The sequence below is a fragment of the Rana temporaria genome, chromosome 2, assembly GCF_905171775.1.
Source record: "Rana temporaria chromosome 2, aRanTem1.1, whole genome shotgun sequence".
Taxonomy (NCBI): Eukaryota; Metazoa; Chordata; class Amphibia; order Anura; family Ranidae; genus Rana; species Rana temporaria.
Genome location: NC_053490.1, coordinates 505,340,806 through 505,409,935, shown reverse-complemented (window position 1 = coordinate 505,409,935; position 69,130 = coordinate 505,340,806). Strand labels below are relative to the sequence as shown.

At 45.2% G+C, this 69,130-nt stretch overlaps 2 protein-coding genes across 2 annotated transcripts in view; one reads left to right on the top strand and one right to left on the bottom strand.

The window, feature by feature from the left end:
- The first annotated feature begins 35,983 nt into the window (after positions 1 to 35,983).
- Positions 35,984 to 51,602, top strand: ATP5PO (ATP synthase peripheral stalk subunit OSCP). Its single transcript, XM_040338915.1, has 7 exons — positions 35,984 to 36,091; positions 41,283 to 41,333; positions 43,634 to 43,744; positions 46,495 to 46,624; positions 48,726 to 48,838; positions 49,015 to 49,101; positions 51,430 to 51,602. The coding sequence occupies exons 1-7, from the start codon at positions 36,062 to 36,064 to the stop codon at positions 51,541 to 51,543; spliced, it is 636 nt and encodes a 211-aa protein (XP_040194849.1). The 5' UTR covers positions 35,984 to 36,061; the 3' UTR covers positions 51,544 to 51,602.
- Positions 51,603 to 65,444: 13,842 nt separating this feature from the next.
- Positions 65,445 to 69,130, bottom strand: part of ITSN1 (intersectin 1) — a 266,243-nt gene continuing 262,557 nt past the window's right edge. The window contains exon 39 of the mRNA XM_040338914.1: positions 65,445 to 66,898. Coding sequence (XP_040194848.1) covers positions 66,750 to 66,898 — 149 coding nt within the window. The 3' untranslated portion in view covers positions 65,445 to 66,749. The remainder of the gene's footprint in view (positions 66,899 to 69,130) is intronic.

Below are 69,130 nucleotides of genomic sequence, written 5' to 3'. Positions count from 1 at the left end.
CCCGGACGTCTTGCGCAAAAAAAATAAAAATTTGAAATTCGACGCGGGAACGACGGCCATACTTTAACATGGCTCGTCTAAAGTTAAGCCATGAAAAAGCTGGCCTAACTTTGCGATGGGAAAAAACGACTAGCGACGACGTAACGAACGCGCGTACCTTCGTGGATCGCCATAAAAGCTAATTTGCATACCCGACGCTGGAAAACTACGCAAACTCCACCCAGCGGCGGCCGAAGTATTGCATCCTAAGATCCGAAGGCATACGAAGCCGTACGACTGTCTGATCTTAGCCAAAAGCCGTCATATCTTTTTTTTGTGAATTACAAATAAAGATACGACGCGGCAAATTTGAAAATACACCGGAGTATCAGTAGATACTCCGGCGTATTTCCTCTGTGAATCTGGCCCATAATAGTTAACTGATTCCTTTTAAAAATGATTAAAAATGGATAAAAATCAATCATATAATGTACCTGCAGTTTCTAGTTTAGTATTTGCATGTTGTTTCCTGCTTCTGTAATGTACAGAGCCAATACAGGGCATTGATGATGGTTTGGAAAACGAAACTGATTGGTGCTGAGGAGTTTTAGACACACAGTAATCACACCTCCTTGATAAGTGACCACAGAGAGAAAGCTCCCAGTACTGTGGTCATCAGGAAACCGACAACCAGGAAGTGTGGAGATCAGAGAAGAATCACACCAACTTGAGAGCAAAAACGAACAATGAGGACATGAAAACCGCACTGCATTAAGGTTAAGATAACAAAAAAATTCCTTTACAAACCCTTTATCAGGGAGAAAGCCTTGCATTACTGTGTGGAGGATTTCTCAGAAGAAATAAGTACATTTAAAAGCAACATAGAAGGATGAGGTAGGGTGAGTGAAGGGGAACTGCACTAAGGTAAAGGAAGCCATTTAGGGGGAAAAAATTAACTGTACAACCCCTTTAAGCCCTGACAGCAGGACGAAACACGTTGGAGTGGTCTGGATGAATCAAGCTGAGGCCGCTTTTACCTGCTAACTTAAGCTGGCTGAGGTGTGTGGTGTCCAGGCTATCTCTTCCTATTTTCCCAAAGTATCACCATGCATTACAACACAGGAATATGGGCTTAGTGTGGGGGTGCAGTTTTAAATTACTGGAACACACCATGAGACACGTTTTGTGGTTAGGTCTCTTAAAAGTATGTATAGGTGTAAAGCTGGCTTGAACATATATTTTTATAATCTAGTGCCTTATTTTTTACATTAATTACAATTCCCTACGCAGCAAAAAGGGAATGGGAAAGGGAGAAGCCACATAAAGACAACAAATTGTGCTGGAAGTGCTCATGTATTACAAGTGTAGCGCCTGTGTACTTTCAGTCCAGGTGCTATTTCAAATTTAGAGGGGGATGAGAGAGTTAGTTAGCTCTCATCCAGGTGATTTGCACAAATTGGTCCTCTGTTCTAGCTGGGCTATACTGTCGGTTCATTCTGTGTTCCTGGGGTGCTTTTTCCACCCCGGGGCGGCAGGTGGCGGCAGTGGAGCCCAGGCCTGACCCAAAAGCAAGAAAGCTACCTGAGGGAGATTCAGGCAATTACATTATTGAGAAAAAAACGAAAAGAACTCTGGACAGCCGCACTCCAAAATGACTTAAAATAAAGTTGGTCTTTTAATGTAAAAAGTACATACAGGCACTGCAAACAGGTACAGAATGGCCGACGCGTTTCACGCTGCAATTCAGCGCTTAGTCATGGTTAAGCGCTGAATTGCAGCGTGAAACGCGTCGGCCATTCTGTACCTGTTGTTTGCAGTGCCTGTATGTACTTTTTACATTAAAAGACCAACTTTATTTTAAGTCATTTTGGAGTGCGGCTGTCCAGAGTTCTTTTCGTTTTTTTGCTACAATCAGCATTGCCGGCACCCTGGTGGTTCAAACTACCCTTGATGACCTATGAGACTCACCTGGAGCGGGGAAAGAAATTGTCTGTACATTATTGAGAAGGATTCACTTCAATATTGACATTCTGGAGTAAGGTAAGGTGACCAGATTTTTTTAAATAAAATCCGGGCACATTTTTTTTTTTTTTTTTTTTTACTAGTAATTGTGGTGATCAGTGACTCACAGCGGGAATAATGACACTTTGTGGGAACCAGTGACACTAATACAGTGAACAGTGCTTAAAAATGTCCACGGTCACTGTACTAATGACACTGGCTGGGAAGGGGATAACATCTAGGGCAGTGGTTCTTAACCTTGTTGGAGGTACTGAACCCACCAGTTTCATATTCACCGAACCCTTCTTAATTGTAAAAATAAAATATGATTTTGCGTGTGATGGGCACAGTGGCTGCGTGTTGATGGGCACAGTGGCTGCGTGTGATGGGCACAGTGGCTGCGTGTGATGGGCACAGTGGCTGCGTGTGATGGCCACAGTGGCTGCGTGTGATGGCCACAGTGGCTGCGTGTGATGGCCACAGTGGCTGCGTGTGATGGCATAGTGAGGCCGATATACAGGGAGTGCAGAATTATTAGGCAAGTTGTATTTTTGAGGATTAATTTTATTATTGAACAACAACCATGTTCTCAATGAACCCAAAAAACTCATTAATATCAAAGCTGAATATTTTTGGAAGTAGTTTTTAGTTTGTTTTTAGTTTTAGCTATTTTAGGGGGATATCTGTGTGTGCAGGTGACTATTACTGTGCATAATTATTGGGCAACTTAACAAAAAAAAAAATATACCCATTTCAATTATTTATTTTTACCAGTGAAACCAATATAACATCTCAACATTCACAAATATACATTTCTGACATTCAAAAACAAAACAAAAACAAATCAGTGACCAATATAGCCACCTTTCTTTGCAAGGACACTCAAAAGCCTGCCATCCATGGATTCTGTCAGTGTTTTGATCTGTTCACCATCAACATTGCGTGCAGCAGCAACCACAGCCTCCCAGACACTGTTCAGAGAGGTGTACTGTTTTCCCTCCTTGTAAATCTCACATTTGATGATGGACCACAGGTTCTCAATGGGGTTCAGATCAGGTGAACAAGGAGGCCATGTCATTAGTTTTTCTTCTTTTATACCCTTTCTTGCCAGCCACGCTGTGGAGTACTTGGACGCGTGTGATGGAGCATTGTCCTGCATGAAAATCATGTTTTTCTTGAAGGATGCAGACTTCTTCCTGTACCACTGCTTGAAGAAGGTGTCTTCCAGAAACTGGAAGTAGGACTGGGAGTTGAGCTTGACTCCATCCTCAACCCGAAAAGGCCCCACAAGCTCATCTTTGATGATACCAGCCCAAACCAGTACTCCACCTCCACCTTTTTGGCGTCTGAGTCGGACTGGAGCTCTCTGCCCTTTACCAATCCAGCCACGGGCCCATCCATCTGGCCCATCAAGACTCACTCTCATTTCATCAGTCCATAAAACCTTAGAAAAATCAGTCTTGAGATATTTCTTGGCCCAGGCTTGACGTTTCAGCTTGTGTGTCTTGTTCAGTGGTGGTCGTCTTTCAGCCTTTCTTACCTTGGCCATGTCTCTGAGTATTGCACACCTTGTGCTTTTGGGCACTCCAGTGATGTTGCAGCTCTGAAATATGGCCAAATATGGTCAAAATACTAATTTGCCTAATAATTCTGCACTCCCTGTGTGTGTGTGTGTGTGTGTGTGTGTGTGTGTGTGTGTGTGTGTGTGTATGTGTGTATATATATATATATATATATGTATATATATATATATGTGTATATATGTGTGTGTATATGTATATATGTGTATATGTGTGTATATGTATATGTGTATATGTGTATATATATATATATATATATATATATATATATATATATATATATATATATATATATATATATATATATATATATATATATATAAAAAAAGAGATTTAAAATCTATAAAAACAGAAGTTGTCAGCATAGAAAAAATCACAAACAGCGCTAATAGTGGTATGTTCTAGCGTAAATCCCAAAAAAGGAACCACTTATACACTCGGTGCAGAATAGAAGAGTGTGTCAGTAAAATAAAGAAAAGTCCATTGATACAGTGTCCGATATAAGGAAGAAATCAGATAGCAAACACCTTCCACCCGAATTCCTTAAAGGGCACCACGTGGGACAAAGTCAGCCCCCTCTGGGGTGCGAACTCACCGCAACACAATGAATACAAGGCGATGTATAATACCTCCAGACTGACAAAACTCTTCAGGTAGGGTAATCAGAAACATCTGCTAATAGTCTCCCAAACAGACCAAAAAAACACAGAGAAATGCCATAGCGTAATTCCGTTTTTAATGGTAATGTAAAACAAGAGCCCCACAGCACAGATTCCCCTCAATCAATGCACGTACATGTAAATAAAATCAATAGCGCAACATAGTCACCATCTCCAAGGACTGGAGTAGCATCATACTGGCCTGGTGTAATCTCGTGGGAGACAGACTGTCCTGGTTCCAGCAGAGGCTCTGGTGGAGCGCATAGGTCACTTCCTGAGCGTCGTGATAAGCCACGCCCTGACGCGTTTCGTCATAGGACTTCGACAGAGGGCGTGACTTCACGACTGCAGACGCTAATATAAATAGGCAAACCCATTGAGCACCGCTCCAATCGCCGTGTAGTGGAGGGCGGGCATTGGTGCTTGTCCCGCCTACCTCTAATCACTGCCAGCATATGGGAACGGGCAAACAACGGTCTCCACAGAATAATCTGTCTCGTACACCACAATGCAGCACAACTACTCAACAGGGGCAGCATGTGGAGTGATAACAGACCTCAAAATACATCACATCAATACACAATGTATACTAATTATGCAAAGCGGAATAACTCTCAAATGCACAGCTATATCAATAATACAATATATATACATGTTCATGAAAGGCATACTCATGTGACACGAAGCAGCATAAGATCACACTTATTAAAAAACATGTATTGATCAATTAAACATCAATATGTAAAAGCCAAATCAACCAATATATCTATATCAATCAAAAGCATACATACATATATATATAGTAAATATATCTAAATTAAAAAACGGCTTTAAGATGAATATCATATTACAAATATAAATAAGACATTATGTATTGCTACACATACTATAGCCAAAAAAGAAAACATATATATAGATGCTCCATCTTGTGGTGGTTAAGTATATCTACAACTAACCTCAACATCAGGCAGAAGCAGGTCACAAACAGGTTGTTTGAAAAATGCCCCACCATGAGAAGCCAACAAAGAATGCCAGCTAATGGTCAAAAAACAGCTAAAAAAAGGACCATAAATGGGAGGCAAAAGTTGTATGGCAAAAAAATATATATATATATTATCCCATAGAGTCAGTCCCGAAAATATAAAACAGACTCACAAATCGATAATCTCTCAATAATCACTAATAAAACAGTTGATATCTAAATCAATATTAAGGCCCTTCGGGGCCAGAGTGTCAGCCGAAATTATCCATTGGGTCTCTCTTTTTGATAAGTCCCTCACCAAATTAGAGCCCCTCCATGTAGGTTTCAAATGGTCAATGCCCCAAAACTTCAGACCACTCGGGTCTTGCTTATGAAAAAGTTTAAAGTGTAACGAGACGTTATGATCCTTGAAACCCAACAGGATATTAGCAATATGCTCCCCAATACGTACTTTGAGTTGACGTTTAGTACGTCCAATATAAAGTAAACCACAAGGGCACTGGAGAGCATATACCACATGGGTGGTATTACAAGTGATGAACTCACTAATCAAAAATTCTTTGTTATTGGCACTAGATGTAAAATTCTTTACTCCTCTCATGGGGCGTGTAATTTCCCGGCATGCTCTGCACTTACGGCAGGCATAAAAGCCATCACAGTCCCAGAAACTAGACGGTCTAGTGGGTGGATCAAGTACCTTACAGACTAGTTTATCAGAGAAACTCTGAGCCCTTCTGTAGATAAAACCTGGTTTATCTGGCAACACTGCCATGAGGACTTTGTCCATTAGCAATACATGCCAGTGATTAGAGAAAATGGCCTCTATCTCTTTATACTGGGCATGATATCCCGATATAAAGTTCCATTCGTGACTCTTAGGGGATCTTGTCACTGTTCCATCTAGAAGAAGATGTTCTCTAGGTTGTAAAGCCAAATCTTTTATAATTGGATCCAACCTCTCTTTTTTATAGCCTTTCTCTAGGAATTTTCCTTTTATGATTTCAGCCTGAGCAAGGAAGTCCGTGGTGTTAGTACAGTTCCTCCTTACTCGGGTAAGCTGACCTTTGGGAATATTTTTCAGCCACATCGGATGGTGACCACTGCTAACTGGCAGGTAACTATTCGAATCAGTTGGCTTGAAAAATACCTTTGTTGACAATCCCAAATCTGTCCTGGAGATTTCTAGATCTAAAAAGTTGACCTTATCCTGACTAATAGTACTAGTAAGTACAATATTTTTAGTGTTGGAATTCAATTCATCTAAAAATATCTGTAAAGCAGTGAGTGGGCCGTCCCAGATAAAGAACAAATCGTCAATATATCTTTTATAAAATAAAAGAGATGGACGTGGAACCGAAAAAATAACTTTGTCCTCCCACTCACTCATGAACATATTTGCTATGCTTGGAGCAAAACGGGCTCCCATTGCTACTCCCCGGCATTGGGAATAGAACTCTCCTCCATACCAAAAAAAATTATGTCCAAGACAAAAATCTAATGCATTTCTTAAGAAGATTTTTTTATTATGGGAGATATCCTCACGTTGACTGAGGCTCCAGTTGAGTGCTAAGAGAGCATCATCGTGCTGGATCACCGTGTACAGCGATGTAACATCAGCTGTAACAAGGTATACCTCCTTCTTACTAGTAAGATCAATGGTTTGCAAAAAATTCAGGAGACTTTTAGTATCCTTCAAATATGCACGAGTATGTATAACGCTTTCTTGTAGATACAGGTCCAAATATTGGCCGAGTCTTGATGTCAGGGACCCTATCCCATTAACAATGGGTCTACCTGGGGGACAGTGCGTGCTCTTATGTATCTTTGGAAGCGTATAAATAGTCGGAATTCTATTGAAACTTGGTACCAAGTATTTTTTCTCACGACTATTCAAAACCCTTGATTTAAAACCCATATTGATCAGGTGTTCCAAATCAATCTCGTATTGGGGTGATGGATCTTTATCCAATTTAACATAGGTACTAGTGTCACTCAACATTTCAGTCAACTGATTAACATAAAATACTTTGTCCAAAATAACTACTCCTCCTCCTTTATCTGCAGGACGTATTATTAAATTCTTTTTTTCTTCCAACATTTTAATACCGTCCAAGATATATTGGGGATTGACATTTTTCTTAGGGACTATCTGTTGCAAGTCCCTCAAAACTAGTCCTTTAAAGGCCTCTATCTGGTGATTGGCTTTATTCAGGGGGTTGAAAAGTGACTTATTGCGCAAGCCACTATCCAACACCACTGAAGATGCCACAAAGGCAGATTCTCGATTTTTGTTGAGAAAATATTTTTTCATATTTATTTTACGTACGTATTTGTGAATGTCAATAAATACGTCAAATTTATTGATAGGTCTTTTGAGTCCGCATTTAAGACCCAAGTGTAAAATATTTGTCTCCTTAGGGGATAGGATAGTATCGCTTAAATTAAAAATGCCACCTAAATTTAGACTCGCCTTCTTTTTCTGGATTTTTCGTCCAGATCTACAACCTCTCGCTCTTCCATCCTTGTATTGGGGTAATAAACGTAATTCTGTTCCCAGGAGGGAGGCTGTTCCCTCCATTGTTGTTCTGCATACCCTGTTGTCTGTTGGTGATACGGAGGTGGTCTGCCTCTCCAATGAGACGCACCCCGTCCTCGTCTCTGACCCCCCCTGCCCCTCCCTAAAAAAGGCTTAGGGGATTGATGTCGACTTCTATCCTCCCATAATGGTTCAAAACGGTTCTGAACTGGGACACGATATTGCCTATCGCTTGATGTACTTGGATGGTCAGAGTACTGGGGCTCCCTAGCTGTATTACCTTTTGCCTGATTGGCATTAGGTCGAGAAGGAGGAATCTGATTCCTAGGAGGTTTAGGGGGAAGAGGAGTCCTCACATTTCCACTGGAATTTTGAGTGGGAGTGACCCCTAAGGTATTCTCAGATACAACCTCCATATGAGTGGCAGCCTCATTCTCATTCTGTCTGGTTTGTTGCCAAAGATAGACTTTATTTGATTGGAAGTCCCCTAAATCCCGGTGAAATTTTTTAGTTTTTTTCTTTTGTGTATCTTTGTCAACTTTTTCAAGTTTCTTCAAGTCTCATTGGAGAGGCAGACCACCTCCGTATCACCAACAGACAACAGGGTATGCAGAACAACAATGGAGGGAACAGCCTCCCTCCTGGGAACAGAATTACGTTTATTACCCCAATACAAGGATGGAAGAGCGAGAGGTTGTAGATCTGGACGAAAAATCCAGAAAAAGAAGGCGAGTCTAAATTTAGGTGGCATTTTTAATTTAAGCGATACTATCCTATCCCCTAAGGAGACAAATATTTTACACTTGGGTCTTAAATGCGGACTCAAAAGACCTATCAATAAATTTGACGTATTTATTGACATTCACAAATACGTACGTAAAATAAATATGAAAAAATATTTTCTCAACAAAAATCGAGAATCTGCCTTTGTGGCATCTTCAGTGGTGTTGGATAGTGGCTTGCGCAATAAGTCACTTTTCAACCCCCTGAATAAAGCCAATCACCAGATAGAGGCCTTTAAAGGACTAGTTTTGAGGGACTTGCAACAGATAGTCCCTAAGAAAAATGTCAATCCCCAATATATCTTGGACGGTATTAAAATGTTGGAAGAAAAAAAGAATTTAATAATACGTCCTGCAGATAAAGGAGGAGGAGTAGTTATTTTGGACAAAGTATTTTATGTTAATCAGTTGACTGAAATGTTGAGTGACACTAGTACCTATGTTAAATTGGATAAAGATCCATCACCCCAATACGAGATTGATTTGGAACACCTGATCAATATGGGTTTTAAATCAAGGGTTTTGAATAGTCGTGAGAAAAAATACTTGGTACCAAGTTTCAATAGAATTCCGACTATTTATACGCTTCCAAAGATACATAAGAGCACGCACTGTCCCCCAGGTAGACCCATTGTTAATGGGATAGGGTCCCTGACATCAAGACTCGGCCAATATTTGGACCTGTATCTACAAGAAAGCGTTATACATACTCGTGCATATTTGAAGGATACTAAAAGTCTCCTGAATTTTTTGCAAACCATTGATCTTACTAGTAAGAAGGAGGTATACCTTGTTACAGCTGATGTTACATCGCTGTACACGGTGATCCAGCACGATGATGCTCTCTTAGCACTCAACTGGAGCCTCAGTCAACGTGAGGATATCTCCCATAATAAAAAAATCTTCTTAAGAAATGCATTAGATTTTTGTCTTGGACATAATTTTTTTTGGTATGGAGGAGAGTTCTATTCCCAATGCCGGGGAGTAGCAATGGGAGCCCGTTTTGCTCCAAGCATAGCAAATATGTTCATGAGTGAGTGGGAGGACAAAGTTATTTTTTCGGTTCCACGTCCATCTCTTTTATTTTATAAAAGATATATTGACGATTTGTTCTTTATCTGGGACGGCCCACTCACTGCTTTACAGATATTTTTAGATGAATTGAATTCCAACACTAAAAATATTGTACTTACTAGTACTATTAGTCAGGATAAGGTCAACTTTTTAGATCTAGAAATCTCCAGGACAGATTTGGGATTGTCAACAAAGGTATTTTTCAAGCCAACTGATTCGAATAGTTACCTGCCAGTTAGCAGTGGTCACCATCCGATGTGGCTGAAAAATATTCCCAAAGGTCAGCTTACCCGAGTAAGGAGGAACTGTACTAACACCACGGACTTCCTTGCTCAGGCTGAAATCATAAAAGGAAAATTCCTAGAGAAAGGCTATAAAAAAGAGAGGTTGGATCCAATTATAAAAGATTTGGCTTTACAACCTAGAGAACATCTTCTTCTAGATGGAACAGTGACAAGATCCCCTAAGAGTCACGAATGGAACTTTATATCGGGATATCATGCCCAGTATAAAGAGATAGAGGCCATTTTCTCTAATCACTGGCATGTATTGCTAATGGACAAAGTCCTCATGGCAGTGTTGCCAGATAAACCAGGTTTTATCTACAGAAGGGCTCAGAGTTTCTCTGATAAACTAGTCTGTAAGGTACTTGATCCACCCACTAGACCGTCTAGTTTCTGGGACTGTGATGGCTTTTATGCCTGCCGTAAGTGCAGAGCATGCCGGGAAATTACACGCCCCATGAGAGGAGTAAAGAATTTTACATCTAGTGCCAATAACAAAGAATTTTTGATTAGTGAGTTCATCACTTGTAATACCACCCATGTGGTATATGCTCTCCAGTGCCCTTGTGGTTTACTGTATATTGGACGTACTAAACGTCAACTCAAAGTACGTATTGGGGAGCATATTGCTAATATCCTGTTGGGTTTCAAGGATCATAACGTCTCGTTACACTTTAAACTTTTTCATAAGCAAGACCCGAGTGGTCTGAAGTTTTGGGGCATTGACCATTTGAAACCTACATGGAGGGGCTCTAATTTGGTGAGGGACTTATCAAAAAGAGAGACCCAATGGATAATTTCGGCTGACACTCTGGCCCCGAAGGGCCTTAATATTGATTTAGATATCAACTGTTTTATTAGTGATTATTGAGAGATTATCGATTTGTGAGTCTGTTTTATATTTTCGGGACTGACTCTATGGGATAATATATATATATATTTTTTTGCCATACAACTTTTGCCTCCCATTTATGGTCCTTTTTTTAGCTGTTTTTTGACCATTAGCTGGCATTCTTTGTTGGCTTCTCATGGTGGGGCATTTTGCAAACAACCTGTTTGTGACCTGCTTCTGCCTGATGTTGAGGTTAGTTGTAGATATACTTAACCACCACAAGATGGAGCATCTATATATATGTTTTCTTTTTTGGCTATAGTATGTGTAGCAATACATAATGTCTTATTTATATTTGTAATATGATATTCATCTTAAAGCCGTTTTTTAATTTAGATATATTTACTATATATATATGTATGTATGCTTTTGATTGATATAGATATATTGGTTGATTTGGCTTTTACATATTGATGTTTAATTGATCAATACATGTTTTTTAATAAGTGTGATCTTATGCTGCTTCGTGTCACATGAGTATGCCTTTCATGAACATGTATATATATTGTATTATTGATATAGCTGTGCATTTGAGAGTTATTCCGCTTTGCATAATTAGTATACATTGTGTATTGATGTGATGTATTTTGAGGTCTGTTATCACTCCACATGCTGCCCCTCTGCTCTGTTGAGTAGTTGTGCTGCATTGTGGTGTACGAGACAGATTATTCTGTGGAGACCGTTGTTTGCCCGTTCCCATATGCTGGCAGTGATTAGAGGTAGGCGGGACAAGCACCAATGCCCGCCCTCCACTACACGGCGATTGGAGCGGTGCTCAATGGGTTTGCCTATTTATATTAGCGTCTGCAGTCGTGAAGTCACGCCCTCTGTCGAAGTCCTATGACGAAACGCGTCAGGGCGTGGCTTATCACGACGCTCAGGAAGTGACCTATGCGCTCCACCAGAGCCTCTGCTGGAACCAGGACAGTCTGTCTCCCACGAGATTACACCAGGCCAGTATGATGCTACTCCAGTCCTTGGAGATGGTGACTATGTTGCGCTATTGATTTTATTTACATGTACGTGCATTGATTGAGGGGAATCTGTGCTGTGGGGCTCTTGTTTTACATTACCATTAAAAACGGAATTACGCTATGGCATTTCTCTGTGTTTTTTTGGTCTGTTTGGGAGACTATTAGCAGATGTTTCTGATTACCCTACCTGAAGAGTTTTGTCAGTCTGGAGGTATTATACATCGCCTTGTATTCATTGTGTTGCGGTGAGTTCGCACCCCAGAGGGGGCTGACTTTGTCCCACGTGGTGCCCTTTAAGGAATTCGGGTGGAAGGTGTTTGCTATCTGATTTCTTCCTTATATCGGACACTGTATCAATGGACTTTTCTTTATTTTACTGACACACTCTTCTATTCTGCACCGAGTGTATAAGTGGTTCCTTTTTTGGGATTTACGCTAGAACATACCACTATTAGCGCTGTTTGTGATTTTTTCTATGCTGACAACTTCTGTTTTTATAGATTTTAAATCTCTTTTTATATGTTTGTATTTTATTAAACGGCTGCTTTTTTTAATTTAATTTACTGTAATATACAGATGATCGATCTATTGACAATCCTCTGTTATTGATTATTGTACAGTTTCTGTCCATTTTGGCGCCGGGAGGTGTATTATAGGCCTACAGTACACCTTCTGTTCTATATATATATATATATATAAAAAAAATTTTGCTAGTCAGAGAAGGCTCATTTAAAATAACACAATCTTTTTATTTTATTTTTATCTGCCATTTTATATTAATAAAGTGCTGGTCACCTCACCCCCCCCCCAACCCAGCCATTTAATTATATGCTCTTAACAGGTTCTACTTACTTTTGAACAAGTTCAGTCGTTTTTTTTTGTTTTGTTTTTTAAGCACACTGTCTGCTAGGTTCAAATTCCACTAGTCAGGCAGGCTCCTCGAGACTAGTCCTTGCCTCTCTAGCTCGTCACAGGCAGCGCCGACACACAGCTCTCTGCGCAGCGCTCCGAGTCCCCCACCCTTCTGGCCGTGAGTGGAGTGAGGGCACGCTGCTGGAAGGGACCAAGAGACTCCTTCATAGGGGGAGTAAACAGGCATATTTTACAGAGCACGTCACATCAATTTAATCAAGCTCCACATTCCCCTGACCTCTCAGGATTGAGTCTCTGAAAGAGTGACTCCTCCCAAGGGCTTGAACTGCTCCAGTGGTAAACAGCGGACGTACCTAGCAGTAGGCGTCTGGCTGCTGGATCAGATAGGCAGGGCTTTCCACCCCTAGCCTCAGCATTTCATTCCCCCTGGACTTGCGATCTGCCCTCCCCGAGCGCCCTCCGGGCCTCCACAGGCATCGGTAGCCTTAAAAGGTAAGCCCCTGCTCACAGGGCTTGTTTGTTCCACACCCCAAATCTGTTTGCGGCCGTCCTTTTCAGGACAAGCCGCAGCGGCGGCCCTCATGCCACCTCATGGAACGCCTGGCGGCGGCATTTGTTGGGAAAGACCGCAGCTTCATCCGCGGCCTAGTGACTAATTGCACTTAAACCGCCACAAACCCCCATATTCTCTCCAAACAAGGCACGGATCCCCCCCCCTCCCCTTTCCATCACCAGGCATCCCTGGAATAGCCCCGACCTCACAATTTAGCCCTCCAGCCCCACACCAATCCTCAGTGGGTGGCCAGCTTGGTACACCCCTGTAGTTTTGGGATACCCCTACCTCTCACTCCTGACCTAATCCTTAACCCTATAACCACCAGAGGGGGCCCCCCCCCCCCCATCCCTGACCATGTTCCCTTCCAGCTCGTTCAGTTTTTTGATCCAGGGGGTCAGGAAGGATTTTTTTCCCCTGCCACGGCACATTGGCATAGCATGGACAGGGGTTTTTCGCCTTCCTCTGGATCAAACGGAGGTACGATTCACTGAACTGTCACTCCCAGCACTAATGAAAACCCCCCCCCCCCCTTATAGGCATCTGCCCCCCAGTGCCTCAGCAATTATGACTAAACTGAGTTATTCGGCAGCAACTATTTGGGGACTAAAGTCATTGGCCTCAATATTGCCGGACGCCACCAAAAAAGCCCTAAGGATGGAACAACTGTTCAGAACCCATCGACATTCAAACACTACACCGGCTTATCCAAACCAAAGTGCATATCATGCACTTTGGTCAATACAAGATCGGCAGTAAGACACTGAGTAGAAATTCATGCTCTCATCCTACAATGCGATTTAGACTGTCTCTTTATTACAGAAAGCTGGCTTACAGCCGACTGTAACACCATTCTAGATGAACTGGTGCCAGAGAATTATCGCATAATAACAGAAAACAGAGTGGGGCAAAGAGGAGGAGGCCTGGCAGTGATCTACAAGAGTTCCCTCTCGGTCACTAAACCAGTCCGTCAAAACACACTTCCCTTCATGGAAACCCTCTCCCTACAGCTTCAAACAAATCCCCAGAAGACCGTCCATATCCTACTCTGCTATAGACCACCGGGTCCAAAATCGCAGCTCCTTACATCATTGACGGAGTTCATTTCCACTTATACACTAAACAGCCGTCGCGTGCATTGACCACCTGGAAGTACTAGGTCTGCAGCAGCTAGTATGTGGGCCCACACATACTTCTGGTCACATGCTCGATCTTATTTTCAGACAAGATCTGGAAGTAATGAACCGTTACCATGGACAGACCACCATGTAATCAAATTCATGATTACCAAAAATGCCCCTTTAACAAATACACCAAAACCAGTGACAATGCACTGGACGAGATCTCAGAAGAAGCTCCATTCGGAACTCTTCAAAACAACATTAGGGAATTAAGTAAAATACATTAATTCACATCAGTTAGCCACGGAAACTCTGGATGCCATTAACATAGCTCTACTACAGTCAGCCGACTCAGTAGCGCCCAAACGCAAAACCTGCAGCTGGAAATACAACTCCAGCTGGTTTAACGACCAGCTGGCGTTGTTTAAGCAAGAACGCAGAAGAGCAGAAGCAGCTTGGAAAAACAGCACTACAGACGAAAACCACGCCATCTACAAGGAAATAACAAAAAAATACCACAAAGAAATTTTCAAGGCCAAAAAAAAAAATCATTTTTCCAAGATCATCACAAATGCCCTAAACCGCCCCCGCAAACTCTTCAAGCTGGTCACCCAGACCATGAATTCAGTCTGTCTTGAAGCCCCCAATTCTGATACCCAAGAATTTTGCAATGAATTATCGGATCACTTCATTAACAAAATTGAAAGGATCCGTGAAAGCATTCAGCAAAACAGTACCCCCCTCAATCCCTCCCTTAGTCAACCGCCAAACGCCCATAAAAATCAGCCGCAATTAACTAGGTTCACTCTAAAACCCATCTCCATCGAGGCCACAAAAAATATCATCAGCGCCCTGCGTAATAGCACAGTGCCTAATGATATTATCCCCACGAAACTGCTAAAGGAATGTGCCGATATTCTGGCACCACCTATCAAGCAACTGATTAACCAGTCATTCAGGGAGGGCTCAGTGCCCACCCTGTTGAAACAAGGTATCAAACCCATTTTAAAGAAACCCACCCATGACCCCAAAGACCCTGAACACTGTCGTCTCATAACAGGCCTGAACATCTTCTCCAAGGTAATGGAGAAAGTGGTGGTACAACAGCTGCAACAGCATTTAGACACCCATAATTTGCTCGATCCTTTTCAATCAGGTTTCCGTCCAGGGCACGGTATGGAAACCGCATTGCTCAAAATATGGGATGATGTTCTCGAGGCCGCAGACGAATGAGAATCTTGTCTTCTAGTACTCTTGGACCTCAGTGCAGCTTTTGACACGGAAGACCACAAACTATTGCTGACTCGGCTATCGGAAGTGGCCAGAGTCGCAGAATGTGACCTATCTTGGTTCTCCTCCTTTTTGGAAAACCGATCACAAGTGGTGAGACTGGGATCGTTCACCTCTGAAAAACGCACGGTGTCATGCGGTGTCCCCCAAGGATCCTCTTTGTCGCCGGTACTGTTTAATATCTATCTTCGCCCTCTTTTTGAAATCATCAGCAGCCAAAAGCTGCTCTACCACTCTTATGCGGATGACATACAATTGTACTTTTCGCATCTGCAACAAAAAGGATCATCGTCTCGGTCTAGAGAAATGCCTCTCTTTGATAGAGAACTGGATGTCAAAGAGTTATCTTATACTCAACGGATCGAAAACAGAACTTCTCCTGTTTCACGCCAATCGAAAGAATCAATCGGAAACACCCTGGACACCTTCACCCATTCTGGGAAAAATCATCGCCCCTAGCACCAAAGTCAAAAGTCTCGGAGTCATCTTTGACACCTACATGACAATGGGATGCACAAATGGGGTCAGTAGTCAGCGGTTCCCATCATCTGCTGCGCCTACTACGCAGACTTTTTCCATTTATTCCCAAAGAAGACATAGCAGTCGTGGTGGGAACAATTGTCAACTCCAGACTTGACTATGCTAATGCCCTTTACCTTGGACTCCCAAAGTACCAAATCACTCACTTGCAGGTCGTTCAGAATACGGCCGCGCGTCTTGTGACTGGAAAAAAACCTTGGGAATCTATCTCCCCCTCACTGAGAAGCCTTCACTGGCTGCCAGTGAAAGACAGAATCGCCTTCAAAGCACTCTGTCTGACGTATAAATGTATCTTGGGAAATGCTCCCAAATATCTATGCGAAAAACGAAATGCTTACAACCCCAGTCGCGCGCTGCAATTTGTACAGTGCTAGCGGCCACGGCAGAGCTTCACCTGCAGCTACGCCCCCCCCTCCTATACGAAATGGTATCGCCCAGGGCACCTGTCCACCCCTGCCTTGTACCAGCGGCCCTGTGTTACCTCTGCCGAACCCCCAAGACTCACTCACCGAACCCCTGGGGTTTGATCGAACCCAGGTTAAGAACCACTGATCTAGGGCAATCAAAGGGTTAAATGTGTGCCAACAAGTGTTTTTTTTTCACTGTGGGGAGATGCTTTTACTAAGGGAAGACATAGATCCCTGTACCTGCTTTGCAGGAACACAGGATGTCTTCCATACTGACAGAACGGCAATCTGCCTTGTTTACATAAGCAGACTACAGTTCTGTCTTTGAACATAACAATCAGCCTCTGACTGGCTCCCATACCCAGATATGCAGGATTATGTATATAGGTGATCCTGTGCAGCGCGGCCTTCCTGTAGTTGTAAATCTGCTATCAGGCGATCAGCAACTGGTTGACATCATCAGCATTATGATAACTCACAGGCAGCAGGCACTTTATCATGGCTCTGTCACAGGGTGTCACATGACATGGCTGCTGGGTGCTGATACATATGACCAATAAGTTAACAAAATCGGCACCCAGCAGACATGTTATGTGACACACTGTGACAGAGCCAGCCAGAGCCATGATGGAGTGCCTGCTGCCTGTGAGTTATGATACCATCCATGATACCAGAGAGACAGACACTGTAAGTGCAATGTAGTCTATTCAGACACCCTCCAAAGCACTCCTGTGTAGAAGCTTTAAAGGCGCTGGCAGCCCTACGATCGGATCCGCTTGCCCTCTGTTCCTGCTGCTGGGCACTGTCAGCTGAGCCCAGCTGCCTCTCTGCGGTGGAGCCGGGGTGTGCAATTCAGAATATATATATTTTTTTAATTCTGCACTGACTGTCTTTGAATTTGCCTCGGCCCCTGTTCAAATCCAATCCGGTGACAAAACCTGGGACAGACTTGATCCAGGGACAGTGCCCTCAATCCGGGGACTGTCCCCTGAAACTGGGGATGTCTGGTCACCCTAGAGCAGGGGTAATGAATTAAAATTCAAGGAGGTCCGGTCACTAAATTTTTATTTTTTTTAAGGCCGAGGTCGAATCACAAGTCTGTGCCATTAACGATTGTACATGTCTTTCTTCCCTTTTTTGGTGTAAGCCGCATTCTCTGGTGCTTTTCTTACGGTTTCCTCCACACGCTCTGATAATACTCTGTGAATGTAAATTAGATTAAATCAGGTGTCCCCATCACAGAGCTCCTTTACATCAGGTGTCCCTATTACAGTGCCCCTTTACATCAGGCATTCCTATCAGTGTGCCTCCTTATATCAGATGTCCCCATTAGAGTCCCCTTAACATAAAATAAGGGTCACGCTGATGGGCATATTTTATGTTAAGGGGCACTCTGATGGGCACAACAAAACGTGCCCCTTACCATAAAATTGCCCATCAGAGGGCCCCTTCACATAAAATATGTCCAACAGCGTGTCCCTTAACATAAAATTTGCCCATGGGCACATTTTATATTAAGGGACACTCTAATGTGCAAATTTTATATTAAGGGGCACTCTAAAGGACACAACAAAACGTGCCCCTTAACGTAAAACCTGACCATCAGAGTGCCCCTTAAAACAAAATGTGCCCCCTAACATAAAATAAGGGTCACACTGATGGGGGACCTTTTATGTTAAGGGGCACAACAAAACGTGTTCATCAGCGTGCCCCTTAACAAAATATGCCCATCAGTGTGCACATTAAAAATATAACCATTAGCGTGCCCCTTACAATAAAATGTGTCCATCAGAGTGCCCCTTAACATAAAAAAGGTGCTCATCAGCCTGACCTTTAACAAAATATACCCAGCAGTGAGCACAAAAAAAAAATATATACTCATTCGTGATCAGTGCATGTGACCCACATACCTTGCATGCAGGAGGTTACAACTGAAATAACGAATTGGCGGAAGCCGCAAGATTGCCAGGACTCAGGAACCGCGAGGGGCATGGTGCGCAGTTGATGTCACGCTCCTACTCGCAGGGAGAGCCGGGCTCCGCGAGCAGCAGGAGGACAGGGCACGCACGTCACACCCCTACTCACGGCCCGTGTCAACTCCGAGACCTGCGGTGAGGAGCAGGGGGCGGGAGCACGCACACACGCAGCGTCACTGGTTGCTGGGGAAACCCACTGTCCCAGCAAACCAGCGCTGACATTTACAATTACACTGGCGGTCTGGGGAGAAGCATCACTCGGGCTGGACTCGCCATTTAGTGATGGCTGCCCTAGAGTAAGGGGCCTGTGGCAGAGGTTCCACTACAATTTCCATTTTTCACCCAAGTCTGTGGCAGAGGCTTATTCCTTCTCAAGGTTCTGAGTGATACCCTGGCTGCCAGGTCGGTGTTAGAGGCCTGTCCAGGAACACTACACCCACTCCGGCAGGATTGTTTCCGTCGTTTTTAGGCCTGAATCCGCAATTCTCCTTTTCACCAACCTTTATTCTATCTACCTCAAGTTCACTGTTGCCGTGTTGGGCAAGAATAAAAGCACAGAAAAAGACACCTTGCTGTTTGGATATTCCGTCATTGCTCATCATCATCATACCGCTAGACGCATCACAGAAGGTAACACGCCATCCATATTTTATCCAACGGCTCCTGCGGGGGTGAGCGCTACACAAGGAACATGCTAATAAGAGTAGAAAACTTCTCCTTTCACAAATTTAACCAGATTTTTCAAATAAAATCTGGGGACATTCTACTGACTATGCCCAATCTAAATGGAGGAGACGGTTGGGATAGTGGTGGGTGTGGCCAAATTATGCTGCCAGTGGGAGGGGCCTAAAGGGGTAAGTGGTTTGTAAACCAGGGGTTCCCAACCTTTTAAAGGCAGAGGGCCACTTAAGCGACTTGGTAACCAGTCACGGGCCACAATGAGTGGAGTGGGCAGATGACAGGTCTGTGTCCAGTCTGCATATGCAAAGCAGACACTCTACTCTATGGGCCCTCCGATCCAATCAGATAGAAGGGGTCAGATCCACTTCTGTGTTTTTTTTTTTTTTGGCAGATTGGATTAGAGGTAGGCAGGTGTAAACGAACACAAGTCTGTTTACATCTGCTGCTCCATAGAGGTGAATAGAGCGTCCGATTGGGTAGGACCGATCATGTGAAAGGGGCCTAAGGCTGCTTTTACACTGATGGTCTGCGGTCTATTGCGGCACAGTCAGCGGCGGACTGACGACTTATGGGGCCCCCGGGCAATAGGAGATTATGGGGCCATACAGTATACGCACATAGGCCCAGATTCACAGAGAGCGGGCGCACAGTACGCCGCCGTAGTGCAAACCAATGTACGCTACGCCCACGCAGCGCGGAGAGGCAAGCATGGAATTCATGAAGCCAGTGCTCCCAATGCTGCGTCGGTGTGGTGTATGTTTCTAAGGCGCAGGTTGGCGTAGGTGGAAGTGGGCTTGCCCCATGCAAATGAGGCGTGACCCCATGCAAATGATGGTTTGAGAGCCAGACATGCATCATGACGTGGACGCATCCCCGTGCGCATGCTCACAACCACGTCGGAACAACTGCCTAAGATACGTTGGATCACTGCCTACGCCCATCCAGACACACGTCCAACGTAAATTACGCCAGCTTGTGTTCCCTGATGCAGACCTTTACATGTCTGCTGCTGAGTTACACCTCCTTTATGGGGCTTAACTTTACGCCGGAAGTACAACTTATGCGCACCTCTCGTAGCCTGCGTTGGGCGCGTGCAGGTTCGTAAATCGCCATATTTTCCTCATTTGCATATTTGAATGGCTAATCAATGGCAGCGCCACCATGTGTCCAGCGTAAATGTGCGCCCACCCTACGCTGGCGTAGGCAAGTTACGTCGGCGGGATGAAGCCTGTTTTTGGGCGTATCTTACTTTGTGGGTCCCGCGCACAGATACGACGGCGCACATTTGCACTTATGTCGGCGTAACTTGATATATGTCGGCGTAAGTGCTTTGTGAATCTGGCCCATACAGTAGATATACAGACACACAGTACACACAGAATACACATACAGACACACAGAATACACATAGACACACAGTACACACAGAATACACTTACAGACACACTGAGAAGGAACTGGAGAGGCAGGGCAGCTATAATCTTGGGATTTTTAGACCATAAGGATGTCGGTAAGGGACATTTCAGGGTCAGGGACAGATGTAAAAGAAAAAAAATATTTTACTTACTGAGGCTGACATTCCTGATGCAGTGCCCGAGAGCCCGAATGGTCAGTCTGCCCCTGGGCATAGTGTACCTGTGGTTTTCCCGCTGGTTAGCTGCACTTTGCCATAGACGCCTATTATATCCTGCAGGTGTGGTGCATTTTCTAAAAAGCCACTTGCTTCCTCTACCGCTGGCTTTATTTATGTAGCGCTACCCCAACGTGATGACCCCCAACGGTAAAATTATTTTCGTAGTGTGGGTTGTCAGCACCCATGGCAAGACAAGCAATTTGCGACCCTAACCTATGGAAATTTAGCGCTCCGTGAGTCCCTTCTACTCGTACAGTATTAAAACCTCACATGGTACATTTTAGGATGTACCACTCTTTCTTCTCCATTCTTTCCCTTTTTATCTCTGGCTATCCTAATTTTTTTTCCCTATCCCTCTCTCTAACCATCTTTTTTGTTTTTTCTCCTATTCTTTCTCTCCATTTTTCTATCTCCCTCCCCCTCTTTTCCTCTCCCTTCTATATATTCTCTATTTTTATTCCTTCTCTTACTCCTTGGTGGGGGGGGGGGGTGAGTGGCAATGCTGGGGGATTTCTGAACAGCCAACTTATCCCCCATTCACACCTAGGCGTATATACGCCTGTAGTGCGACGCCGCAGCCGCCCCTGAGACGCTGGAGGGATGATTTCACATTGCCCTCTATGGAGATGGTTCACATCTCCACGCTGAACGCCGAACGCCGTACGCCTGCCCCCTGAAAACAAGTCCCGGACCTTTTTTTCAGGCGGCTTTCGGCGTTCGGCATAGGAGATGTGAACCATCTCCATAGAGGGGGTAAGGCTGCATTCACAATCGCAGCGTTTTGTCGCCGCAAATCGCTGTACAAAACGCTGCAATTTGTTGCCGCAATTCGCGGGACAAAACGCCGCGATTTTGTACGCCAAGGTGTGAATGCAGCCTTAGGTGCTCTTGATCAAGGTCATCTGCTGATCTGAAAACTGTAGTGGGGACTTTTAATGGGAACTATAATCACGGGTAGTGTTACCCACTGTGTCTCCGACTTTGTTGGTGTCTTATAGCAGTGACACCAATGCTGAAATCAGGAGATAGGGTCTCCTCCAGTCCTGCTGGGCTGTTCTGTGGTTCCATTCTGTGTTCCAAAGATACCGTTCCATCTTTGGATAGCAGGTGGTGCCAGAGGGGTCCGGGCGGAGGCGCCTTCCTCCAGCAGCCAATCAGAGGAGTGTTTCCCTCGCGGGGCATGCTGGGGAAGGGTATTTCTCAGGCAGACGCCATTTTGTGGGGTTCTTCGCCTGTTCCTGGTTCGAGGTGCGGCACCCACCTTTAGGGTGTGCGCACAATCACGGGCCCCGGCGAGATTGCCTACCGGGGCGCACGTGCTACGCGGAGTTCCTGACTCTGGGCCCTCATGGCCCAGAGCAACTAAAGCTGCAAAGGAGCCCCAGTGACTTGCTGGGTCTCCACACTTCATGAAAAGGATCCCAAGCGAGTTATGCTGTTCCGTGGGGAGTCGGTCTGAGGTGAGCCCAGAGGCAGGTGATCCAACAGGGCTTAGACAATCCATCGGGGATCTGGGTGGCCGGACACTGAGAAGTTGAATGCTGCAACTTGTCAGTCGGTGACCCCTAAAACCAAGAAGTCTACCTGAGGGAGATTCAGGCAAATTATATTTGCTGAGAGGATTCGCCTTATTATCCACGTTCCTGGGTAAAAGGGCCTGTGGCAGAGGTTCCATTTCCAATTCCATTAGAGCCAAGTCGGTGGCAGAGACTTGTTCCTTCGCAGAAGTTCTAAGTCAGGCATGTCCAAAGTCAGGCCCGGGGGCCAAATGCGGCCCCCCTGTTGATTTAATATGCCCCCCCTGGGGATTTGGATATATATTGTTGGTGGCCCCCAGGGCCACAAAAGGTATATACTGTATTTATTGGCGCTGCCTTGGAGGGGACAGGGAGGGGGCAGGACGAGCGCCGTCAGATTACATGAAGAGAATCTCCTCTTTACTCAGCAGCGTTTCTATTAGAAGTCCTGTCTCCTGGGATGCCATTGGACAACTGTTCTGTCTATCATAGGAGGCAGGACTTTGTATTAAAGAGGCCACAGGGTAAACAAGACATTCTCCTGTTTGTAATCTGTCGGCACTCATTCCGCCCCCTCCCTCTGCCCTCCGAGGCTGCAGATGGGCATCGTTCAGGCTGCACTGATAGCAATGGTAAGGCTGCATTTGTGGCACATGTGAGGCTGCATTGGTTGCAATGGTAAGGCTGCATTCATGGCAATGGTAAGGCTGCATTCATGGCAATGGTAAGCCTGTGCATGTTATACGCCTATAAATACGGTATATCCAAATAACACGCCCAAGCTCATCCTTAGTCCTAAGCAGCGCTCTGGTATTCGTTGGGGCCACAAATAAAATATATACAGTATATCCAAATAACACAACACGCCCAAGCTCATCTCTTCACCACACACAGCCACAAAGGCAAGAGAATTCTTGTTGGGCAGTGTATTCGTGCTCAGACGAACACACTTAGACAGAATTTTAATGGTTCAAAGAATGTCAGGCAAAATAGTCGGCCCTCACGCATGTTCACTTAATCAAATCTGGCCCTCTTTGAAAAAAGTTTGGACACCCCTGTTCTAAGTGATACTCTGACTGCCAGGTCGGTGTGAGAGGCCTGTCCAGGTACACTATACCCACTCCAGCTGGAGTGGCGACGTGAGTTAAAGTCCTATTGTAGGCAGGACTGCTTCCGTTATCCATAGGCCTGAATCTGCAAATTCTCCTTTCACCAACCTATTTCTATCTACCTCAAGTTAACTGTTTGCCATGTTGGGCAGGAAATAAAAGCACAGAAAACGACACCCTGCTGTTTGGACATTCCGTTATTGCATCATCATCATCATCATCCCTAGACACATCATAGAGGTAACATAGCATGCCGTCCCAAATCTAACCAGCGGCTCCTGAGGGGGTAGCGCTACATACGTATCCATAGAGACTGCGTTTATTTCAGAGGAAGTACAGTCTAGGATCTTTATTTTTGTAAATAGAGAAGGAAGTTTGCCCTAATCGGTAGTTTTTTCAAGTCAAGTTGTGCATCCCATAATTTCTATCCAAGTTGTTTTCCACCCAAAAAACACAAACAAGCTCATGGACCGATTTATTGTGTGGATGCAAACTGGAAACGTGTGTTGCCTGGCTGTGCAGGAATAGGGGGAAGCGCTATGTTTGGATACAGGGACCACTTGTCCCAGATCATACTTGGCCCTCCTCCAGTGAGTATGTGAACTACCACACACAAACTGTGTCTACGCGACAATGGAAAGCGCTAGAAGCCAACCCAACAAGTATCGTTCCCAGACCTTCTTCCAGTAGACAATCCACCATAACATAGCCAGCCACGCATTTAGTTCTCAGCCCTCCCCTTCGATAAGGAAGTGTCACACCCAGTTGCTTTAACCACTTAAGCCCCGGACCAATATGCTGCTAAATGCCCAAAGGCGTTTTTACAATTCTGCACTGCGTCGCTTTAACAGACAATTGCGCGGTCGTGCGACGTGGCTCCCAAACAAAATTGACGTCCTTTTTTCCCCACAAATAGAGCTTTCTTTTGGTGGTATTTTATCACCTCTGCGGTTTTTATTTTTTGCGCTATAAACAATAATAGAGCGACAATTTTGAAAAAAATGCAATATTTTTTACTTTTTGCTATAATAAATATCCCCCAAAAACATATAAAAAACATTTTTTTTCCTCAGTTTAGGCCGATACGTATTCTTCTACCTATTTTTGGTAAAAAAAATCGCAATAAATGTTTATCGATTGGTTTGCGCAAAATTTATAGCGTTTACAAAATAGGGGATAGTTTTTTTGCATTTTTATTAATTATTTTTTTTTTACTACTATTGGCGGCGATCAGCGATTTTTTCCGTGACTGCGACATTATGGCGGACACTTCGGACAATTTTGACACATTTTTGGGACCATTGTCATTTTCACAGCAAAAAATGCATTTAAATTGCATTGTTTATTGTGAAAATGACAGTTGCAGTTTGGGAGTTAACCACAGGGGGCGCTGTAGGAGTTAGGGTTCACAAATGTGGGGGGGGGTGTGGCTGTAGGACTGACGTCATCGATCGAGTCTCCCTATAAAAAGGATCACTCGATCGATACGCCGCCACAGTGAAGCACGGGGAAGCCGTGTTTACACACGGCTCTCCCCGTTCTTCAGCTCCGGGGAGTGATCGCGACGGAGCGGCTATAAACGAATAGCCGCGCCGTCGTCCCGAATCGCTCCCCGTGGGAATCCGCCCGCAACGGGGAGTCCCGATCGGACCCCCCACCCGCTAGAAGGCAAGGACGTATGTATACGCCCTTCTGCCTGTCCGTGCCATTTTGCGGACGTAAATAGTCGTGCGGCGGGCGTTAAGGGGGTTAACAAAACTTTACTTTAAACGTTTCCAACGAAGCTGTATGTCCTTCATCAAACTATATACTGTTCTTTAACATAAGACTGCTAGTGCTGACACAGTGCCGTCTCTTCTATCAATTTGTGTCATACCTCAGAGGAAGAAAAGACAAAAATCTGAACTCCTTTCTCTCAAGCCCTGGGGCTAGTCACACTTTCCCCAAAGACGACACCCAAGTCCAAATGACTTACATTTTTGCTTTGTTCTCCCTTTCTCTCTGCTGTGTGTAGCGCTAATCCCCGAAGGGGGTTACTGGAAATAAACTGGCACTCCTGCGAAATTGTCAGTCAAAGTGATGCAGTGCCGAATCGCCCAAAAAAATGTCTGGGCATTAAGGGGGCAAATGCTTTGGGGGTGAGGTGGTTAAAGGGGTTGTAAAGGAAAAAAACATTTTCCCTAATTAGCTTTTTTTTTACCTTAGTGCAGTCCCCTTTCACTTACCTCATCCTTCCATTTTGCTTTTAAATGTCCTTATTTCTTCTGAGAAATCCTCACTTCCTGTTCTTCTGTCTGTAACTCCACACAGTAATGCAAGGCTTTCTTCCTGGTGTGGAGAAAGCCTCTTGAGGGGGGAGGGGGCGAGCAGGCAAGTCAGGACACTCTCTACTTTGCAGATAGAGAAAGGAGCTGTGTGTTAGTGGGCGTCCTGACACTCCTGCTCGCCCCCTCCCCCAAGAGGCTTTCTCCACACCAGGAAGAAAGCCTTGCATTACGGTGTGGAGTTAGGCAGAAGAGCAGGAAGTGAGCATTTCTCACAAGAAATAAGGACATTTAAAAGCAAAATGGAAGGATGAGGTAAGTGAAGGAGGACTGCACTAAGGTAAAGGAAGCTATTTAGGGGAAAAAAAATTAATTTACAACCCCTTTAAGCTTTGAAAATGAAAGCTAGAATCCCACAGCTGCTCCAGCCTTAGTAAATACCCCTCATGGTTTACAGTGGTCCATATGTAGCGCCCCCTTTACTTTCAGGAAGGGCACTACACTAAAGTTAGTGGGAGAATGAGAGAGATAAGTTGCTCTCATTCTTAATTGTGTTCAATTTGGCTGTCACCAAATCGGGATTGTTCTGTGGGTCAGTCTGCGTTCCAGGGATGCAGTTTCATCTCTGGGCGGCAGGTGGCGCCAGAGAGGTCCAGGTGGAGCGGCTTCCTCTTAGCAGCCAATTGGAGGAGTTTTCCCTCGCGGGGCATGCTGGGGAGGAGTATTTCTGTGGCGGAGGCCGTTGTTCTGGGTTCTTTGCGGGTTCCTGGTTCCAGGTGCGGCACCCACCTTTAGGGTGTGCGCACATCGCGGGGCCCACCACTATGGCCTACCTTGCCTGGGGTCGCACGCCACATGGAGTTTCTGACTCTGGGCCCTCCTGGCCTGGAGCAACTGATGCTACCAAGGGGCCCCAGTGACTTACTGGGTCCCCACATCTACTCAGAAGATCCCAGGCTGTATGCCGTTCGGTGGGGGATTGGCTTGAGGAGAACCCGGAGGCAGGTTATACAAAAGGGCTTGAACGAACCATCGGGGATCTGGTGACCGGAACATTGACAGGTACACTTACACTGTCAACCAGTGACCCTAGTACAATTTACTGGGAGGATTTGCTCTGCTGTTCAACTCAAATCTTGCATTAGGCCTGTGGCAGAGGCACCAATTTTCAATCAGAGCCAAGTCTGTGGCAGAGACTTGTTCCTCCCAGCAACCTTAAGAGGCTGCCAGGCCTGTGGCAGAGGTCTGTCCGAAGTCACTTCACCCACTCTGGCTGGAGTGGCGTTGTATTGATGCAACTTACAGAATAGCAGGATTGCTTTTATCTATCCAAAGCCTGATACTGCAAAGTTTCCTTTATTTCATCAACCTTTCCTGTCTACCTCAAGTTAATGTTGGTCGTGTTGGACCAAGAAATAAAGCATTCAGAAAACTTCATCTACCGATTGGACATTCAATTACTGCTCTACTCACTACCTTCACCCCTAGACATCACATAGAGGTAACTTAATACGCTGATCCCATAATAATCAGCGGCTCCTGAGGGGGTAGCGCTACACATACATCAGACTCAAAAGAGCGTAGCTCCCAACTTTCTGAGATGGAAACAAGGGACACCTATTAGCAGAAGTACACTATACTGTCAAAAGTATTGGGACACCTGCCTTTACATGACATCCAGGGGTCAAGTCCTGGAGAAAAAAGTGTGGGAACTCACACCCAAGATCCACTCCCCCACCAAAAAAAAAAAATGATACGCTTATGTGCATAATTACTAAACCGCAAGTTCTTTCTAAATCCTGCGATAACTTGCGGCAGACCTCTGCAATGTCTCCCAGGAGACATTGCGGCATCGAGGAAGTGATGGAATACCCGCACACTACCCGATGAATCCATATACAGGAGGCGGCCAGTAACATAAAGGATTATTAAGGTTCGCCTGCCCCTGACAGTTACTCGAGCTGGGCATCGCCGCTTAGTGAAGGATTGGCTCGGGCGGTTTGGCTGCTCTAGTCCTGCAAAGGGAACTGAGTTCCTGCTGTGAAAAAAGTGCAGGAACTCCGTTCCCACGCGTTCCCGCAGGACTTGAGCCCTGATGACATCCCAGTCTTATAGGTAGATTCAGGTACGGCCGCGCTATTTTAAGACGGCGTAGCCTAGCGTGTTTACACTACGCCGCCTTAAGTAAGAGAGGCAAGTACATGATTCACAAAGTACTTGCCTTCTTACTTAGGGCGGCGTAGTGTAAACGCGGCGGGCGTAAGGGCGCCTAATTCAAATGGGTTGGGGGGGGGGCGTGTTTCATGGTAATGAGGCTTGACCTCACGTTTTTGACGTTTTTTGTCACTGCGCATGCGCCGGGCGACTACATTTCCCAGTGTGCATTGTGGTTACGTACGCCGCACGGGCCTATTGATTTCGACGTGGACGTAAACTACGTAAATCCCGATTCGCGGACGACTTACACAAACGACGTAAAAATTTCGAATTTTGCAGCGGGAACAGCGGCCATACTTGACATTACTATTCCACTAGAGCCTAGCTCTAACTTTATGCGGCCTATCTCTTACGTAAACGGCGTAAAAGTACTGCGTCGGCCTGGCGTACGTTCGTGAATCGGCGTATCCCCTCATTTACATATTCTACGCCGACCGCAATAGAAGCGCCACCTAGCGGCCAACCAAAATATTGCAATCTAAGATAGGACGGCGCAAGCCGTCCTATCTTAGATATGTTTAAGTGTATCTCTGTTTGAGCATACGATTAAACATAAGTCGGCGTAGATTCTGAGTTAGGTCGGCTTATCTACTGAAAAGCCGGCCTAACTCTTTCTGAATCTACCTATTAGTCTGTAGGGTTCAATATTGAGTTGGCCCACCCTTTGCAGCTATAACAGCTTCAACTCTTCTGGGAAGGCCGTCCACAAGGTTTAGGAGTGTGTCTATAGTAATTTTTAACCATTCTCCCAGAAGCACATTTGTGAGGTCAGGCACTGATGTTGGACAAAAAGGCCTGGCTTGCAGTCTCCACTCTAATTCATCCCAAAGGTGTTCTATCGGGTTGAGGTCAGGACCAGTCAAGTTTCTCCACCACAAACTCGCTCATCTATGTCTTTATGCACCTTGCTTTGTGCACTGACCCAAATAATTTGGTGGAGGGGGATTATGAAAATGTTGTGCATGTAGGCATATGACACACCCCCTTCCACACCCCTCTCAAAGGAGAATTATAAAAATAAAAAAAATAAAAAGATTGGTTAAACCCACAAGTGCTTTTTTAGTACTATTGTTTCTTTATATTGTCTCTTGAAATATACAAATGCAGACATCTAGGAGTTGGATGAAACATTTAGCACTGGGAAACACCTTTTGATATATGTAGCACTAACCCCCGAAGGAGCTGCTGCGTATTTCGGGCGGCATGTTACCTCTTCTCGCTGTCCAGGGTAATAAAAGAGAGCCAGAAGAATTCCAATGTCCACACGATACACTTCGTTTTCTAAGATTTATTTGCAAAACATAGTAGAAAAGAAGTTGGAGGGGTGGAAGGGTAAATAGGTAGGTGTATAATCTCCTGCTTCCATCAAACAGTTCTCATCGCCAGGGGCGTACCTAGAACATTTGGCACCCGGGGCGGATCCAATATCTGGCACCCCCCCCCCCCACGGTAAAATGTAAAAACACCCCACTGTGCCCCCTGCATCCTTCAATATCTCTTTGTCACTACTGTGTACCCCCTCTCCACAACTGCACCACGGGACCCCTTTACATTACACAGCACTTCTGGACCCCTTTACATTACACAGCACCCTGCATCTCTGGACCCCTTACATTACACAGCACCCTGCACCCCTGGACCCCTTTACATTACACAGCACCCTGCACCCCTGCACCCCTTTACATTACACAGCACCCTGCACCCCTTTACATTACACAGCACCATGCACCTCTGGACCCCTTTACCTTACACTGCACTTCTGGACCCCTTACATTACACAGCACCCTGCACCTCTGGATCCCTTTAGATTACACAGCACCCTGCATCTCTGGACCCCTTACATTACACAGCACCCTATACCTCTGGACCCCTTTACATTACACTGCACCTCTGAACCCATTACATTACACAGCACCCTGCACCTCTGGACCCCTTTATATTACACAGCACCCTGCATCTCTGGACCCCTTACATTACACAGCACCCTGCATCTCTGGACCCCTTACATTACACAGCACCCTGCATCTCTGGACCCCTTACATTACACAGCACCCTGCATCTCTGGACCCCTTACATTACACAGCACCCTGCATCTCTGGACCCCTTACATTACACAGCACCCTGCACCTCTGGCCCCTTTACATTACACAGCATCCTGCACCTCTGGCCCCTTTACATTACACAGCACCCTGCACCTCTGGCCCCTTTACATTACACAGCACCCTGCACCTCTGGCCCCTTTACATTACACAGCATCCTGCACCTCTGGACCCCTTTACATTACACTGCACCCCTTTACATTAGACTGCACCTCTGGACAGTGCAGACCCCTCCCTACAGTGCAGACCCCTCCCTACAGTTCAGACCCCCCTACAATACAGAACACCCCCACAATACAGAACCCCCCCCTCATATAAAGAACCACCCCCTATACAGAGAACACCCCCCCACAATACAGAACCCCGCCAGAATACAGAATCCCCCCTCATATACAGAACCACCCCCTACAATACAGAACACCCCCCCCCCACAATACAGAACCCCCTCAGAATACAGAACCCCCCTATACAGATACCACCCCTCTACAATACAGAACTCCCCCACACAATACAGAACCCCCCTCATATACATAACCCCCCCCTATACAAATACCACCCCCTACAATATAGAACACCCCCCCCCCACAATACAGAACCCCCTCAGAATACAGAACCCCCCTATACAGATACCACTCCTCTACAATACAGGACTCCCCCACACAATACAGAACCCCCCTCATATACATAACCCCCCCCTATACAAATACCACCCCCTACAATATAGAACACCCCCCCCCCCCCACAATACAGAACCCCCTCAGAATACAGAACCCCCCTATACAGATACCACCCCTCTACAATACAGGACTCCCCCACACAATACAGAACCCCCCTCATATACATAACCCCCCCCTATACAAATACCACCCCCTACAATACAGAACACCCCCCCCCCCCTCAATACAGAACCCCCCAGAATACAGAACCCCTCTCATATACAGAAACCACCCCCTACAATACAGAACACCCCCCACAATACAGAACCCCCCCCAGAATACAGAATCCCCCCTCATATACAGAACCACCCCCTACAATACAGAACACCCCCCCAGAATACAGAACCCCCCTATACAGATACCATCCCCCTACAATACAGAACTCCCCCAGAATACAAAACCCCCCTCATATACAGAACACCCCCCCCACACAATACAGAACCCCCCCAGAATACAAAAACCCCCTCATATACAGAACATCCCCCCCCACACAATACAGAACCCCCCCAGAATACAAAACCCCCCTCATATACAGAACATCCCCCCCCACACAATACAGAACCCCCCCAGAATACAAAACCCCCCTCATATACAGAACATCCCCCCCCCCCACACAATACAGAACCCCCCCAGAATACAAAACCCCCCTCATATACAGAACATCCCCCCCCACACAATACAGAACCCCCCCAGAATACAAAATCCCCCTCATATACAGAACATCCCCCCCCCACACAATACAGAACCCCCCCAGAATACAAAACCCCCCTCATATACAGAACATCCCCCCCCCACACAATACAGAACCCCCCCAGAATACAGAACCCCCCTCATATACAAAACCCCCCCCCCCCCCTCATATACAGAACACCCCCCCTTACAATAGTGCACACACCCCCCTTGTCTTCAGACCCATAATGCTGTCAGACAGATGATTATCAGCGCGCCGCGTGTTACACTCACACACAGGCAGCACAGCACAGGGGGAGGCGGCTGCAGCTTCACGCTCCTAGGCTGTGTGACTGTCAGTGTCAGACAGTCACACAGCCGTATCTATCAGAGCCGCGGGCGCTGCGCTGCCACAGAGAAGGGGATAATTGCGGTCCCGGGTATGGGTACGGGCGGCTCGCACGAGTCACCCCCCCCCCCCCCCCTAAAAAGCCACGCTTCAGCTTTACCTAGACTGCCGCAAGCGCTGCCTCCCTGTTACCGCGCTATCATAATGCCGCACGCTACAGTCCTCTTCATTCGCGGAGGGGGGGCCACGGCCTGACACCCCTCCAGGGTGTGGCACCCGGTGCGGCCCGCCCCCTCCGCCCCATGCTTAGTACGCCTCTGCTCATCGCCATTCTAGCCAGAGTGGGTATTGCTCACCCGGATAGGACCCTCTCACTGGCCTAGCAGCCGGAATGGCGCACGGAATAAAGTACAGTCTCAGCCACAGAACTTCTCTTATGAGGAGACACTTTTGGTCCAGAATCCCCTAACACAGGATTCAGCACCCGGATCTCTCCAGATTAACTTCTGTAGAACTCAGATCTGACAGGCGATCACCATCAAGCCTCTCGGTGTATGGTGCATCCTTCGATGAAGTTTCCAGGCCTTCTCCCAAGATACCTACCTCTTGTATGGTCCTCTCCAGGATAGGTCCTCCCCTGGCTTCCTTCATCAAGTGGCTTCCTCCCGCGGGACGGACGGCACAGCATCACCTTGAAAGGGCAGGCCCCAGTCTGACTACTGGGCCCAGCGAAGCCCCAACCCCTGACCAACGTGGTCCCGGAGCCAGGATTCAGGAACACGCACCTCGGGCCAGGCGGGCCACGATGGCGCGTGGGACGACAGACGGATGACCACTAACCTCACCCCAATGGCGTCTGTTCCTTAAGTACCCCTCCCCAGCATGCACAGTGGGAAGATCACCCCTACTGATTGGCTGCCGAGGAGGACACAGAATACACCCTGACTCTGCTGCTACCCTTGGCCTGGGATAGTAACAGCACCCCCAGTCGAACAATGGTGGTCACTTCCAGCACAGCCATGGCTGGTACAGAGGCTAAAGTTCCCATAATCACACGAGTCAAGTAACAACTCAGGCCCCCTCTAAATTTACAGCAGTGCCTGATCAAGAGGAGCAGGGCGCTACTAATACAAATAGTGCATTCTATACACAACTCTATAGATCAGACCAAATGAGGAGGGACAAATGAGGAGGAATGAGGGACTTTGTTCCAAATCAGGGACAGTTCCTCAAAAATCAGGGACAGTTGGGAGCTAAGAGGGTCACAAGGGAGGGGGGGGGGATGTTGAATATAAAACGGTGGCATACCTCCCGACTGTCCCTGATTTGAAACAAAGTCCCTCTGTCCCTCTGTCCTCCTCATTTTAGTCCGATCTATATAGTTGTATATAAAATGCACGTTTTCCTTTGCTAAACCTTTCATCCAATTTGTAAATTGCTGCATTTGTAGATCTAAAAAGCCAATATAAAGGAATACTAGTGGTAAAAAAAAAAACTTGCGGGTTTAACTAATCTTTTTTTTTTTTTTGGTATAATTCTTCTTTAAGGGGGCGTGGCAGAAGGTGTGTCCTATGCATACATACTTTTGCTCATAGGTGTCCCTTTTTTCCACCCAAAAATGGAACTTCCGCTTATCCCACTCCTCACCCCCTTACATGCCACATTTGGCATGTAATTTTTTTGGGGGGGAGTGGGGGCTTCAGGAGGAGTGGGACTTCCTGTCCCACTTCCTCCTTCCGCCGAGGAGTGATCGCCTGTCCAATCAAACAGCGCAGCACCGGGCCGCGCGCGCATGCGCAGTGCCGCTCGCGCATGCGCAGTGGGTGCCCGGCTGTGAAGCCGAAAGCTGTCACGGCCGGGTGCCCACAGTGACAATGAAGATGCCGGCCGGGGAGGGGGGGAGAGGAGCGGAGCCCCGGCCGGCGCGTCGCTGGAACGCTGGAGCAGGTAAGTGTCTGTTTATTAAAAGCCAGCAGCTACACTTTTTGTAGCTGCTGACTTTTAATAAACATAAATATTGTCTGGAACTCCCCTTTAAAGCAGGGTTTTTTTTTTTTTTTTTTTAAGTCAGTAGCTACAAATACTGCAGCTGCTGACTTTTAAAATAAGGACACTTACCCGCGACGTTGGCACCCAAAGCCGATCTGTCCTTCGGCTCTCATGTGCTGCCACCGCCATTTTCAGTAAGGGAAATCGGGAAGTGAAGCCTTGCAGCTTCACTTCCTGGTTCCCTACTGTGCATGCGCAACTTCACTGGTCCCTGCTGTCTTCTGGAGGGGGGTTAAGGAAGTGGTGTAGATACCCACAGGTGGCTCAGGTATCTATGCCCGGAAGTGGGAGCAGAATACCTGCATTAGACAGGTATCTGCTCCCCCCCTCCCTCCTGAAAGGTGACAAATGTGAGGGGGGTGGAACTCCACTTTAACCTCTTTAAGACCGCCGCATGTACATATACGTCCGCAGAATGGCACGGACAGGCACATTGGCGTACCTGTACGTCCCTGCCTAGACATGGGTCGGGGGTCCGATCGGGACCCCCCCCCCGGTACATGCGGCGGTTCCCGTGGCTGTCCGAGCGATCTGGGATGAGGGGGCGGCTGTTCGTTTTTGTCCGCCCCCTCCGGATCGCTCCCAGCCAATCCGCGTGCTCCCCCTGCGTGTCACTTCCTCTGCCTGTGTAAACACAGGAAGAGGGAAGTGATGTGATCTCTCCTCTCGGCGGTATTTTCAACCGCCGCTGAGGAGAGATCACATCACACAGTGAGTCTGCACAACACTACACTGACACCAGTACACGCAGGCACATTAACCCCTTGCGATCACCCCCCACCCCCCTGTCACAGTGTGACTGAATGCAGTGATCATATATGTACTGATCACTGCATTTAGTGTCAGTGTGACAGGCAGTTAGTGTTAAGTCCAGGGTAGCCCCCGTACCCCCCCCCCAAATAAAGTTTTAACCCCTTGATCACCGCCCTAGTTAACCCTTTTACTCCCTATTGCCAGTGTCACTAAGCGATCATTTTTCTGAACGCTGTATTAGTGTCGCTGTTCCCGCTAGGTAGCTTTTTTTTTTTTTATTGCGATTTTTTTTTTTTTACTAAAGACATGTGGCTGAATACATTTTGGCCTAAATGTTTGACTAAAATTTAGTTTATTTTATTTTCCTTATAACAAAAAGTAAAAAATATTGTTTTTTTTTCAAAAATGTCGCTTTATTTTTGTATATAGCGCAAAAAATAAAAATCGCAGAGGCGATCAAATACCACCAAAAGAAAGCTCTATTTGTGGGAGGAAAAGGATGCAAATTTTGTTTGGGAGCCACGTCGCACGACCGTGCAATTGTCTGTTAAAGCGATGCAGTGCCGAATTGTAAAAACCCCTTGGGTCATTTAGCAGCATATTGGTCGGTCCTTAAAGCGGTGGTTCACCCTTATTAACATGTTTTTAGCATAAAATGAGGCATAGTAGCGCGAGCTACAGTATGCCTGTCTTTATTTTTTTATCCCCGTACTCACAGTGTAATCGTAGACACAAGATTCCGACTCCCCGCGGGGAATGGGCGTTCCTATGGAGAGGGAAGGTGATTGACGGCCGGCTCTGGCACGTCACGCTCCGCGAAGACAGCCGGAACAGGTCTCGGCTCTTCACGGCGCTATACGGCGCCTGCGCACAGACTATGCGCAGGCGCCGTGAAGCGCCAAGTCCTATTTCGGGTATTTCCGGAGAAGCGTGATGTGCCAGAGCCGGCCGTCAATCATGCTGCCTCTCCATAGAAATCTTGTCTCTACGATTACACAGTAAGTACCGGACTAAAAAAATAAAGACAGGCATACTGTAGCTCGCGCTACTATGCCTCATGTTATGCTAGAAGAAATTTTTTTATTTTTTTTATTATTAATAGGGTGAACCCCCGCTTTAAGTGGTTAAAGTGTTGGGAGGCATGCGTGGGATTTGGGAGTTTTGTTCACATTTGAACGTTTCTCTTCAAAAATAGAGACCTGTGCCTCATATACACATTCGTACATGGCCCATCTATATAATATGAATATGTGAGGCAGAGTCACAGTACAACGTGTTTCCTATATATAGTGCACTGTTTCTATATAGTATAATCACTTCCAGGGCCGCCTACAGAGGACGCACATGCGCAGTGAGCAGCTCAGCGCTCGCACTATATTCCCCCGGCAGGCGTTGCGACTCTGAGCACGTCTTGCGTCCTTCTTACGTCGCCGGACGTACGACGTGACCTGAGCGGTAGGAGGCGGGGACTGTGTGACCTACAGCAGCGACCGGAGGAGAAGATGGCAGCGGTTGGCAGGATCTCCTTGAAGGTAAGAGCGGTAGAAGGAGAAGGGGGCCGGGGTGTGAGCGGATGGAGGGTGTCTGAGACATGTGCTCTCTATGGAGGAGACCGCCCTGTATGGACTGACAGTGAAGGAAGAATGCAGAGGTCGGGGGACACCCTGAGAGGGGAATGACAGCACGTGGATCTGTTACCAATAGCAACCAGATTTTTCAGTAATATAACCAGACTGGTTGCTATTGGCAACGTCTTCATTTTTGCTTTCCTTTCCCCCAACCCTGAGCTGAGAGTGACATGGAGGCCACCATTACTGACCTCCCCTCCTCCTCCTCCTCATCATACGTCTGTCATAGTGATCCTCTGGCTTCCATGCTTTACTAATCTGCAGTCTGAATGTGGACTTCCCTTGCTGCATGCTTGTTCCAGGTGGGTGACCCTGAGCGTCCTCCTGAGGTCATTGTATCGGCATCCATGGAGGAAGAGTCCAAGCACATAGTCCTGTATGGTCACAGTGCCCTCTACTCAGGCTTAAAGCGGTGGTTCACCCTAAAAACTACTTTTTCTTATTCCACTGCCCCCCCACATTACAATCCGATTAAGGCTCTTATTATTTTTTCCATGCTGTACATACCTTAGTACAGCATATTCACCCGTGCATCCGGGTTGCGAGTCCCGCAGGAGTGGGCGTTCCTAACATGTCTGTGATTGACGTTTTGCCCAAAAACGAGCTCCCCCCGGTCGCGTAAGCCGCGTCACGATTGGCGAAAGGAGCCGAACGGCGTTGTGCATGCGCAGTATAGCGCTGACTCGCCGTTCGGCTCCTTTCGCCAACCGTGACGCGGCTTGCGCGACGGGGGGGGCAGCTCGTTTTTGGGCAAAACGTCAATCACCAGCATGTGAGGAACGCCCACTCCCGCGGGACTCGCAACCCGGATGCCACGGGTGAATATGCTGTACTAAGGTATGTACAACATCAAAAAAAAAATAACCTTAATCGTATTGTAATGTGGGGGGCCAGTGTAATAAGAAAAAGTAGTTTTTAGGGTGAACCACCCCTTTAAGTATCCCCCCCCCCCCCAGCCGAAACACCCCAAGTCCCACTCCAGGGATGGAGGCCGAGAGTAGCGAATGTATGGGACGTGTCACACCAAGGGCTGTAGTGTCCGCCATGATGAATTCATTGACTTCACAACTTGGGATAAATCAGCTGACATGTTTCGTGCAACACTCCCCCTTCATCAGGGCATTGGAATGGTGTGATCGGGGATATTTGGATACGGGACTCGCCTACGGGAGTTTGTTGAGACGATGGTGTCTGGTCCTATGTAATCAGGGGTGTCAAACTCCATTCCATCGCGGGCCGCATCAGCAATATGATTTCCCTCAAAAGGACCGGTTGTATGTGTAAGATTAGATGTCCAGCGCATCCCCTCCCCTTACATTAGATGTCAAGAGCCCCTCCCCCACCATCAGAACTTGAGTCCCCCACCCTCCCTTATATCGCAGTGCACCCCTCTTTCCCTATGCTGCTGCTGGGAAGAAGCTGGATGCATTGCTTAAAAGCAGAAAGTAAGGATCTGGAGGAGGGCTGGAGCTCTCCCGCAGCTGCAAGAGGTGCGAGGGCCACATGAAATGGCCTGTGGGGCCGGATTTGGCCCGCGGGCCTTGTGTTTGATGCCTATAAACTGGATGGACTTGTGTCTGTTTTTCAACCTTTGGGGCAGCACAGTGGTGCAGTGAGTAGCACTTTCGCCTAGCAGCAAAAAGGTTCGCTGGTTCGAATCCCAACCACGACACCATCTGCCTGGAGTTTGCATGTTCTCCCTGTGTCTGCGTGGGTTTCCTCCGGGTACTCTGGTTTCCTCCCACACTCCAAAGACATGCTGGTAGGTAAATTGGATCTCATCCAAATTGGCCCAGTATATATGTGTGCATGACTGTGTGTCCCTAGCGTGTCATGATCCTACGGGGTAAAAATGACTGCACCAACCAAGCAGATACTGGCTGGAAAAAGCGCCCAGAGGCGATTCAGTTCGCATGCGTTGCGCTATACAAGTCATTCATTCATTCAACCTGACCATGTAATGTCTTAAAAGATAGGGGTTTAAAAAAAAAAAGTCATACTTACGCTGTGCAGTTGGTTTTGCGCCGTGTCCCCGATCCTCCTCCTCTGGGGTCCCTCAGCGGCGCTCCTCCTCTTCTCGTCTGCTCCGTTGTGCTCTTGTGCGGACGCGCTACCGTGTTCTGCTGGTGCGTCTATTGACACAGACAGCAGGAATCGGCCCCCGGCTCCAGCATCATTGGATTTGATTGACAGCAGCGGGAGCCAATGGCTGCTATCAATCTATCCAATCGGGACACCGGCTACAGCTCGTCTCTGTCGCTGGAAACATCGGGCTTAGGTAAGTAAAAGGGGGGGGCCACTGCGGGGGTTAGCTGCAGCACAGAAGGTTTTTCACCTTAATGCATTAAGGTGACAAACTTTGAGGGTTTACAACCCCTTTTAACCAACTCCTGTTGGTAAGTCCCTTAGGGGTAAAATTAGAGAGTGCAAAGTCAGGTGCACTTCTGCACAGAAACAAATCGGCTTCCAGATTTTATGGTAAAGTCTTGTTTCTTCCTTTTTTTTTTTTCCTCTAAAAATTATAAACATGTCATACTTGCCTGCTTTGTTGCATTGGATTTGCACAGAGCAGCCTGAATCCTCCTCTTCTTGGGTCCCTCTTCTGTGATCCCGGCCCCTCTCTTCTGTTCAGTGCCACCACAGCAAGCAGCTTGCAGTGGGGACACCCAAGCAGAGTCACAGCTCTGTGTGTCCATTCAGGCACAGACCCCCGGTTTGGCCCCCCCCCGATTGGCTAACTGACTTTGACAGCTGTGGGAGCCAGTGGCGCTGCTGCTGTGTCTCAGCCAATCGGGAGGAGAGTCCCTCACGGCTGAGGCACTCATGAATAGAGGTCGACCGATATATCGGCCGATATTTGACCTTCTTTTTTTAAGAATTCGGCAGATTATTATGTAAATTAGGCCGATTAACACAGACCTCACCGTGCCTGTTCCTCCTCTTCCTCGCACTCCATTGGCAGAGCGGCGCTTGACGCTTGCCAGAGTAACTGAATGCAGAGAGAGACAGGGGTGGGAGTCACCCAGCAGCTATCAAACACCAGCCAATTGGATGGGATCTGGGTGGGCCGCTACGTGTATGTGGCCCTGCCCCCTTTCCTAAGCAGCCCAATCGTTGGCTGGTGTTTGATAGCTGCTGGGTCCCGCTCACCCCGACATCACCGCTGAATTTTGACAGCTGGTCTCTCTCTCTGCATTCAGTTTCATATGTCGGTTACACTATATGGGCTCGGTGTAAAAACCTGCCAGTGCCAGGGTTTCCAATTGGTGCCACCTGTCAGTGCTAATAAGTGTTTCCAATCAGTGCCAGCCAATACCAGCTATCGGTGTTTCTAATCGATGCCAATCAGTGTCAGTTATTCCGATCAGTGTACTGTACTGAGGACATCAAGTGTGTGGTAGAGTGAATGGAGCAAGCAGGGGGAGTGGAGCGGGTGAGTTTGAGATAAAGGGGGGGGGGGGGGAACGGCCTAAAATATCGGCCACAAAAATCTGCATCATATATCGGCCGCCCCCGATTTCTAAGCATCAGCCAGAGAAAAACCCATGTCGGTCGACCTCTACTCGTGGACATCACTGGATGGAGATGGGGCTCAGGTAAGTATTAGGGGGGCTGCTGCACACAGAATATTTTTTATCATGTGCATTAACCTCTTAGCGCCCACACCTCCTTGGGCCTTTAAAAGATTTACGACGCAGGGGGTAGGGCGTGGCTTAAGATCACGTGACAGCTGTCACGTGGTCCGAAAACTGATTGTGAGCTTTCTTTTAGACGATGGGAACTGTGCTGGATGCGCGCTCTCGGCACAGGTGAATTTGGCAGAAATTTGCGCAAATATGCAGCCCCTCAGTGCTAAGAACCAGGCGCCGAGAGGCTGCATATTTTTGTATGGCCAGCGCCAAGGTGTTAAGATGATTTAATAAAAACCTTCAGTGTGCAGCCCCATCTCTATTTAGTGATGTTGCTTGAGAGTCTTGGCTGTCCAGGACACTCCCTCCTGATTGGCTGTGACACTCTGTTTCTGAATGGATACACAGCACAGTGACTGGGGTGCCCCCCTTAGCAAGCTGCTTGCAGTGGGGGCACTAGGCAGGAGGGAGAGGCCAGAAGCGCCAGCGAGATACCAGAGAAGAGGAGGATATGGGCTGATATCTGCAAATTAATGACAGAGCAGGTAAGTATAACATGTTTTGTTATAAAAAAATAAAAAAAAACAAGACTTTAATATCACTTTGAGCAAGCTGAGGTTCTTGGGAGAGTGCATGTGATCAGCACTGTCCAGACAGAGGGTCCAGGGTCCTGCAGCCTCATAGTACAGTCGCGAGAGTGAAAAACTCCTCTTGCAAGCTTTAAGCAGATGCTGATGGAAGTCACAAGACTGCTCTATACTGCTAATGAAAAAGGGGTTTTAGTTTATATTTACTAAAATAATTGCATTTCCATGTTCTGTGGGAGAGACCAGATATAGTGAATGCAGGTTCTTGGATTAGTAACACTGTAAGTTGACGGTTAAAGTGCAACTTTGCCCCCTTTTAACTTTTATCCTCTTGGCTTTTGTTGCTCACGTTATTCACGCACCCGGCATTGTTATGATGACCCGCATGTCCCACAACACATCATTAGGGGTCAGCTGAAAGAACCACAATTAGAATAGACTGAAACTGCCGCCCCCCCCCTTCTGGTATGCATGATAGAAGTATCTCAGGAATCTATGGAGGGGGGGGGGTTGCATCATTCTCACCTAGGTGACAATCCAAGATGTTAAAAAAAAAAATAGGGGGGGTGGGGTTAAAATGTTTCTGTGATTGTATGAAAGGAGGGGAGAGGGAGTAATTTTAACTGGAGGTGGGTGAAGGTGACCTTCCACTTGGTTAACAGGCTGCTCAGATTACACCCCTATAGATGGGCAGTTCTGATGTAAACTGGCTCTGTAGGCATGATGGACTTTTTATTTTTATAGATATTTTTAGCAGTTAGTGAGAAAATGCAAAAAAATATAACTTTGTGTTGCTGTGGACCCCAGCCTATAATGATGACTGAAGTACGGTGCTTAATTTTTCTTTCAGCTATATTAACTATTGGATTTATTTTCTAGGTGCGCTCCTTCAGCACTAGCGTGACCAGACCAGCTGGCAGTCTGGTTAGGGTAAGTGTAACTTAGTGACTGTAAAGTCTTGTGTTTTATTTTTTTCCCCTATAAAAATAATAAACATGTTACACTTGCCTGATTTTTATGCAGTGGATTTGCACAGAGCAGCCCAAATCCTCCTCTTCTCGGGTCCCTCCTCTGTGCTCCTGGCCCCTCCCTTCTGTTGAGTGCCCCCACAACATGCAGCTTGCTATGGGGACACCTGGACCAAGTCGCAGCTCCCTGTGTCTATTCAGACGCAGGGCCACCACCATGCCCTGCCCCCTCTCTCTCCTGATTGGCTAGCTGACTTTGACAGCAGCAATAGCCAATGACGCCACTGCTGTGTCTCAGCCAATCAAGAGGGAGAGTCTCGGATGGCTGAGACTCGTGGACAGAGATGAGGCTCAGGTAAGTATGGGGGGGGGGGGCTACTGCTACTGCTGCACACAGGTTTTTTTTTTTTTATCTTAATGTGTAGAACGCATTAAGATAAAAAACCTTCTGACCTTATTACTTTAATATGTGCTTTTTGTTTTTATATAAAAACTAAAAGCAATTTTCGCCAGACTGCTCTCCAACACATTTGTTGTACATTTAATGCATGTTGTTTACCTGTGTAGACAACCAATTTATGACAGTTTTGGGTGTGATGTCAGCCGCCCCAGCAGACTCGAAGCTGTCGCTAAAGTCTTGCCCTTCACTCCTCCCCTGGCAGCTAAATAAAATGTTTTGTAGAAAGGGGTGGGGCGGAAGTGGTGGGCCAGCACACAGTAATTGGACACTCCCAGCAGAATGAGAGGTGGGTTATACTAGGATGTTCATTCATCCAGGAGTAGTCTAAGGCTTGGTTTACACTAGCCAGCTCCAAAGTCATGCAATTTTCAACTTTGGAATCTGACTTTGTAGGCGCCAGGCAATGGAGGTCCGCTGGCACCCGGCGATTGTCAAGCAGAGACTAAGAATGAAGAGTTGCCTATGTAAACAAGGCAGATCTCCGTTGTGACAGGGGGGAAGGGATGGATTTTGTGTCCCTGCCAAGATGGGAATAAAATCCATCTCTTCCCTTTGTAAAAGCAGCACAAACACTGGTTAGGCATACATTTAAAGTGGAGGTTCACCCGAAAACTTAATTTTTAACATTAGATTGAGGCTCATTTTGTCTAGGGTATTCGGGTGTTTTTTTTTTTTTTTTTTAAATCGAAGCTGTACTTACCGTTTTAGAGATGGATCTTCTCCGCCGCTTCCGGGTATGGTCTTCGGGACTGGGCGTTCCTATTTGATTGACAGGCTTCCGACGGTCGCATACATCGCGTCACTATTTTCCGAAAGTAGCTGAACGTCGGTGCGTAGGCGCCGTATAGAGCCGCACCGACGTTCGGCTTCTTTCGGCTACTCGTGACGCGATGTATGCGACCGTCGGAAGCCTGTCAATCAAATAGGAACGCCCAGTCCCAAAGACCATACCCGGAAGCGGCGGAGAAGATCGCTCTCTAAAACGGTAAGTACTGCTTCAATTTAAAAAAAAATACCTGATTCCCCTAGACAAAATGAGCATCAATCTAATGTTAAAAATTGTTTTTCGGGCGAACTCCCGCTTTAACTCTTTGATCACCCTAGCCACTTGCCAGCCAGCGTCATTAGTACAGTGACAGTGCATATTTTAAGGCACTGTTCACTGCATTAGTGTCACTGGTTCCCACAAAGTGTCAGTGTTCGATTATGCACTGCAATATTGCAGTCCTGCTATAAGTTGCTGATCGCTGCTATTGCAAGTATTAAAAATAAAAATTCTAGTATATATGCCATAGTTTGTAAATGTTGTTTTTGTGCAAACAATTTAATACACACTTATTGGTTTTTTTTTTTATAATTTTTTTTTTTTGTACCAAAAATATGTAGCAGAATACATATTGGCCTAATTTTATAAAGAAATCCGATTTTTTTTTTTTTTTTTTTATTGTTTTATTTCAAAGAGAATTATTTATTGCAAAAAAATAAAATACACAGTGGTGATCAATTGCCACCAAAAGAAAGCTCTTTTTATTTATGTGCAGCATTGTACGACCACGCAATTGTCAGTTAAAGTAACGCAGTGCCGTATATCAAAAAATGGCCTGGTCATGAAGGGGGGTAACTCTTCTGGAGGGCAAGTGGTGTAACTCCAGTGCTTGGAGTCGCAGATCTCAATACAAGTATGCAGATCCGGAGTTCAGATTTCCTTGTGCTTTATTTTAGATCTGTGGCCAAGAAATTACAGAATGCATAGAGAGTGCCATTAATTTGAAACGATTCAACTGTTTATTTTATTTATTTAGCCCCCAATCCAGGTGTATGGTCTGGAAGGTCGCTATGCCACCGCTCTCTACTCTGCTGCTTTCAAGGAGAAGAAGCTGGATCAGGTGGAGAAGGATCTGACTCGAGTATTGGTAAGCAGACGGGGAACTAGATACAGAGATTATTTTTTTTTTTTTTTTTTTCTCTCTCTTTATTTATAGAAAGATTTTTTTTTTTATATTTTTTTTTTATTTTTTTTTTTTTTTTTTTTTTACAATTCCAATAAGCAGAAAATCCTAGAAATACACAAGATACATAGACCTCTAACCATCCACGTATAAATTCAGAAAGGGTACCTAGGAAACCACCGTAAGATTGGGTCTAGAATATTCAACATGGGAACAACATAAACCCATCTTGGGCCAAAAGTTTAGCCAAACGGACCATAACCACTTAAGGACCGTTGCACGAGGATATACGTCTGCAGAATGGCACGGCTGGGCACATGGGCGTATATATACGTCCCCTTTAAGAGCCCAGCCATGGGTCGTGAGCGTGGCGACGTGCTCGCGACCTGGTCCAAAGCTCGTGACCGTGCCGGCGGGACCCACGGACCCAATCGTCCCGCGATCAGTCACAGGAGCTGAAGAACAGGGAGAGGTGAGTGTGTAAACAAACTTTCCCCTATTCTTCTCTGTGGCAATGTCGGTGATCGTCTGTTTCCTGATATAGGGAATGACTATCACTGACGTCGCAGGTCCAGCCCCGCCCCCTACAGTTAGAAACACATGAGGTCACACTTAACCCCTACAGAGCCCCCTAGTGGTTAACCCTTTCACTGTAATTGTCATTTTCACAGTAATCGGTGCATTTTTATAGCACTTTTTGCTGTGAAAATGACAATGGTCCCAAAAATGTGTCAAGTGTGCGCCATAATGTTGCAGTCACGAAAAAATCGATGATCGCCGCCATTGGTAGTAAAAAATGTATTATTAATAAAAATGGCATAAAGCTATCCCCTATTTTGTAAACGCTATAATAATAAAAAAAAAATGTAGAAGAATACGTATCGGCCTAAACTGAGGGAAAACTTTTTTTTTTTTCAAACTTGTCGCTCTATTTTTGTTTATAGAGCAAAAAATAAAAACCGCAGAGGTGATCAAATACCAGCAACAGACAGCTCTATTTGTGGGAAAAAAAGGACGCCAATTTTGTTTGGGAACCACGTCGCACGACCGCGCAATTGTCAAAGCGACGCAGTGCCGAATCGCAAAAAGGGGCCAGGTCCTTTACATGCATATTGGTCTGGGTCTTAAGTGGTTAAGAGATCTAGATAATTTGTTACTCGCTAGCCAATCATGAAACCCAACACAATGTGGAGGGTATGTGAAATTGACTATAAAAGAAATGCAGTTTTTTTTTGTTTTTCCCTCCGCCATGTGTTCTGTTGGGGAGATTTCCCTTCCTGTCACAAAACAGGAAGTGGGGAGGAATCCCTTCAAAAATGAGGGAACCCTCCCACTGCCGATTTCATGCATATCTTTTGGAATTGCTCGGCCATCCAAGTATTCTGGAAGGGAGTTGCAGAATGCATAGCTGAAGTAACCTCCATTCACATCCGGCCACGATAGAGGTGTGCCTTTTGGGACTGGTAGATAATCTAGCCCCAAGGAGAGTGACTGGTACTATGCTGGCAATTCTAATCTGCTTGTGCCATTCTGCCAACGTATATCGGCGTTAGGCGGTCTTTGAGTGGTTAATAGGGCTGCACCTCTTTACAAAGCTACATACATTAGCAGGGGTATACCTCAGAATTTAAGGTGTGGGGCAGTTGGATGAACAGTGAAATTACGGTGGCGGATTGAGTGGCGCCTAATAGAAGGCACCTGCAACAGGAATTATTATGTTTTTAATATGTCTATAACTGCTTGACATGTCTATACGAAATCTTGATTATTACTGAGAGTTGGGGGGGGGGGGGGGGGGCTTTTTAATTGTATTTTTCCTATCGCTGTGTGAGGACCGGAAGGAGGGGGCAAGAACCAATGCTGAAGAAATGTGTGGCCCGTCGGGCCTTGTATGTATTTGTTATATCAAAAGCAACAAATACAACTTTTCAAAAAAAAAAAAGTGAGGGAACCCTGGGGTTGGAAGATTTTTCCCTCTATTACTGTTCTGGTGTCAACCCAAAATGTATGATTTTTATTTTCACCCTTTCTATTTGTCCTGTTTACCTTTTATCGTCGAAAGTTTATCTTTCTGACAGGTGTTCTAATCCCTCTTCGCTCAATCCAAAAAAAAAAAAAAATGGCTTTTAGTTGTACTTTAGCAGGGGTAGGCAACCTCAGGCCTCCAACTGTTTTGAAACTACAAGACCCTGACAATCATAGGCATAACTCCTAGAGGCATGATGGGATTTGTAGTTTCACCACAGCTGGAGGGCGGAGGTTGGCTACCCCTGCTTTAAAATATATTTACAAAGTGATTGAAAATGTGGCGATTTTTCCCTGATTGAGTAGGGGAAATTTAGAATGTCAGGGAAGATTGCCCATTGCTTCCTGTTATATTGAAACATTTATACAAATAGATGAGGGAAAGTCTGCTCAGTGAGGACACAGACAGCAATATAAACTTGGAAGAGTTTTTATTATTGGTGGTCTTTCGTCTTCCCTTTTTATCTTCTGAATACAATTTCTTATACTTGTCTCCAGCCTCTCTGTGATCTGTGCTGTCATAGGAATGATGAGGGGGGTATCCATTCTACATCATATGCTAATGCATGGTATGCCCTTTATACCGATCAAGTGATTGGTTTAAGGGTCCACTAACAGTGTACTGAAATCTGTAAGATCCAGTTTCTGTCAGTGCAGCAATATCCATACAATGTATTTTATCTTTGCAGGCACTTGTTAAAGACCCAAAACTGTCCTTCATCATTACTAACCCCCATGTGAAGCGCTCACTGAAACAGAAGACTATTACCGATATCGTAACAAAGGAAAAGTTTACCCCTGTCACCGCCAACTTTTTCAGTAAGTGTTGATGTTCATCTCCTGAAACCGAGTTCGGGCTGACCTCTTCCTTCTTTGTGTCGCATGATGGCCTTTGTGGCTAGGATTCCATAGGAGTGATGTAGTAAAGGAGGGGATGGTGCTAGGTGGTAAGGAGGAGGATGATGTATGGTCTCTGCGTTTTGGGGTCTCTGGGTTCTGTTCTCATTTAATCTTTCTGTACAAAGTTTGTGTCTTCCCAGTATCTGCATTGGGTTTTGCTGTTGGTCCCTGCACTTTAATATTGGAGAATCCTTACTTCCCTGTGCTAACAGAGGCAAAAATACCCTGCTGTAGTTCTTTAACCACTTTCCGCAAACTGACTTACCTGTACGTAGTTTCGAGGAAGTGGTTGTCCTATGGCGATGCCTGCAGGCTTCACCCTGGTACCGTTTTTTTATTTATTTTTATATTTTAGAGATTGCGGTCGGCTTTCTGGTGGTAACCGATGCGACTCAGCAGCCGCTCAGCCGTTATCACAAGGAGTAGGAGGTGAGGTCCCCCCCCCCCCCCACCGGAAGACTCGAGCGACCAGTGGGGGCACATCCACCAGCTCGCTGAAGACCTGAAAAAAGCCAGAATCGGATCTCCGATGTTGTAACCCAGAAGCGACGTCACTTCCGGTGTACTCGGCTGCCTAAAAAATCCCTAGTATTCAAAAATGCAGATTTTGACATTTTAAATACTTTTCAGTGCAAAGGAGGGATTTTGAGTCTTTTTAGATCACAGATCGCTCTATAAAGAGTACCTGTTACTGCCATGTTTACATGCCTTGTGACAACAATAAAAGTGATCAGATTTTTATTTTATTTTTTTAAAGGAACCGTGTAGAACAAAATAAGGGGGGAATAATGTTTAAAGCGTGCGCACACCAAAAAAAAAAAGCATGCGTAAGTCGCTCCCACAAATGGAAACTGTGTTCAAATCGCACGTGAGGTATTGCCGCAGTCGTTGGAGCATGAGCAACATTGTTTAGCAGAAGACCTCTTCTGTAACTCTAAACTGGTAACCGTAAAAAAAAAAAAAAAAAATTAAGCGTCACCTATGGAGGTTTTTAGGTACCGCCCTTTGTCACCATTCCAGGATGCACGCAATTTTTTCAACTGTAACATCCTGGATATCTATTTATTCGGCGTAACATCATATTGCTGCTACTAAGATATTATTGCACCTATCGACCATTTATTGGATCATTAGGGACTTCAAGGAGAGGGATTCAATTCTTAAGGCTTCAGGGTGCCCAAGAAAGAAAGTACAGCAAGCGCCTGGCCCGTCTCCTACAGTTGATTCAGATGTGGGATCGGGGCACCACCAGTGCAGGGCTTGCTCAGGAATGGCAGCAGACAGGTGTGAGGACATCGGGGCACACAGTGAGGAGAAGACTTTTGTAGGATGGCCTGGTGTGAAAAAGGGCAGCAAAGAAGTAACTTCTCTCCAGTAAAGCGTCCTGAGACCATTCATGAGTGGAGTTGCTTCTCAGCAAAGGGAGTGGGCTCGCTCACAATTTTGCTTGGGGCTCAAAATGTTGGGTCCATGACCAGCAAACTTCCCCAGACCTTAATCCCATTGAGAACATGTGGTCGGTCCTCGAGAGGCGAACTTCTGATAAACTCCAAGCATTGATTATGTAGGAATGGGCGGCCATCAGTCAGGATGTAGCCCAGAATTTGATTCACAACATGCCAGGGGGAATTTCAGAGGTCTTGGAAAAAGTGTCATCACTGCAAATGTTGACTCTTTGCATAAACTTCATGTAATTTGTTAATAAAAGCCTTTGACGCAAATGCTTGTAATATTATACTTCAGTATATCATAGTAAGATCTGACAAAAAGATCTAAAAATACTGGAGCAGCAGACTTTGTGAAAAATGTGTCCTTCTCGAAACCTTTGGCCATGGCTGAACTGTACCACACAATACTGTGTGTGTGTGTATGTATGTGTGTGTGGTGTGTGTGTGTGTGTGTGTGTGTATATATATATATATATATATAATATGAGGTGGGGGGGTTGTGTCTTTATTCTACAATAGTAATGACTGTGTAGTTCTGTGTCTCCTCATGAACTTTGTCTGCTGTTTTGTAGATTTGCTTGCGGAGAACGGTCGTCTTAATAACACTACTGATGTAATCAACGCCTTTGGCAAGATCATGAGTGCACATCGAGGAGAGGTGCTGTGCTCCGTCACTACTTCTTCAGTAAGTCGCATGGTCTGCAATCTTCTCTGTATAAAATTAAGGACATTTTTGAATTCAAGGCAGAAATCCATCCTGGAATTTGTAGTTCTGCATATCCTGGAGCACTTTATAGCTATTTAATATATTTGAGCCAGTGCCAAGTTTATTAACCCTTTATCATATTTTCCTCTTCTCAGCCTCTGGATGAAGCAAATTTGACAGAATTGAAGACTGCCCTGAATGCCTTCCTCGCCAAAGGGGAATCTTTAAAATTGGAGACCAAGGTAGGAACCTGTTTGTTATGTGATTGTATGTTCATTAAAGAGGTGAAGTACTTTCCTCCGGCTGGTGTCATACCACATCTGGCTAATGCCCACATTTCAAACCAACCTTACCAGCCTATACTGTGTATGTCTGATCCATGGAATTTATTTCCCATAATGCTGCAGCAGGGTAATCGAAGACGTCTAAAACATCTGGCTTGTAGATTTTGTTTCTGGACAGCAGTGTTTTAATAAATAAATCTGTTGTGAGTGAAATAGAGATTGGAATCGGCTACTTGTTTTAAAATATGAGCATTACTTACCGTTTACGAGATGCATCTTCTCCGCCGCTTCCGGGTATGGGCTGCGGAACTGGGCGTTCCTATTTTGATTGACAGTCTTCCGAGAGGCTTCCGACGATCGCATCCATCGCGTCACGATTTTCCGAAAGAAGCCGAACGTCGGTGCGCAGTATAGAGCCACACCGACGTTCGGCTTCTTTCGGCTACTAGTGACGCGATGGATGCGACCGTCGGACGCCTCTCGGAAGACTGTCAATCAAGAAGGAACGCCCACTCCCGAAGACCCATACCCGGAAGCGACGGAGAAGATGCATCTCGAAAACGGTAAGTACAGCTCATATTTTAAAACAACTAGCCAATTCCCCTAGACAAAATGAGCATCCATTTAAGGGGATTTTTTGAAAAAATTGTCTTATGGGTGAACTCCCGCTTTAAGTTATAAAAATATTAACAGCTTGGCCCGTGTCCCCCAGTGCAGCCTGCCCGTGTCCCCCAGTGCAGCCTGCCCGTGTCCCCCAGTGCAGCCTGCCCGTGTCCCCCAGTGCAGCCTGCCTGTGTCCCCCAGTGCAGCCTGCCCGTGTCCCCCAGTGCAGCCTGCCCGTGTCCCCCAGTGCAGCCTGCCCGTGTCCCCCAGTGCAGCCTGCCCATCCAATCCTGGGATGAGTGATCTGTTTATCAAAGTTCCCCGGATAAGGGGGAGGGGCTGTATATGACGGCGTGTGGCGGAGAACACACAGCTATTGAAATGAAAGCCGTTATGTTTCCTAGCGCTCTAATCAACCAGGCTGTGGATCTCCTCCTTTCTTTTCCCCCTACGATTGCTGAGAGAATGGCTCCCATACCATCCAGGCTGCCGGCGATGCCCCCCCCCCCTCGCCAGCCCACAAAATCCACTCGCAAAATATGAGCAGGCGAGTGGAATTTTTTTAAGGGCTGCATTAGGGTAACAGGAGTCTTCCAAGTATAGGAGAGCATGTGACCTCCCCACATGACAGTTCATGGGCATGAGTGACCAATTGCCAAGACAAGCGTACTGTCATCCATCCTGAATGGGCACAGTGACGATGTCTTCATCTGCCTGCTATGCGGTCTTGTTGGCTGTAATACGGAGTTACTGGCCCTGAACAAGTTTGCTGATTAGGAAAGTCAGGAACTACTTATTCCATATGCTTGTTCCAGGTAACCAAAATAAAATGTTGGCACAAAAGGCAAGTCTTTAGAGGGGGGGTCAATGGCTGCCTCCATATTTCTCCTGACAGCTGTACTGTAATGTAGACAGAGAATGTTAACTGGTCAGGTGGTGATTTATAGTATGCCAGAAAAGTCTTTCTTTATGGAGCTGCTTTGTTAGGATTACTGCTTCCTGAGCTTCGTTGTGATTTAGCTGTCGTATATGACCATGTATGGACAAAGAGGCAAGAGGTCAGCTTGCCAATCTCAATCCCTGGGCCTTTCCTTTTTATCTTGCCACTTTTGATCCAAGCAAGAGCTTTTACACTTTTTTTTTTTTTTTTTTTTTTTTTTTTTTTTAGGTTTTAGTTTGTTTTGGATTTGTTTGAGCAAATCAATCTCTGCTGTTCACTATTTTGTTCTTATTTGATGCTCATCACAGCCCTGAATCGTGTTGTCTTTTCCTGCTGTGGTAAAGATCATTGCGAGCCATGCTCCACCTTCCCCTGAACCATAATTGGTCACCACAGTCTAAAGCAGGGGTCTTCAGACTATGGCCCTCCAGTTGTTCAGGAACTACAATTCCCATCATGCCTAGTCATGTCTGTGAATTTCATAGTTTTGCAATGCCTCATGGGATGTGTAGTTCCGCAACAGCTGGAGGGCCGTAGTTTGAGGATCCGTGGTCTAAAGCAAAGAAATTAGTGCACACTGGGAGGAAAAGCTGGTTTGGGCAATCCTAATGGAATGACCTGAAACTCAATGTATGACTATGTAGGCCAACATGTTTACCATGCCACATTAATGACTGGTCCGTTGTAGAAGCTGCATTGAACATGTTGTGGACTGTTCTGACCTCTGTCTTCTTTTTCTGCAGACGGACCCCACTATCCTGGGAGGAATGCTTGTCAGCATTGGGGACAAATACATTGACATGTCAACAAAAACCAAGATCCAGAAACTGACCAAGATCATGACAGATACTGTCTGAGCGTAATATTATATATATTGATTGCCAGTAGCTGAATAAATCCTTTTACTGAGTGCTGTGTAAACATGTCTCATTTACATGGTTTTTACTTGCTGGTGTCAGTGTTGTCTTCTATTGGGAATCGATTTATTTTTTCATGTTCCTGAAATCCATTTTTTTTTTTTTTCCATACCATTTAATGTTCACATAGACAATTTACTACACCGTTGGGCTTTCCAAATGATAGAATTGTAAATGTGTACAAACAAATGGCAATCGCCTCCACCTATAACTGGCCTTTGCAGCAAGGAGCACATGGAAGGGCAATGCACATCAAAAACCAAGCAAATTCCCCGCTCGCTTGCCAGCCTTTGACCCTCTCTAACAGTTCACATTAAAAACCAAGGGTTTGGTTACACACATTTGCAAATCTATGTGTAAGCTGCAGTTACACATTTGCAAATGTGTGCAACTTAACCCCTTGTTTTGTAATGTGAACTGTTGGTCAATTTGGTTTTGTTTCAGGCAGGCTGGTAAGTGAATTGGGCTTTTGTATTTTATGTTAAAGGTATAGATTTGCTTAGAGGTAAAAAAAAAAGAAAAAAAAAAAAACATTATCACCACCACTGCTGAGTTTTTATGGCTGAAAAGCAATAGGGAATGCAGTACTTAAAAAAACAAAAAACAAATAAACTGGAAACTTTGCCTAAAAAAAAAAGCATGGCGGGGACACCAACTACCTCCGATGTCTCAGCAGTTGATTTTTTTTTTTCTTTTTCCATTGGGGATGTAACTGCCTTGTATTGCACTGTGTTTCTTTGAGGAGGTAGTCATCTTTGTAGAGACAGAGCTTTAATTTTGTTTCCAGCAAAGGGAACAGTGAGCAGCACAGTAGTGATATCGCAGAAGCTCACTCCAAATCTAGGTACACACGGGAAGTTTGTTTCGTTTAACCCAGCGGGCTAAATGAAAAACAAACTGATGGGTCGTTTTGCTAACTAAGCAATGTTTGTTAGTGCTGCGATCTCACCGCTGTGCCTATGTGCTCTGAAAGGAGGGCTTTATTGGGTACACCTGTTGGATAAAACACATTGGCTGATTAGCAATCACATGGCAGCAACTCAAAGCATCTAGACATGGTGAAAAGATGACTTGCTTGAAGTTCAAATCGAGTATCAGAATGGGCAAGAGGGGGGATTTAAGTGACTTTAAACATGGCAGGGTGGTTGTTGTCAGACAGGCTGGTCTGAGTATTTCAAACTGCTGATCTACTGGCATTTTCACACACAACCATCTCTGAGGTTTACAGAGAATGGTCCTAAAAAGAGAAAATATCTAGTGAGTGAAAGTTGTGTGGATGAAAATGCCTTGTTGATGTCAGAGGAGAATGGGCTGACTGGTTCCAGATGATGGGGGGCAACAGTAACTCAAATAACCACTTGTTACACCCAAGGTATGCAGAATACTATCTCTGATCGCACAACACATCAAACCTTGAAGCAGAAGACCACACTGGGTGCCACCCCTGTCAGCTCGGAACAGGAAACGGTACAATTTGCACAGGCTCCTCAAAATTGGACAATAGAAGACTAATAATGTTGCCTGGTCTGAGGAGTCTATTTCAGCTGCACATTTTCAGATGGAAGGGTCAAAATTTGGTGTAAATATGAAAGCATGGATCCATCCTGCCTTGTATCAATGGTTCAGGCTGGTGGTGGTGTAATGGTGTGGGGGGTATTTTCTTGGCACACTTTGGGCCCCTTCGCACCAATTGAGCATAGTTTAAACACCACGGCCTACCTGAGTATTCTTGCTGACCATGTCCATCCCTTTATGACTACAGTGTCCCAATCTTCTGGCTCTTTCAGCAGGATAATGCACCATGTCACAAAGCTCAAATCATCTCACTACTGGACAATGAGGTCACTGTACTCCAATGGCCTCCACAACCACCAGAGCTCAATCCAATAGAGCACCTTTATGATGTGGTGACGCAGTGCCGTTATCGCATTTAATGGCGTGGTCATTAAGCACTTACCACTTAAACCCCCTTCCTAACCAGGCCAATTTTCAGCGTTCTCACATCTTGAATGACAATTACTTAGTCATGCAACACTACTCATGACTTTTTTTTTTCCTCACAAATAGAGCTTTCTTTTGGTGGTATTTAATCACCGCTGGGGTTATTTTTTAGCACTATAAAAAATTCTGTAAAAATGCATTTTCTTTGTTTCTGTTATAAAATTTAGCAAATTACAAATTTTTCTTCATAAATTTTGGCCACAATTTTTACTGCTACATATCTTTGTTAAAAATAATCCAAATCCGTGTATATTATTTGGTCTTTGTGAAAGCTACGGTGCCAATCTCTGAAAATGTATCACTACTGATGGCCCATCTCATTTCTTAAAACCCTAACAAGCCACGAAAGTCCAAATGACCCCTTTTTGGAAAGTAGACATTCCAAGGTATTTAGTAAGAGGCATGGTGAGTTTTTTGAAGTTGTAATTTTCAAGATCTTTATTTTTAACAAAATTGTTATATTAGCAGGTTCTTTCTCACATGCAGCCTATGCATAGCACAAATTACACCCCAAAATACATTCTTCTACTACTGAGTATGGTGATATCACATGTGTGAAACTTTTACACAGTCTGGCCACATACAGAGGCCCAACATGCAGGGAGCACCATCAGGCGTTCTAGGGACATAAATTGCACATCTAATTTCTTGACTACCTCTTGCACTTTTGAAGGCCCTGGAGCACCAGTACAATGAAAACGCCCCAAAAATTACCCCATTTTGAAAAAATCCCAACGTATAATCTGAGGCATAATGAGTCTTTTGAACAGCCCACAGCACTGCTGAAACGTATCTCTTCCCCTCACACTGTACTGATCGGTACAGAGAGGGGAGAGAGGAACCGGACATGACGCCGGTTTGTTTACAAGTGATCGCTCACATGGTAAATGGCCGCTGTCAGCGGCCAGTTACCGTGATGCGCTATGTCCTCGAGACCCAGCAGGCACGGATACTCCCATGTGCGTGTCCCAGGGAGGATGTCGAGCCCGAGCTCTGAACTTTCTGCACTACTTAACACTGACCTACTGAACTATTTGTGTTGCTACTACCCCTTTTTGCCCCGGTTATTGTTAACGCAGTTTGGCTACACCCACAATTTATTGTGGCATGGTATGCCTACCGCACCATTCACCTCATGGAGCACAAGGTTTTTGTCTTTATTCCTTGAATCTCTGCCTTTAAACTCTAAGAATCCTATTAATTGGTCTGTGACTAATGAGCTTCCCCTTGGGGAGTTAGTCTATTGTTATTACTCCCAAACTACAAAAGACAGCTTCTGCTCTTATTAATGCAGTACACATCACTTTAAAACAAGAGGATCAATCTGTTGCTATTACCAGTGCTGTTTCAAGTCTTGGGTTGCCCAAAACACTTAATGTTGCAAAGACTTACCCTTTGCACCTACTTTTACAACTATTTTTCGTGAGAGACTGGAAATATCCTCATTAGTTGTTTGAAGCCCCCCACCCCTTAATGTTTATTATTGAGGATTTTTTGCACAAGGGGTCTATCCCCACTGTGGATCCAGCAGTGTCCCACCTCAGGGACAGATATCATTTCTACCTTCCAAGAACTTTTTTTTTTTTTCTGGGCAGGCATTGCCCTTCATTTGATTGTGGCTGTGACCTTATTTTGTCAAATTATGTCTGCCTTGTTGAAATCACTTAAAAGCGATTGAACGGCTTGTGGGGTTAATCCCTCGCTTACTTCTCCCAAGATCTGTCATTGTCAATGGAAGGAATACATTACCAGTTCTCAGGACTAGCAAGGGTTAGGTTTCTGCCCAATTCATTTTGTTCCGTGAGAGTCAGACGCATACTTACAGTGAGAGAAAAAAGTATTTGAGCCCCTGCTGATTTTGTACATGTGCCCACTGACAAAGAAATGATCCGTCTATAATTTTAATGGTAGGTTTATTTTTACGGGGAGAGATGGAATAACAAAAAAAATCCCAAAAACCGCATTTCAAAAAAGTTATAAATTGATTTGCATTTTAATGAGTGAAAGAAGTATTTGATTCCCTATCAATCTGCAAGATTTCTGTCTCCCAGGTGTCTTCTATACAGGTAATGAGCTGAGATTAGGAGCACTCTCTTAAAGGGAGTGCTCCTAATCTCAGCTTGTTCCCTGTATAAAAGACCTTGTCCACACCAGATTCCAATCTCTCCACAATGGTCAAGACAAACAGCTGTCCAAGAATGTCGGGGACAAGGTTGTAGACCTACACAAAGCTGGAATGGGCTACAAGACCATCGCCAAGCAGCTTGGTGAGAGGGTGACAACAGTTGCGATTATTTGCAAATGGAAGAAACACAAAATAACTGTCACTCCCTCAGTCTTGCTTCCCCCCCACTGTATGTACAGGGGGTTATCGCATTTGGCTGCCCCCATTAGTTCCCAGATCTAAATTTGGTTTCTTTATCTAAGCTACAGAAATTACCAGATCTATCAAGGTTGTGCTTCTGAGTGTCTGAACTGGCTATTCTATCCTGTGTGGAACCTTTTCTGGTTCTGCATAGGCACAAGGTGGTGGTGTGGCCTGGACTTCTCGTCTGGGTTTTTTTGTTTTCACCTCAATCAGGACATTGCTCTTCTTTCCCCCTATCAGTTCACTAAAAGAAAATGTCCCTACATTGAATGTGGTTTGGGTTGTGGGGGTCAAATCTCTAAGCCGCTGTTTTTTGAGGAATACCAATTCCTTTTTAATGTGAACCGGCTTCTCATTCCATCTGTGGTTGGCATAGGCAGAACATCATACAGGTGGTTCTCAAAAAATTAGCATATTGTGATAAAGTTCATTCTTTTCTGTAATGTACTGATAAACATTAGACTTTCATATATTTTAGATTCATTACACACAACTGAAGTAGTTCAAGCCTTTTATTGTTTTAATATTGATGATTTTGGCATACAGCTCATGAAAACCCAAAATTCCTATCTCAAAAAATTAGCATATCATGAAAAGGTTCGCTAAACAAGCTCTTAACCTAATCATCTGAATCAACTAATTAACTCTAAACACCTACAAAAGATTCCTGAGGCTTTTAAAAACTCCCAGCCTGGTTCATTACTCCAAACCGCAATCATGGGTAAGACTGCCGACCTGACTGCTGTCCAGAAGGCCATCATTGACACCCTCAAGCAAGAGGGTAAGACACAGAAAGAAATTTCTGAACGAATAGGCTGTTCCCAGAGTGCTGTATCAAGGCACCTCAGTGGGAAGTCTGTGGGAAGGAAAAAGTGTGGCAGAAAACGCTGCACAACGAGAAGAGGTGACCGGACCCTGAGGAAGATTGTGGAGAAGGACCGATTCCAGACCTTGGGGGACCTGTGGAAGCAGTGGACTGAGTCTGGAGTAGAAACATCCAAAGCCACCGTGTACAGGCGTGTGCAGGAAATGGGCTACAGGTGCCGCATCCCCCAGGTCAAGCCACTTTTGAAACAGAAACAGCGGCAGAAGCACTTGACCTGGGCTACAGAGAAGCCACTGGACTGTTGCTCAGAGGTCCAAAGTACTTTTTTCGGATGAAAGCAAATTTTGCATGTCATTCGGTAATCAAGGTGCCAGAGTCTGGAGGAAGACTGGGGAGAGGGAAATGCCAAAATGCCTGAAGTCCAGTGTCAAGTACCCACAGTCAGTGATGGTCTGGGGTGCCATGTCAGCTGCTGGTGTTGGTCCACTGTGTTTTATCAAGGGCAGGGTGAATGCAGCTAGCTATCAGGAGATTTTGGAGCACTTAATGCTTCCATCTGCTGAAAAGCATTATGGAGATGAAGATTTCATTTTTCAGCACGACCTGGCACCTGCTCACAGTGCCAAAACCACTGGTAAATGGTTTACTGACCATGGTATTACTGTGCTCAATTGGCCTGCCAACTCTCCTGACCTGAACCGCATAGAGAATCTGTGGGATAATGGGAAGAGAAAGTTGAGAGACGCAAGACCCAACACTCTGGATGAGCTTAAGGCCGCTACCGAAGCATCCTGGGTCTCCATAACACCTCAGCAGTGCCACAGGCTGATTGCCTCCATGCCACGCCGCATTGAAGCAGTCATTTCTGCAAAAGGATTCCCGACCAAGTATTGAGTGCACAACTGAACATAATTATTTGAAGGTTGACTTTTTTTTTTATTAAAAACACTTTTCTTTTATTGGTCGGATGAAATATGCTAATTTTTGAAATAGGAATTTGGGGTTTTCATGAGCTGTATGCCAAAATCATCAATATTAAAACAATAAAAAGGCTTGAACTACTTCAGTTGTGTGTAATGAATCTAAAATATATGAAAGTCTAATGTTTATCAGTACATTACAGAAAAGAATGAACTTTATCACAATATGCTAATTTTTTGAGAACCACCTGTACAAGCTTCCACTGCATTACTTTCCCAGATTCAGAAGGCTATCACCTGGTCTTCAGTTTGCATATTCTAAGAATTTTGCCAAGTGGCACTTGCAACCTCATCTGGTGCCAGCTTTAGGTGTAAGATCCTTCAGACATGTTGATAAGTGGAATGGGCATTCTGGTCTGGTCTTGCCAGTGTGCAGTAGTAATATCTGAAAGGTTTAAGACTTCCTGTGTCCCTAAGTGGATATGTTATACAGTGTACAGTTGTGTTCAAAATAATAGCAGTCCAACATCATTAACCAGATCAATCACTGTTTTTGGTATAAATGATACTTCTATATGGCCAACAACTTACTAGTAGATGTAGTAGCGTAATAGAAAGCCAACAGACCTACTGTCTCTGTGTAATTTAATTATTAATTGAAAGGGGCGTGTTCAAAATAATAGCAGTATGGAGTTCAAATAGTGAGGTCATTCAATCTGTAAAAAAAAAAAAAAAAAGTGTGCGACGGATCTTGGATACCCCGACTGGGCACCTCCCCCCAGACCTGTGTCTTGTTCTCCAAACGCAGCCGGCAAACTCACCATAACCAGCCTTTAAACCCCCAATCAGGGGGCAAATCACACAGGTGTTGAGGGTTAAACCTGCAGAGCACAAACTCTTTATTAAGTACAAAACACACCTTTAAACACAGTTCGGGACACTCCCCTTAGCCTTGTCATAGAGGGGGTAGAGGACAAGGAAGAACCAATGAGAACTCGAAACTTGTATATTCAAACAGAACTACAGTTGAAACACACAAAGGGATTAGGACACGCAGGCAGCCCCTCCTTGCACATCCCTCGCTGGGATGTGACTCCACACCTTTTTTCTATGTGCCATTACATAACATACTTAAACACCAGGGCTCAAGTCCTGCAGGAATGCGTGGGAACGGAGTTCCTGCACTTTTTTTTCAGCAGGAACGCAGTTCCCTTTGCAGGACGAGAGCAGCCGAGAGCATCCGAGCCAATCCTTCACTAAGCGGCAATGCCCAGCTCGAGTCACTGTCAGGGGCAGGCGAACCTTAGTAATCCTTTATGTTACTGGCCGCTTCCTGTATATGGATTCATCGGGTAGTGTGTGGGTATTTCGTCACTTCCTTGATGCCGCAATGTCTCCTGGGAGCTTTTGTCATTGTTCCCAGGAGACATTGCGGAGGTCTGTCGCGAGTTATCGCAGGATTTAGAAAGATCTTTCTTAAAGAAAAACATGTGGTTTAGTAATTATGCATATCAGCGTATCATTTATTTTTTTGTGGTGGGGGAGTGGATCTTGGGTGTGAGTTCCCACACTTTTTTCCCCAGGACTTGACCCCTGTTAAACACACTAACAAGAGGAAGAGGATGGGGAGAAGGGATGCAATGTATATGGAGACACCATTACATTATCCCAACGCCATTTTGTCCCCAAGTCTCTCGTTCTCTGCTGGGCCATAGTCTTTGGGTAGGAGGCCAGCCCACAGCCCTCTCCAAAACACACAGGGACAGGTGGCCCTTAATTAACCAAATCCAGCCCACCAGGCCCTGTCCTGTAGCCCTCACAGTCAGTTCAGCAGCCGGAATGTGGCGGAACTATTCCACCAACTCTGGCTCTCACCCTCCACTCCCCGCGATGAGGACAGATATCCAGAGAGAGAGAGAGAACGCTCTGCCTGCAAGGCAAGAAAGCCACACAGGGAGGTACTAGAGCCAGGTAAGGGAGAGAGATGTGAGGAAGCTTTGGGGGCGAAGTTGGGGTTGCACACAGCACACCCCTGAACTCTGTACGTAGCGCACCCCAGATACAACAGGCTCTTTTACACACTGCTATTATTTTTAACACAGCTGTATATACTCCTACTTTCTCCTACTGGTCCACTGCTAGTCTTCAGCCTTATCTTTTTGCCCTTGGGGTCCAAGGACCTTATCTCTAGAATCAGTTTACCACTTTTTTCAGTGAAAGGTTAGAATAGCTGTCAGGCTTTACATACACCGTGGCAAACGTGCATAGTAACCAATTGGCTTCTAACTTTAGCTTGTTCAGGTAGAGCGGTAGTAAATTCCGCCTTTGAACTTGTATCTACAGGTTAGCCTATAATAAGGCTTGCCTGTAGGTACAGTGAATATCTCCTAAACTTGCAGTGCTTAGGAGATATTCACACTAGAGGCAGCCAGTGGTGTCACCAGTGCACTGAGCTCTGAAGGGATGGCCATGCCATCTCTTCAGAGCTCAGTGCCGTGGCTGTGACTCCCGCGTGCATGTGTGGGAGTGACATCATCGCAGCTTGGCCATTCAAACAGCTGGAGCCCGCAAACCCAGAAGGAAGGCCAAGTGAAAATGAAAGCCCTGTCTGCAGTGAGAGGGGAAATAATCATTTTAGAGACACAGACATCAATAATGTCACCCAGCCATCATCAGTCCTGCTTACTTATTCACCCTACCTCTATTCCAGGGCATGGAATGCTGCAGTCACTGTTAAACCACCTTCTTTACCCTCAGGCCATACATCATCTATTACTGATTGCAGGAGGTAGCGCCATCACAGACCACTTGTGTCTTGCACAGATATTGATTTGTTGTAGAGAGGTTACATAGCTGACATTGGGCTGTGTGCCTGATTGTAGCCATTTGACCACCTTTCTCAACCCTAGGGTTTCCTTAAATCATTGATGGTTGAGACTTTTAAAGCAGGATAGTACTTCCCATGAGCCTAGATGATCAGGATGAAGTTGTTCTTTAATGGCCTCTGAAATGATTGTAGACAACTGTTTTCTATTGAGCTGGGATGGTGGCTCTGTGGGAACAGGCCTGATCAAAGGTCTTATTTGCACAAACCTTGGCCATGGTTGTGGATGTTCACAGTGAATAGAGTGAAGCTTCAGTGTCTGTAAAAGGTCAACAGTTATGAGCTAGTAAGCACACTATAGGCCAGTGATGGCGAACCTTGGCACTCCAGATGTTTTGGAACTACATTTCCCATGATGCTCAACAACACTGCAGAGTGAAAAAAGAGGATCACCGCTCTAGGTGGGTCGCTATGTAGAGTAGACTGAATCAGGATACCATGGGTGCTGGCAATGCACTGACCATGCATAAGAGAGGAAATGGATAGCCACACTCCAATAACCAAAAAGGTTGTCTTTTTATTCAAACGAACAGCAAATACATCACTTCACAAGATTAACCATTAGCCATGATTAAGCACTAGCTCAGTGCGAAACGCGTCAGCTGTTCCCCTGTTCCTTTGCTGTAACCTTGTGAAGTGATGTATTTGCTGTTCGTTTGAATAAAAAGACAACCTTTTTGGTTATTGGAGTGCGGCTATCCATTTCCTCTCTTCGTATCGTAAACACTGCAGAGTGCTTGAGCATCGTGGGAAATGTAGTTCTAAAACATCTGGGGTGCCAAGGTTCACCATCACTGCTATAGGCCATGGGCTGTGACATGGAGTAATGAAACATGGACACATTTTAATACTTCACTAATAGATTTAATAAACTTTATTCCCCACCAAAACAACATGAAAATCATACAAACACATAATAGGCGATAAAATGTCTTGATATGTTGGCTAGACAGACAATAAGTCTACAAGTTGCAGTTCAGCTAACAGGACAATACACTGAAAGTGTCAAAACGGTTCTGAAAAAGACAGAACACTATATAACTAGCTCCTCTTAAAACTTGTTTCTAATTCTGATATGTCTTATAAGATTCCGGGGCAAGTTTTCTGCTTTTGTTTGTGTCTCCACTCTTCCCCCAAGGCCATAATAACCAACAGGTCACTCTTCGGAATATGGACTCAGATTGTGGTCCAAAAGGGAATGTCCACATTGGCTGAACTTGCATGCTTATGCTTAGAGAGAGAAGAGGAGTGCTTACTAGACATTCCTGGCCTTGGCCTCTGTTAAAATTGATTGGGTAGGAATAAATCCAACCCAGCCAATTAACTCTTTTTCAACCAAGGCAGTGCCAGCAGGGAATGTGTAGTGCCCTAGAGACACACAAACGTTCCCCAATCTGACCATTGATGGCTCAGTCAGGTGAATGTTCTCATGTCTGTAGGTACTTTTCCTTGCTAATTTTTCATGAATAGAAGGGGACACTGGCATGTAATGGGTGCAGAATGTAAACACAACTGGAAAATCTGCCGGCTATGTCTCCACACAAGTCCCGGAGAGATCTTCAAGCTCAGCATGTGAATTAACTTGCCAGCAATCACTTAAAAACAAACATTTTTGGAGGGGATGAAATCAGCTTTACAGAACCCTGATACAAACTAACCTGAACAAAATGGCCGCCAGTGGCCTACTTAATATTTTCACATCAGTAAAAATTATCCAAGAAAGCGGGACAGCAACTTTTACATAAAAAACAAATACTTTAAAGGTATAAGCCTCAATATGGCAAACAAATACATGCTTTTCTTTTGGAAAGGATTCCCTTCAATGTAACCAAATGTATGGCAAAAAATGGTGAGTGCAAAATTCAACACTGTCCCTAATAAAAGCTGAAATAGTTAAGTATGAAATGTAAACGCTGAAGACTTTGAAACCCCTACAATATTCCAAAATACAGTTATATTACAGTGGTCTGTAGTCCCCCCCCCCCCCAAAAAAAAAGTTATATCACAGACTGGCAACCGGGGTCTTTCCCTTTGCTGAAGTTCAACTTCAGCCTCTGTGGCTTGAAGCTTGACAACAGCTAGAGAGAAGCAGGTCACCGAGGTCTGGTGAAATGTTAATTTGTGCAATGATGTGCGTCCATTCTGGACTATAATAAAAAAAAAAGAAAAAAAAAAGACATGATATGTAAAGGCTAAAAAGCATTTATAGGAATTGCCATAGTGGCATACGTACCATATTAAAACACACGTACCTTATACAATGTCAATAAATTAATTATCAGACTCTAACGGCAGTATTCAGTAGTCTCGACGTGCCGCCAATGCTCTTGAACAAGAGCAGACAGCGTGGGGCTCCCATGGTCCTCTGCCGCAGAGCCCTGACTCTTTATCTGAATTGGCTGCTTTCAATTAACTATTTCACACCCAGGAATGTCTCCTAAAGGGATCTTAGCACATTTTCAGTGTCATGGTAGTACCTGGACCTGACAGTGTTGTCAAAGAACTAGCAACACTATCAAGAAGCTCACAAAATGGCAGCCTTATCACTGTGCTGATGACAGGCCAGTAGCCATACTGATCAACATAATCAATACATGATAATATGACAATGGACAAAAAAAAGACTTTCAGATGGTTAATGACTAAAATAGCCAAAAAAATAAAATGTTAGTTTACAGAATATTGTAGTTATTACTCAGGCATGTTTGTTCAATAAGGCAGCATGAAAGTAGTGAGGGTGCCCATACTACAGTAACCCATTGCAACCAGATTTCAGCGTACTGAGGTCAACTCAGATGATTTATAATTGTTTGCTATGGGATATTGTAATTTGTTCAGTTTTCTACCTCACTTTTTTCTAAAACCGTTTTTTACTGTATAAGCTTAATAGACAACCAACAAGCTTTCTTTCATCCAAATGTATCTGGGTGATATGGGCCTTGGCCTGTATTCATAAGCATGGCTGAACCACAATGTTCAACAGGAAATCAACTCCTATGTTTTATAAGAAGTATGATGTGACCTATCATGGAGGTATTTTGGTTGCTGGGAGTGGTGCTCCTCGGCCAGAAAGGCTTTATAGGCCCAGCTACTGTACACTCTACGATCCTGGGACCTGAGGGTATGGTCTTTACATTGGTCAATCCAACAACAGAAAAAGCTGGAACCACAGTGACTGCTCTACGGTCATGGACTTTATTCCTCGGATAACAAAAAGCCGTAGGAGGTCAACACATTTCAGCCAAAAAGTTTCTTATTCACCACTCGTCAGTCATGAATAATGCCAATTTTGGCTGAAAAGCATTAACATACTTTGTTACCCCGCTGAACAAAGCCTATGATTGTAGAGCATTTGCCGTGGTGCCGGCCTTTTCTGTTGGACTAACCGTTGTGGATGAGGTTTTAGCTGCCTCTTACTAAGTACTGGTGGTGATACAGCTGCGAAACCATTTTAGGAGGTTGTAGCATCGGTTTGTGTATGTATGGTCTTTATATATAGGAAGAAAAAAAGAGAGACCAGTGGAACAAACACACAACTCACCTGTATGTGGACCTCTGTCTTCTTGGGAGGATGAGGGGGCAGTTCTGGCTCACTCACTCTCACATCTTTCTGTTGCCCGGGGTATATTCCAACGACCCGAACTTGGCAAAATAGAGTTTTATCTAGGATAATTGTGTGCAATCTGCTGCAACACCACCGGTGAAACATCTAACTGCAATCCATCAATGACGCTCCCCTTGGCCATTGCTACCATGGAATGAGTGGGGTTGGCCCAGTAACTCACGACATTCCTGAAATTCCCTAAGTACATCTATGAAGGATTTCACTTTGCAAATTTAAATCACTGCTCAGGGCTCAGCTCGAAACTCCTGACATGAAAACAATTAGGGGGCTGACCTTGCTAGTGTCCTGGACATTTTAGGTGATTGTCACCATTTTCTTTCTATTCTTCTCAGCCAAAGACCCAGAACATGACTGGGTTCCTGGCATTGTACAAAACCCTGACAGAGTGAGCATCTTCATTGTAGGGGTTCTCTCATTCTTTCCAGAGATTTCTGGGAGAAGCCCCCATCAGCTGAAGGATTACAGGCATAAAAAGCTCCAGTATGATGCTAGATAAACCCCCCATGTGCCACCAACCTTCAAACAATAAAATAGAGAACTGTACATATACAACATGGGTCCCTCCATAGATACAATAGAAGAATGCATGTAGACACAAAGGGGTTACTTATCCCATTTACGTTACGCTGTAAACCTGCGGCGGTGTAAGTGCCTGATTCACAAAGCTCTTACCTGTAAACTTGCGGCAATGTAACGTAAATCCGCTCGGCGCAAGCCCGCCTAATTCAAATGGGGCGGGCACCATTTAAATTAGGCGCGTTCCCGCGCCGAACGTACTGCGCATGCTCCGTCCGTCAAATTACCCAACGTGCATTGCGCTAAATGACGTTGCATGTAAATGGCGTCCAGCGACATTCACGGACGACTTACGCAAACGACGTGAAATTTCAAATATCGTCGCGGGAACGACGGCCATACTTAACATTGGCTAGACCACCTAGAGGGCAGCCTTAACTTTACGACGCGTATCGCTACGGAAACAACGTAAATTTAGATCGACGGGCAAAGCGGACGTTCGTGAATCGCCGTAACTAGTCATTTGCCTATTCTACGCCGACCGCAATGGAATCGCCACCTAGCGGCCAGCCTAGAATTGCAGCCTAAGATCCGACGGTGTAACACAGTTACACCTGTCGGATCTTAGGGCTATCTATGCGTAACTGATTCTATGAATCAGTCGCATAGATACGACAATCGTATCTCAGAGATACGCCGTCGTATCTCTTTTGTGAATCTGGCCATTAATACTTACTTCTCTAGTGGGTGACAAGTCCTCACTTGTAGGGCTCTGGCTTTCAGAAGAATTTTGAGTGGCTTACACTGCTAGCTGCATGTCTGCATCACCTGCCACCCTCTATGGTTCTGCCAGCCTTACATCACTACAGGATACAGTAGCTCATGCAGGGCAGATGGAGGAACCATAGTGGGGGAATCAGGCACCCAATGCCAACAACCATGTTGGGCGTTGCAGATACTGCCAGAGGCTGTAGTTCATCAGGGGAGTGAAGAAAGCATTCCCTACTGTGAGTGGCAAGTCATCTCTCACAGACTGCTTTTATAGAAATTTCCTTTTAAGCTACTTTGAATCAAATTTTGCAAGATAAAAGCTGGAAAATCAGGGCAAAAATCTCTTGTAAGGAACTTTCAAGTAAATGTAAACCATACAGGACCATATGGATGAACGTGTGATTACTAGGAAGTGGAGTTAATTTCTTTACAGCTACCAATCAGATTCAGACTTTCAAGGCAGCTCCGATGCCGATTGGTGGAGAAGTATTAGAAGAGAAGTAACTCTAGTTCTTATTAAGAACATATCGATATATAAGGTCCTATGAGATCCTCCATAGATGTACATGAGTACAGTACAACAGTAGCTTCTAAACTTCCTTATGGACTGACATTTAAAACACTTTTTTTAGCATAAAACTTTGTAACTCTTCTTACATTACCATTAGAAAAACAAAAACCCCAATAATGAAATGTAACAACTGATACTGAGGAGTGTTATACGATAATAACTTAGTGTAGAGTCCATGAATATTGCATGACTTAGTCTCTAAATTATTTTGGTCAAATATTCTACATTTCCCACACTTCCCATGATTCTGCAGTGGGTATAGAACTACAAGTTCCAGCCTGACAGGACATATCATGCTCTAGCAGCAAGGAATCATGGTCAGCTGGACCTGAACCCTGCAGTATTCCTTTCCAAACTCCTAAACGTACCGTTTGCTTTATATACAGTTAGTGATGGGAGAGGAATTCAGAACATGTTTTAAATGTTCCTATCACAGCGAAGGTCATCTGTACCCAAGAAAAACAAAAAATACAACCGGCTAATATCTAAAATGGAGTCCCACATATAAAACACAGACATTTTCTTAGAAAATGGCAATCCCAATTAAAAATCTGTGACGGTAAAGCGGCAATGTCGGATCCGGGTTTGGCGATGTACCATCGTAAAGGGCCCTGCGGACGAGGCGCTGAGGGATGGAAGGAGGACGCAGCTTGTGCAAGCCTTCCTACGGTTCATCAAACAGCTGTAAGTCCAGCCGGACGACAATCTCGCCTGTTGGGACCTCGTGCAGCAACAGACACTTGGTAACTGGACCCTTCGAGCCTTGGTCTCTCTTAATGTCCGATACTCGTATTTCTGTCCGTCCAAGGAAATCTAAGAGAAGGGTATTAGAAGACCATTGTCACTTTATTCTAATCTTCAGGATATCGTACAAATAAATATATGCTACCTAGGAATCGCTACAGTATTGGGAGTGTTCATATTTTGATATAACTCTTCTGGAAGTGACCACATCAAGAACAGTTGAACCACGTAACAATTTACTGTAGTAGGGACTCATTTTGTTGGCGTCTACTCTATATATCACGATCTTATAAATCCTCATTGATATCAGTGCTTAGTGCAGAGGGAATTAAATCCACTTAATGTATACTTTGATTTTGCCCGTTCAAATCCTACACTTAGGCCCTGTACACACAATCAGTCCAAACTGATGAAAACGGACTGAAGTTCAGTTTCATCGGTTCCCCAATGAAGCAGACTGATGGTCTGATGTGCCTACACACCATCAGTTCAAAAACCGATCGAGTCCAACGCGGTGACGTAAAACACAACAACGTGCTGAAAAAAATGAAGTTCAATGCTTCCAAGCATGCGTCGACTTGATTCTGAGCATGCCGGGTTTGGAACCGATGCTTTTGCGTACTAACCATCGGTTTTGACCTATCGGTCAGACGTCCATCGGTCCAATTTTAAAGCAAGTTCTCTGTTTCTGGACTGAAGGACTACAGACCAATGGGGCGTACACACGGTTGGTTTGGACCGATGAAACTGAACTTCAGTCCGTTTTCATTGGTTTGGACTGATCGTGTGTACGAGGCCTTAGATTTGTTTTTCTCCTCTCTGTACCTATATATTTTACTATTAATAACTTCGCCATACATGCACAATTTGGGTCCTTCAACAACCCCGTCCAAGTGCCTCCTTTAGAAAAGATGTTAAAACGGCCAGATCCTACTAAGCCTATTTCGGTCTACTTCTCTGCTTTTATAACAGATTCTAATTCTAGATTTAGTACTTCGCAGGTGAAATGGGTTTCCCTAGATATACCATTTACAGGCGCAGATTGGACTGAATTTAGTTACACGTATAAAAACGCTCATCTCATCCAAGCACAGAATTATACAGCTTAAAATCTTTTACCACTCCCGTCTTACTCCTGCTCTACTACATAAGATGGGTTTGAGCCATTCAGCAGAATGCTTCAGAGGTTGTGGCCAGGTTGCCAATTTCCTCCACTGCTTCTGGTCCTACCCGAAAGTTCAGGGGTTCTGGGCAGAAATAAGCTCCTTTATTGCATCCACATTGGGCTTACCAAATATTTTGCACTCCAAAAACTGACGTTTGGGAATTTTCAGGGACCCGACACTCTCCTCACATGCCAAAAGATTGCTACCTATATTATAAATTTATGTTAAGAAAACACTTATTATCCTGGAAAAGAGTCAGTCCCACCTACATTGGACCACTGGCCTAAACTGGTTAATGACTCCCTATCTTTGTATAAACTCACCTTTGAGCCTCGGAAGAAACCAAAAGTGTTTTCTAAAGTCTGGGGTAGATGGGTTTCTAACCCCCTTACTTTAGCCTCTATATTTTCTATGGATATGATTAATGTAAACCTTGTTATGGAGTAAGTGACATTTGCTTCTGATGTGACTTTCTTGCGATTTCTATGTTAATAATCATAAGAGACGGTATGCTTTATTGTCAATTTTTGTTTTAGTACAAATTGTGTGGCGTTTAATTTTGATCTCCTTGTGAAAAAATGAAATAAATATATATTTAAAAAAAAAAGCACTGAATCTTGGGAGGAAGGAAGGAGAATCACATGCCATTGGAAGAAGTAGATATTTATCACCACTGTGGTGGAGTAACGGAGGCAGTGAACAGTATAAGCAGTTGTGGGGATGGGGGAATATTAAGTAAACCTATTACTTTTCTGTGAATAGTTAACACACAGGTTGATTTACTAAAACCGCAAGAGTACAAAAACTGGTGCAACTGTGATTGGTAGCCAATCAGCTTCTAACTTCATCTTGGTCAATTAAAGTGGTTGTAATGGTTTATATATTTTTTTTTTTAAATAACAAACATGTCATACTAATTTCCACTGTGCAGCTCGTTTTGCACAGAGTGACTCTGATCGTCCATTTCTAGGGTCTCCCGGCGGCTTTTGCGGCTCCTCCCCGCATCAGAAAACCCCCTAGGAGAAGCACTCTCCCGGGGGGGGGGGGTGACCTTGCGGGGGCGTGCCCCAGAGTCCAGCATTTGACGCTCCCCGTCACACACGTCATTGGATTTGATTGACAGCAGCGGGTGCCA

Coding starts and splice junctions, on each gene's coding strand:
- ATP5PO (XM_040338915.1), top strand. CDS start 36,062: ATGGCAGCGGTTGGCAGGATCTCCTTGAAG. Junction 43,745..46,494: donor AGGATCTGACTCGAGTATTG/GTAAGCAGACGG, acceptor TTATCTTTGCAG/GCACTTGTTAAAGACCCAAA. Junction 49,102..51,429: donor CTTTAAAATTGGAGACCAAG/GTAGGAACCTGT, acceptor CTTTTTCTGCAG/ACGGACCCCACTATCCTGGG.